The sequence below is a fragment of the Thamnophis elegans genome, chromosome 4, assembly GCF_009769535.1.
Source record: "Thamnophis elegans isolate rThaEle1 chromosome 4, rThaEle1.pri, whole genome shotgun sequence".
NCBI classification, from domain to species: domain Eukaryota; kingdom Metazoa; phylum Chordata; class Lepidosauria; order Squamata; family Colubridae; genus Thamnophis; species Thamnophis elegans.
The window spans coordinates 42,680,569-42,741,516 of record NC_045544.1 but is presented as its reverse complement, the minus strand read 5'-3'; the positions used below and the strand labels follow the sequence as shown (position 1 = coordinate 42,741,516).

The window sequence follows — 60,948 nt, the reverse complement described above, 5'->3', positions numbered from 1 at the left end:
ATGACCGTTTTTCACACTTATAACTGATGCAGCATCCCCTTGGTCATGTGATCAAAATTCAGATGTTTGGCAACTGGTTCATATTTACGATTGGTGCAATGTCCTAGGATCATGCGTTCAGCTTTTGTTATCTTCTGACAAGCAAAGTCAATGGAGAAGCTTGTTACTAATTTAACTTCAGTGATTCACTTAACAAATGTGGAAAGAAAGGTCATAAAATGGGGCAAAGCTCACTTAGCAAAAGTTTCACTTAGCAGCATAAATTTTGGGCTGAATTGTGGTCGTAACTCAAGGACTACCTGTAAATATAAGAGCTAGGGTGGCATAGTGTTTACAATGCAGTATTGCAGGCTAATTCTGTTGACTGGCAGGAGTTTGATCCTGACTGGTTCAAGGTTGACTCAGTCTTCCATCCTTCTGAGATCAGAACAATGAAGACTCAAATTGTTGGGGAAAATATGCTGACTCTGTAAAACCACTTAAAGAGTGCTGTAAAATTAGAAAACTCATATTTATGTATCTTTCTAGTAAGTTCCTTTTATCTTTTCTTTTTTAATATTTGTAAAAAATGCAGTGGACACCTTGGTATTAAACATTAAGTTAAAAAAAATAACCTTTTCATATTATAAAATAACTCAGTGCATTATGCAAATGACTGTCCATGCTATGTTGATGATGGATATCATCCATTTGTCTGATTTTAGGCGATTTTATGGGCCACATAAAATCTTCCACATCTTCCGGTCTTGCACTATTTCTTTGAGTTTTATATGCTTTTTCTCCTCCTTTAAAAGTTTAACTTATCTAAATAATAAATAGGACATGCATAATTTTAAAATTTCACAATATTTCTTTAATCAAAGATGATCTACTCATTTAATTCCCTATCAACATTTCCAAATTTCATTTATACTCAAATAAAACATTCAAGAACATTTCAATGACAAAAAGTACATTTAAAAAACCCTAAAAATACTAATAATCAATATTCAAACTAACAGCACAAAAATCTTCTAATCTTAAATGTAAACCATTACATAAGGACTATAAATACAAATGAAACATGCATAACTTCAACACTTCACAATATTTTTGTTATCAAAACAGATGTTAATCATCAAATTCCAAAATCAAAACATTAGGTTTTTTCCCCCCCTTTCCCCGGCAAGAAATCCAAGAGTGGCCTCCAGGTTTTTCAAATTATTTTCTAGTCATGTCTTGTGAGAAGTCAAGGAAGTTGGTGCAATTGGTGGCTGTGTAGTTTGCAAACTTATAAACAGTCTTAAACGTTTGGATTCGGCCACCAAATTTAAGTTCTGGAGGAATACTGCTCGTTTTTTGTTATTAAAGAAAATCGGAGCAGAGAAACAATGACTGGAGTCACTCCTAATGTGTGTTGTGCAATCGGGGTGCAATGCGGTGTCTATTTCTTTAGGAAATCGAGGAGCTCGCCAATTCCACCGCTGGAAGATGCTTTTCATCCGAGTTTGGCGCGCTTCACTGAACTTTAAAGCAGGGGTCTCCAACGACTTGTGGACTTCAACTCCCATAATTCCTCAGCCACCTGAGGAATTATGGGAGTCGAAGTCTACAAGTCGTTAAGTTGCCAATGTTGGAGACCCGTGCTTTAAAGCAAGCAGATGGGAGCTCTAGGTTCTTAACCCTCCAATCCGTTGCAGGGATAAAGGCTACAGCATCCCCCTCCCAACCACCGCCAGCAGTAATAGTATTCCTCTACCAGCTACCCGCGACCCGGATGTGAAAGGAAGCGCCTTCCTGAACACTTCCGGAAAGGGAAGCATCGACAGGGAAAAAGCGATCCTGTTGCTTTTTCTCCCGCCCGGATCGTGGCGAACTAAAACCTTCGGGTCGCACCATGGCGGTCCCGATGGAGGCGCAGTTGCAGAGTATCTTCGAGGAAGTGGTGGTGAGTCCCGCCGCCCGCCACGGCCAGTCATCATCATCATCATCATCAATCAAAAGGATGATCACCGCCTGATGGGGAACGCTGCGGGGAGATAGGGGTGGAAAGGGAGAGTGTGCATGCTGGATTTAGATGGCTGCTGGCGAGAAAGAAACCTGCAAAAGGCAGATGATGGAGAAATCAAAGGGGGAAGGGGAGGTGGGGAGGAGGAGAAAGAAGGAGAAGGAAAAAAAGAGAATGAACTAGCCAACAACAGAGGAGGAGGAGGAGGAGAGGTAGTAGTAGCAATAGTAGTAGTAGTAGTAGTGACAACTGGTGCTTCTTGCTTCCATGAACAACAACTGGAGGAGATGGATCTTTAATGGTCACTCTGTTAGGACAACCTAGATGAGGTCCAACCGCATCTAACTCTAATATCCCGACTCCCCTATAGATTAGGTGCCTCTAGGGAAAATGAAGAATTGCCACAGAAATAGTCCTTGCTTCTTCTCCACTAAGAAGGCAAGGCGCTTGTCTTTGGGCTTCCATGTAACCTTCAGTTATTCTGGATAGTCTTGTTCATCTTGGATAAGCTAGGCTCCTTGTCTTTTGTGAGCCGCCCAGAGTCCTCCGGGAGTGGGCGGCATACAAGACAAACAAACAAACAAACAAACAAACAAATAAATAAATATTAAAGCAGTTCCAGTTGATGGGCATAACTATTGTTGGCAAAGTGAAGACTATACCTTGGCTGGATCTTCAGGTTCTAAAACTATGAGAGATGAAAACCCCTTTTGCTTTGTGCAGCACATCACGTAGACACCTCTGTTTTCTGCCATTCATCACTCTTGCAGATGTAATAGTTCCCAACATTGGGATTTCTTCCTCACAAGGGAATTGCTTCATCTCTTCCCCTTCCAGTTCCAGATCATTCTTTTTTGAGATGTGGGGCAAGTGCTTATAGATATTTTATTAGTGGTGGGATTATTTTTGCTTTCTTAATGGCCTCCCAATATGGACTTTGTATTTTCTATACATTGTGTAGATGTCTATATATCAGGGCTGCCTCTGTCCATTTCCATTTCCTAGAAAAGAAAAATCCTTGGCTCCATAGATTCAGAAAAAGTACTTTTACTAGGAATGAAGCGAAAGCAACAAGTTTCAGAAAAGATCTGAAGCAAAGTGCTTGAAACAGCAAATAGAAGTAAACTGTAGAGCCAACCCCCTTGTAGCTAGGCAACCAGGGGGCTGCTGTATACCAAAACTAGAAAAAATAACCTTGGAGAGATAAGCAAAGCCCAGAAAGATTCTCTACTGTCTATGGGAACAAGCAGCAGGCTAGCTGACAGTATGTGCCTAGAATACATATGTAGGATAATATTTTATTGACAGATGCTGGCACAGAACAATAGCGAGCCCTTGTTTCTGTTCCATTTTTCTTTCTCTATCTCATGTAGTAAAATACCTTGAATTTTATCGATATTTTTATCAACCTCTCCTCCCTACCCAAAATATTTTCATTTCTCTGTCTATAAGTTTAGACCATTGAGTGATACTTGAAGTGGGGTTGTTCGTTTACTGGCTTTGTGCTTACCTTTTTCACTTGTTTACCTACATAGAGGAGAACTTTTCCTTTAGTTAACTGGTATCAGTAGATAGGGTTTTACTTGAGAATGTTTCTTCCTCTGCCTGTTCTGGGTACTTTGTTTTAAACATGGCATATAGGTGGCATAGGATAAAAGCTAAATTGTTCTTAGGATAATACAATGTTTTAAATTCTTTTATAGAAAACAGAAGTCATAGAGGAAGCTTTTCCTGGGTAAGTGTAATGTAAACATTTTCTGATATAACACTAGAGATTCTGTTGTAATAACTAATGATGAAATGCTTTATAAATAACTGGGCTTTACTTGTATTAGCATGTTTATGGATACCCCAGAAGATGAGAGAACTAAATTAATCAGCTGTTTGAGTGCCTTTCGACAGTTCTGGAGCAATCTTTCCCAGGTGAGTATTTTACTTGCTAGTTTTTTAATGACATCCAGTTCCAATTCCTCCAGTAATTTCATACATTGATAATTTTTATAAACCTAATATTTTCTATCAATGTCTTGGCTACCTGTCATATCTGTAAATTCCCTGACAGAGTATCTAACTAGGGGCAGATCCTGCTGAGCAGTTTTTGAATAGGATATTGCCATCTTTTTCTTTAAAAAAAATCCTGTCAATGTCTGTTTCCAGCTTCTAGTTATATATGGGCATTTGGGTTTGTAAGACTTTTAATTATTTTAGTTTAAAGGTTTTATCAAAATAAGAATGATACAAGCCAAAACTGTTCAATTGTCAATTCTTGCACTGAGATTGCAATAGGTTGTGGGAATTTTTTATCAAGGTTAATTTTTTTAATGGTTTTTAACAAATTGTGATGTCATTGAATGTATATAATTTTTTATCTTACAGGAATCTCATGAACAGTGTGTTCAGTGGATTGTAAGGTTCATACATAGTCAACATAGTCCTAAAAGAATTTCTTTTCTATATGATTGTTTAGCAATGGCTGTGGAGACTGGGTTACTGCCACCCAGGTATGTTTCTTTCAGATAAACTGCAATAGAGAATTTATTACAGACAGTCAGATGCTTAAAGATAATAATAATAATACATCAGCTCTGCTTAGAAAAGATACCACTCATTGTGTTTTTTCTTTAATTTTCCTAGAATGGTTTGTGAATCTCTGCTGAATTCTGACAATCTAGAATGGGAAAGGACACAGCTTTGGTCTCTGACATTTAAACTTGTTCAAAAAATAATTGGTGGTGTAGACTACAAGGTAATAACTATACATCCGTCCTATTTTTATTATACAACAATAATAGCTTTTTTGTATTTTGTATCTAGCCATATACTTAAATCTATATATTTGTTCTTAAGTTTTATAAGGCTGCTCAAGTCAAACAGTATGACTCTGGGCAGCATACAGCATATAAACAAGCAATAAACCATCTCCAACCCCATATGATGTGAAATATGTTCAATATATAATATATAAAATTAAATGTCTATCATAAAGGTAGGAGATAGAGCTGTGATGGCGAACCTATGGCACACGTGTTCATGAACATACTTCTGGTTTGCTCATAGGGCCGTTTTTTGACCTCTGGAGACTTTAGGGAAGCCTCCTGAAGGCTCCGGAGGGCAAAAACCAGCCCTACGAGCAAACTGGAAGTGACTTCCTTTTTGTCCATAGAGCAGTTTTTAGCCCTCTGGCCTGAAGGCTCCGGAAGTTGAAAATCAGCCTTTCGGACAAACTGGAAGTCACCATTCCCGAACTTCCGGGTTCCTCATATGTCTGGTTTTTGCCCTTTGGAGCTTTCAGGAGGCTTCCCTGAAGGCTTTGGAGGATGAAAAATTGACCTAGGGACAAACTGGAAGACACTTCCGGTTTGCTCGTAGGTCCGGTTTTTGCCCTCTAGAGTCTTCGGGGAAGCCTAAAAAAGGCTAAAAGCGGGGTGGTGGTGCTGGTCGCATGCGACTGCAGGGTGCGCAGGCATAGCATTATGGGTGTGGCACACCCGCTCACGACCCCCCTGCGCTCCCCCCGCTTTTGGCACGGGAGCCAAAAAAGGTTAGCCATTACTGAGATAGAGCTATAGTTTACTCATAATTCACTCTAACATAGATTATAATGACTTATGAAGTATAACGGTCTGTAATGAATTCAGTTGTAGAATTGGAAAGACCTTAATTACCTGCTCCAGTGATTCTATTTTACTGATGTTACAATCTCAGTTATTATCAGATCAGTCAACAATACAAGTATTTCTAGTCATAAGGATTTACACATTTCAAATGGGTTGGCACATCCATTGTCTTTTTCAACCATTTCTTTACTCATTGTTATATGATTATATGAGATGAAACAAACAGAATGTTAAAAAGTTACGATATTTATGTAGTTACTTACCAAGCACATCTAAATTAAAGTAACCAAAATTATCTTTACCATCCCCAAGGCATGTCACAACTTTTGAGCACCCCTAATGTTTAGAAGTTGGAAACTGAAAAATTTGACACGCCCTAAACTGGCATGCTCATCTGATTTGTAGGACCCAGATATAAAAGAAGGATTTTTAGAGGCTTGGGCCAGGGTCATGGCACAGCCCTTAGAGATAAACGGAGATATCAAACACAGGAAGTAATGTGTCACCTGCCTTGATTCTACACCATCAAGAAGATCACTGCTCATTAATTTGTTCCTGCACATAGTTCTAAATTAGAAGAGAAGCAACTTCTAACCAGAAAGCTGAAAAACATTAACTCACCTGAAAAAGTTATGCAGATGGTTTGTGTGGGTTTTTTTTTTTTTTTAGAGAAATGGCAGATTGCGAAGCACAGTTTGAATGAAAAGGCTTATGTATAGACAGATATAACATGTTTTGTACAATTTGATATTAGTGTTACAAGTCTAGTTCATTTATACAAAATTAAAAAGTGAATTTTGCATTTTGGCATAATATCCTTTGTAATTTGATCTATGTGTTACAGGGGGTACGAGACCTTTTGAAGGGCATCCTGGAGAAAATCCTAACTATTCCTAACACTGTGAGCTCTGCTGTTGTGCAGCAACTATTAGCAGCAAGAGAGGTAAGCATATAAATGGAGAAAACTAGATCTGAGTTTCTTGCTGTTTTCTAGTGGAACAGTTCAACAATTCAGTAAATGTTTCAAAAAGAGAGAACTGAGAAACATTTTGAGGCTTTTCTGCTAATTAAATTCTTTTGTAATTTGCAGACTATATTTGCTTAGAGGTAGTAATAACACTTTTCAATTGATATTGCTTCCTTGAAGTACTCAGCATAGGCAGTTATTTAAAGCGACGTTAAAAATATGTGGATTGTATTATTTAAATTCAGTTTGCTTTGCTGTTTTTGTGTTACATCCTAAAACAAATCAAAAGACTCTTCGTTATTCTCCAGTCTTCTTGGAAATGCAATTTTCATTGCATATGTATAGTATTTTTACTCAGTAACATGTACAATTTAAATAAACCTAATTTTAATTTAAATAATTGAAATGTGCCCAGCATATTTTGAGCATGTTTTAAAAACTGGATATATATTTATTTAATTCCAGCAGGAAAATTTATCTCACGTCAAATAGTCCCATAATTTATGTAGGATCATTGAGAAACAAGAGCATGTTTATAGGAATTCACAAAATCTTCAGAAATATGGCAAAGGTTTGGGAAGTAGGGCTACTCCAGTAAATAGTAAATATCTTTTTTTTTAATTGAACAACAATGAAATGGAATTATTTCTGAAAGAAGACATGGGAATCTAACTATAGCTCTGGACAAGATTTCACTTTGTACTGTTTCAAATGTTGATTTTTAATGTATATATAAAACTCTTCTCTGGTTTGTTGATTTTTTTCCCCTTAGGTTGTTGCATATATTTTGGAAAGGAATGCATGTTTATTACCTGCTTACTTTGCCGTCACAGAAATCCGAAAGTTGTATCCTGAAGGAAAACTTCCTCACTGGGTAAGATTTGGTGTTTATTTTATTTTTTTAAATCCAATGTTGGACCTTAGGAAGTAAATACAGTAGATAGTAGATGGGCAGTTTAAGAAATTGGATGGATGGATGGACAGACAGGACAGGAAGATATTTTTAAGTTGTTTATAAAGAAAAATGAATAGAAATACAGGTTTAAAAGAATATGAAAGAGATAATACAGATAAAAAACCAGGTTTGGTGTAGTGGTTAAGGCATCAAGATAGAAAATAGGAGACTATGAATTTTAGTCCTGCCTTGGGCACAAAGCTAGCTGGGTGACTTAGGTCCAGAGTCTCTCTTAACCCTAGGAATAAGGCAATGGCAAACTATTTTAAAATCTTGCCAAGTATACTGCACAGGCTTGTCCACTTAGTCACCAGCAGTCAACACTGACTCAAAGGCGTGCGTGCACACACACAGATTAAAAAACCTAAAAATAAGGCATCCTGTAAATTATATCATTTGCAACTCATAACTTGCAGAATGCAGTTGTTATGCAAACTGTGTAAATTGTTAGAAATTGTTTCCATTGTACTTTCAAGTTGTGATTTCTGGGTTTGAATTAATCTGTAATTTGTAACTAGTGAGTTTAAATCATGTTTTCCTGTTTGGTATGTTTTTTTAGTTGTTAGGTAACCTTGTATCGGATTTTGTGGATTCCTTCAGGCCTACAGCAAGGATAAATTCCATCTGCGGTAAGCATTTACTGTGTATGTAGCAATTGTACTTGTGGAAACTGAGGGATTATCTCTCTAGCCTATGAAGTTTGAAGGCATTTGATATGTCTATTACCGATAGTTATCATTGGTTCCTAAGCTCTAATCTATATCTTGGTATAAAAACAAAACAGGCTACAGATTTGGTCATCAGGTTAAATATGACATGATAAGTTTACATGGACTAATTTATTGCATTTCTATCCTCTTCTTCTTTTGAGAGCTCAAAGTAGTTCATATAATAATAGTACTTAGACTTATATACCACTTCACGGTGCTTTACATCCCTCTCTAAGCAGTTTACAGAGTTAGCATATTGCCCCCAACAATCTGGGTTCTCATTTTATTGACCTCAGAAGAATGGAAAGCTGAGTCAACCTTGAGCCCAGGAGAATTGAACTGCTGACAGTCTGCAGAAGTAGCCTGCAATACTGCATTCTAACCATTGTGCCACCAGCCACTGTATCCCAGAACAACGGCCTTATGAAATAAGCTGCACTAAGAAAGAATGACTGGCCCCTGGTGTATCATGGCTTAGATCCTGGTTATCTGTGGGATTCTATTCATTGTTATTTCTGCCAAGCCAGTAAGATCAAGATGAACTTACATCTAGTGAAGCCTAGGAAATGTGCTTTCTTAGTGGATGTCCTATAGAACAGCATTCTTCCTGAGACCTGCATGGCCCATACCTCAGTGAACTTTCACAAATCTGTAAAAACCTGGCTCCCTTTAGGGGGCCCTGGGTTGGGAATATTGATTTACTCAGTAATGCATCTTTTTTTCTTTAGGAGTATATCTATGTTAATTATCTTCTCCTGATGCATAGCAATTGTTGTGGTTGATTTTGTCCTATGTTTTGTTTTTATCATAACTCTATTACGTCAGCTGTCTACATTTGTACTGTTAATTGAATCAATGTACAAATTAGGGAGGAATAAAGAAAACCCTTGCAAAGGGGCAGGGTTCAATGGCTAGGTCCAACGCTCATGGCCAGGGTACTATAGAAAGCATTTCTAAAGATTAGATCTTTGGATTATATATTTTTGTCTATAAAATGAGAGTCCCTAATAATAGCAACTGTATATAATAATAAGACTGAATGAACAGGAAACAAAGCATGAATATTGAAATAATGTAATAATACAAGCAGAATGCTGGCAAAGAAAGCCATTACTGTGGTGGCACAGTAGCTAGAATGCAGTATTGCAGGCTAACTTTGCATTCCCACTGCCAGGAGTTCGATCTTGACCAGATCAAGGTTGAAATCAACTTTCCATCCTTCCGAGGTCGATAAAATGAGGAGTCAGATTTTGAGGGCAATGTGCTGACACTGTAAATCACTTAGAGAGGGCTGGGAAGCACTCTGAAGTCTAAGTGCTATTGATACCATATTGCATGGTCAATTTCTACAAAAGACTCAAAGAAAAGTAAATAAAGATAAAACCTTGCAATCGTTTGGAACTGGTACACTAGAAAAAATTTTTAAAAGCCAAAGGATTGATTTGGCTGCTCAACAGCAAGCTAATCAACTAATGCAATCAAGGCCAGAATTGGAGGGGGGGGGGGAATCATCAAACGATTCAAAGTGCAGATTGTGCAAAGAAGCAGAAGAAACAGTAGATCATATGTGCAGCTCATACAAACTGATATAACCAATGACATAGCATAGTTGAAAAATGATTAGCTCTAACATCTACAAAAATTATCATGTGCCAGTAATGAAAAACTGAAAAACATAAAAGTTGAAAAAATAGTAAAAAATGAGCAGGTTAAAATATTGTGGGATTTTCAAATACAAGCTGATTAAAGTCTTGACACATAACATAGCAGACATAGCATTTTAACTGTGGTTGAAAAGAAGAAATTATCATGTAGCAATACCAGGGGATGGTAGAACAGTCAACAGAGAATTGGAGAAGCTCACAAAATATCAAGTTCTGAAAATTGAAATTGAAAGATTATGGCATAAACTGGCCATCATAGTCCCAGTGGTTATCAGCACACTGTGTGTGCACTACCAAAAATCTTGAATGGCACTTAGAAAACCTTGTGACTGGGAGGTGCACAGAGTTTAATATAAGATGGGCAAATATATAAATGTGTTGTATAATCTTCACTTTGATGATATTTCCAACTGTCTGTTGCTAAAGACCACACTGCTTGGATCTGCACATATCCTATGTGCAACATATTGTATTTTTCGGAGTGTAAGATGCACCTTTTCCCATCAAAAAAGAGGCTGAAAATCTGGGTGCGTCTTATACACTGAATACAGCATTTTTTGCCTTCTGAAACCCCACCCCCTTCACCAAAATGGCCGTGCAGAGCCTTTAGGAGCCTTGCAGAGTGCTCCTAGGGGGCTGGGGAGGGCAGAGATGATCGAAAAATGGACCGCTTGTTGCCCAATTTTGCCACAGCCCCCAGGAGCATTCTATAAGCCTCCTAAAAGCTATGCATACAATTTTTTTGACAAAAAATGGGCCCGTTTTAGCAATAAATGGGCTGTTTTTTGCTAGTTTTGGGGTGTCCCCACCCCGCAGGAGCACTCTACAAGCTTCCTGAAAGCTAGTCATGCCTTTAAAAGGGGGCGGGGTTCGCAAAAAAACAGGCAATTTGTGAGAGGTCTGCAGAATATAAAAACTTTTTTTTTAATTTGCCTCTTCAAAACCTTGGTGCGTCTTATACTCTGAAAAATACGATAAGTTCTGGGGATGTGTATGAAGGCCAATGCCAGCTAAAGAATTGGCAGATGTGATTTCATGTTGTTGTATCTAATAATAATAACAGTGAAAAATAATAACTGAAAAGTTGAAATTTGCTATTCATATAGCTCAGGATAACTTGATTATCTAAAATATCTGAAAATGGGACATGTTGATATTTAAAATACTTATAAAATATAACCTGTAGCCATCTGTAGAACGTTTGGCATGTTTATGAGAAAGCTAAGTAACAATAACCCAATTATGGTAATCATTACATTTAGGGAATGATATACTTTGTGATTTTCTTTCTTTGATATCCAGGACGATGTAGTCTTCTTCCTGTAGTGAACAACTCTGGTGCTATTTGCAATTCATGGAAGTTGGACCCAACAACACTTCGTTTTCCACTGAAAGGCCTTTTGCCATATGATAAGGTATATGTGCATGTGACCTTTGTGAATGCTTTGAAATATAATAGAATAAAGAATATTAATCCTATTTCAAAAATTCAGTGAAAATTGAGATTTAGCTTGATAATTGAGTGCTTGTTTAAAAAACATTAAACAGGTGTGTATGTGGGAGGTTGGTTTTTATTTATTTTTTGAACTCTTAGAAGATATCACAAACATTGCACTAATTCTGGAAAACGTTTCCTTCCTTCCTTCCCTCCCTCCCTCCCTCCCTTTCTCCCTCTTTTTCTCTCTCTTTTTCTCTTACCTACATCAAGAAAGGAGAATAAAGTATCTTACTAGCCATAAAGTAAAGTAAAGGTACTTTTTCTTACTAGCCCTGGAAAGTTTTTGACAGCAGCAAGATGTCTCAGACATTCCTTCATTTTTTTTCAAAGCAAAGCAAAGCAAAATATTTAAAAAAGGATTCTTCCCAAAATCCAAAAATTCAGGATCAGACATGGGCATAGTATAAAGCATGCATACTCTACATGCAATAGTACCTCTTCCAATATTGTTTATGATTGATTTGAACTATGACCCACCAGGTTTTAGGCACCCTATAAGTAACAAAACAATTATTCCAAATCACAGAAATATAAAAGAAACAAGAGTGTAGCAACAATAATTATTTTTTTAAAAAAACCCTGCTAAAAGATTATTAATGAGGAAATGGTGCATTTCCATCAGATTCTAGAGCTAATAGAAAAAAATCCAAATAAAATACAAACTTCATTTTATTAATAAGATGCAGTTTTAGCTGCATCTAGTTACATCTGCACCTTTAGTGAGTACTGCTTTTATATCAATTAAAGCTTGGGGGATAAATTTACACCTTTCTTTTAACTATGATTTTTGCTCTTAATTTTCCAATGTAAAATGCTTGGAAAATAAAGCCATAAAGATGGTGAAATAGGAACTTCTTGTCTACTAGGCTTCAGTGAAAATGAAGAGGCTTCCCCCCCCCCCAGGTTTTTGGAGCAGCTGAGTAAATGAGTCCCTGCAGCTGTTTCAGAAACTCTCCCCAGTGATTTGTACATTGCCAAAAAAAAAAAAAAGTTCTAGTGGAACTGCCATTGAAGCAGAGTGGCTCCGTGCCTGGAGGCAACTGGGAACATCTTCCAAAGCAGCCACATGAGCCCTGCAGACCTCATAACCATTTTAATGACTCGAAAAGAGGTTTACTGCTTTATTGAGGGTGAATGCATTGTAAAACTTCTCTTTTATAGATGCTTTGCACAAGTCTAATTTCCCTTTCTATAGATAGATGATTCTGCCAGATGCTGCGTAATATTTGTAACAAATCACTCCTGTCCTCTAAACAAATGAAGCCTGAAATACAATTCTGGTAGAAAAAGCATTTGAGATAAAAGACATAATTGGACATATATTTATTCCAGGAGTGTCAAACTCATGGCCCAAAGGCCAGATGCATCACACATTGGCCACGCCCACACCCAGTTTAGCAAATGGGGAGAAAGTCGCAATATTTCATGTGACCACACCATGACAACTCAAGTTTGATACCCCGATCTAAGTTAATACTTTGTTTCAGCATTTGGCAGTCTTTTTAGGTCTGGGCACTGTCATATGCTTCTTCACAAAATAGGCTGGACATTTTTCTTAAAAAGAATCTAAAGTCTTATGTAAAATTTCCATCCATCCCACCAGAAATTTCAGTTTGCTTGTAGAAAGTTTTGTGAGTTCTTAATGCGTGAATGCCCAGGTAATATTGCAAGAACGAATGACCTTATCAGCCAAATGTGAGCGTATCGTGTGTGTGTCTGTTTTACTGGAAGGATGTGCAGAAGGCTGTCTGGGAGTATCGTGTGTGTGTGTGTGTGTGTGTGTGTGTGTGTGTGTGTGTTAGCGCTCCCGGGTGTCAACATTACCAAACACTGCTTTGTGTGGACAGTGCATTTGATTTCAGTTTTCATAATTTTATTTTTATTTTGTGCCAATAGGTTGGGATTTGTTTGCTTTTATTCTTGTTTTCAAGGATCTGTTTGAGCCTCAGACTGCCTTGTTGCGGTATGTGCTGGAGCAGCCCTATTCCCGAGATATGGTCTGCAATATGCTAGGCCTAAACAAGCAGGTACTGTATTGTGCTGTAATGGCTTTTCCTTTGCATAGAACCTGCACTTTTCTTTTCTCTTTTTCTTTGCTGTAGCTAACTAAGCAAAACAGTTGAGGATCAGATCATATTTTTCCCCTTCAGTATTATCACTGCCTTAGGTTAATTGGGCATGATTATTTCTGTTTACTTACCTATTGCTTTAAAAAAAAACCTTCTAAATTGAAAGATAATTTTTTTGGTTGTTTTTTTTTTAAAAAAGGATATTTTTTGGCATTGCTTTTTTTCCCTATAAGGCCAGCCTCAAATATACCCTGGACAGATTTCGTTCTACAGCAGACATCTTCTCCTTTAATATTGATGGACTGATTGATTGATTGACTGAAAGATGGTGGTGATAGATGCATTGTTTAGATGAAGAGTCAGTAGAATTTGTCTGTTGAATGCCTTGGCATGTTTTCATTACCTTTGCTGGTAATGAATAATCTACTGTTAATTGATATTATTTTATTTAAATTTTTGTGCTTCTTTTTTTTTTCCTTTTTTGCCTGACCATGTGGGTGGGCTTGGTCTGATTTGGGGTATCAACTTGAGGCTGGCCTCATAGTCACTGTTTTGTCTTTTCTTTTTTTCTTCCTTTATTTTTGTTCTGTCCTGTCTTGTCCTGCCCATCCTCCAATGCTCTAGACCTTGAACATTGCTCAGGTATGTTCACAACCTTACTGTTGTATTGTGACTAACGATACGCTGGCTGCTTTTTAGCCACTGATTCCAGTTCGAGAATACGCATCTGGCCAGGGCTTGAAATTAGTGGGATTTTCACATGCCATGCTAAGAATCTCTTCAAATCGGAGGCTATGAGTTTACCAAAAGATATTCATAGCCAGTTCAGTACCTGGATGAGATTTATCCATTACTGTCCAGTCCCTTCATTGTTATTTTTGTTCGGACGGTAAAATGTCTAAAAAAAAAGAACCAAAGTTGCTACGAAAAGATCTAAAGAGAATTCCCTTTGTTGAATTTAACCACTATGTAAGATTTGTAAGTAAAAATTCAACTTGACTAGGAAAGGTCATTCTTAGCCTCTCTAATAAATGCATTCCCAAGCAACTCCAAATGGGCTGAATTAGGTGGAAGAAAAAAAGGAGGAGGAAAATTTTGAAAAATTTGCAACTTTTACTTGCTGTATATGCTTGCCTGTTTGTACAGTCAAATATTGGCAATTTTAGTCTGTTTCTAATTTAACTTTATTTTAAGTAAAGTTTGATGACAGTGTTTGCAATACCATAGTGAAGGTTGTGTCAGTGTTTTCATTTAAAAAAAAAAACCTTTTTATTTCATGGATTGTGCTTGACCATAACATTTGCTTGAAAATAAAACGGGTACAGTAAGTAAGTAAGTAAGTAAGTAAGTAAGTAAGTAAATCCTATTTCCAAAGATTTTGAAGCCTTCCACATTATGTTGTTGTTGTCAGTCCCGAAGTCAACCCCATGGACAATGTTCCTCCAGGCCCTCCTGTCCTCTACCATCCCCCAGAGTCCATTTAAGCTCACGCTGACTGATTCAGTGACTCCATCCACATTGTAGCTGAACATACAATACTTTGGCCATAATGAAGAATCTGAGTTGTAGAGTACTGATTGTGGCAGATTGAGCTGTTGGAAGACAACAATGTCTTTTCCATAGATAGCACACAGAAAGTCCTACTTTCATATAAAACATCCTTTCCTTTATCACAGTTACATAACTGCCCAATTCGGTGAACTCCCTGTTCACTTCAAAATTACACTGCATTTTAAATCCCTTGTATGACAACATATCAGATTTCGTAGTATTGCAATTGTGTTCATTTATTGATTCACTTTTGACAGGGGAACATGCAGTGTTGCTTGATAGCCAAACCCATGGATTTCAGGAGTCTAGGGCATTCTTCATGCAAATGAGAAAGTCCTTAGAGATGCATCAGTCCATCTATTGTTATTTTCTGAAGGTATCCCTCTTCCTTAAAAAAAAGTATCACAAAATGCTTTACAAAAAATAGTATAGCAGCACAATTACAATTCATTCCTATTCTCCCCTCTGCATTACCTGAATAGGAAACTGGTGTTGAGTCTTTTGGTATTTATAAATTCTATTATTCTATATGCTTTTTAGGAGATTTGCATCCCATAAAGCATATATGCATAACAGGCAAACCTGTTACATAAAATAGTAATTGATCTACAGGATTTCCCAGAGTAGAGTTCATCATATTACTTTTAACATGTGTATCTAACTTTGTTTGGTGTCTATGGAGCTTCCTAATCATCCATATCATGGTTGTCCCAAAGGTGCTTTTCAAAAGACCAACTGGACTTTCTTGGTGTTTTTTTCCTTGAAGAAGCTTCTTGGGTGAGAAGCCAAATGTCTTCAAAGAAAAAAAACCCTCAAGAAAATCCAGTTGCTTTTCGAAAAGCATTTTTGGAACTAACTTTGTTAGCTTTTTTTATGCTTTATTCTTGCATTTCAACTTTATCTCTGTTAAAGAGCTTTCTACAGGAAGGATTTTCTGATATAAAAAATAAGCATTACCATAAAGATCCTGAGTTTTCTATGTATGGAGTTAAAGCAGCATTCTTTCCCTTCTCTCCTTATTCAAACCAGATTAAGTGCTTAAAGGAACACAACTTTCTTCCTTGAAAGAGAAGCAAGCTCTATATGGGAAAACATTGAGCTCCAAATATTTAAACAAGATACTGTCTTGTTTAAACATTTGGAGTTCTGTGATGTTTATAGATCTCTCTCTATTGCCTCCCTGAAATCTTCTTTCAATTTTACAATAAACAAATGCTTTTGAATTAAGAATGAAGATTTTTTGAGTTAAACTCTTCAAAAATTCTAGTTTTAGAAAAGAAATTTAAAACTTATTGCCTAATGTGAGTTATGAAACACTAAGACTTGTCATTTAATTTCAATTTTCTGAGCGCAAACAGTTATCGTCAAGCAACAAAACCCGGAATGAATGGTTCTTTTTTGATGGAAATGCTGACAAACTCTGAGTTGTAGGTGTGCTGCCACAATAACAACAGTCTGTGAATTTCTTGTTCATTTGTCAGTGGAAAGCATGGAAGGATCGTGTGTAACATTTCTTGATGGGAATTCAGAGACGATGCTGAAAATTCCATCAGCTGACTAATATTCAAATTGTGCAAACCAATGGTTGGGAGACAACCTGCTGGGAAATAGGGATTTATTGAGATCTCTTTGGTACTTTAGACTTAGAAATGCACCAGAATTGCATTCATTTGATACTGCACATTGATCATCATGTTGACATACATAAAAATAGGAGCATGCCTGTTCATATACTCCATATGCCAAGTGTGGTTTCCCCCTGCAGATAAAGATCCAGTAATACAAAGTTAAATGTGTATGGCCTACCCATGTAATCTGTCTTCCTTGATTTACTTGGAAACATATTATGTGGGTAAGATGAGCAGTGTAAACATTATTACAAAAGGATTGTTGGTTATTTATTTCATATAATTATCCCGAGGCAAAGAATATTTTTTTTCTGCCATTCTATTTCTGGCATGCATTCTAATAATAATTCTGTCCTCCTATTTTATTTTTTATTTCCAAGGATAACCCCTTTGAGATTAGAAAATTTCAAGAGATTTCTCCAATATTTGTTTCTGTAATTAGATTACCAAAGTGGCTCTCTTCCTTATTTAGTTGATCTGAATAGGACAATTATGTTCATAACTTAAGAAGATGAAACATTGACTCTTAAGGAACACGCTGTTTGAAAACTTTCTGGGGTTTGTTTTTGGTTTTTTTGCTTCAAAGTTGTTTCTGTATATTTCTAGTCCAAACAATAGACCCAGATTTTATTCCATTTCAATTATAATGTGATTGTCATCATTTATATACTGTCCTTTTTCCCAGAGTGCCCAGAGCAATATATAAAAAAACAATGCAAATATTACTCTAAGTAGAGCAAATATTGTCCTAAATAATAGCAGTAGCAGTAGACTTATATACCGCTTCATAGGGCTTTCAGCCCTCTCTAAGCGGTTTACAGAGAGTCAGCATATTGCCCCCAACAATCTGGGTCCTCATTTTACCCACCTCGGAAGGATGGAAGGCTGAGTCAACCCTGAGCCGGTGAGATTTGAACCGCTGAACTGCTGATCTAGCAGTAGCCTGCAGTGCTGCATTTAACCACTGCGCCACCTCGGCTCTTTAATAAATTAAAATAATTTTTTTTAATAAATTAAAATACAAGAATTAAAACAAAGCCTATATAGATGCTTGTGAAATTTCTCAGAATCTAGACTCATGAATAGAAGAGTACCATAGATAGGTCATTTTTCATAACAACACTTTCCTTTTTGCAGTCATGATTTATAGATGAAAGGATTATATAATCAATCTTACTAACATCACCCCTTATTAAGGATTAGTTTAAGATTTATCTTCTTTTCAGTCCCTATATTCTCCAGCAAAACTTTTACCACGTTTAGATTTTTCTTTTTACAAAATCTTTTTAAAGTAATAAATTATTTAGTTGATCCTAAGATTTAGTGTTTGTTGCAGTTCAGTCCCTGGCTTCAGCCCAAAGTGTGCACTAAGTATTGAATTGGCCTTTTAAATTGAATTGAACATTTCGTATTACATGCAGATTTGTAGTTTACAGTGTTCAAAATGGAATATGGAAACTATTCAGATCTAAACCTATCAATGGTGCTGGAAAAGTGCAACAAGAATCTAGGAACTTGGAACTTGGGTCAATCAATCAAATTATCCCCCTTGTCTAAGAGGAAGAGTTTATGAAAACTTTATAGGTGCAGTGGGCCTGTACCTATAGAAGTAATAGCAGGATTAAGGAATGTGTTGTCTGTGCTCCGCATAGGTCTCTAAAATTAGATCTGCTAATGGCCTCATCTTAGGCCTCTAAATATTACTCTACAGGGTAGTCAAAAGTGTCTGTAATGCATAGGTGTTCCGCATCTACCACTGCTAAAATTTGTTGTACAAGTAAAATATGTAAAGAACACAATATCCCTCACTCTTCTCTGAGGGGCACAGACATATTGCATTGTTTTCAAAGACTTTGTGCTCAGTTCAAATTAAAACTGGCAATTTCATTTCTATTGGATTTTTTTCCCCAGTGGCTACTAAAACTTTTTTTAAAAAAATAAAATAAAAACAATAGAAACTGGACTTCGAATTATTCTTTATTGAGTTTCATATATAAAACCTTATTTTTGTTGTTCTTTTAAGAATGTTAACTTGCTGTCATTACAGAATATTTTTTTTAATTACCTGCTGATTTTAAGTAAAATGAATTTTACAAATAAGCGGAAGAGGTTTATGATCTCTGTGTCCACAGGTTCTGCAGTTCAGAGTGTTCTTAGAGATAATATATCCACTAAGCTTCCTCCATGTATTGATACTTTGTCTTCACTGAGCCAGTTTTTACATACAATATGAAAGAATAATGAAAACTTGGTTTATGCAGCTTTCAAAAGAAAAAAGGTTCAAACTGCAGGAATGAGAATCCATATTCTGTACTCTTGAATTCTAATGTTTACAAACAGCTTAATTGCCAAATATTTTAACCTGGCTACATTTTTTCATAACTATATACTGAAAAATGCTGGCTCTTCTAGTGACAGTTGACATCAGAGAGTGAGGTATCATTTCCATTTGTCCAATTACTACCTAAGAAAGGGAAACTTCTCTTAAAAGAGTTGAGCTATTTTATTGTAGTGGCTGGTTTCTGGCCAAGAAAGTCATGTTCATCCTGTAACCATAGGATCCAATATGTTCTTATGTAAGTCTTCATACTTCTGAATGGATTGGCACACTTGTTTATGAATTAATTTAGAGAAGAACTAGCATCACCCATCATTACACATCTGTATACCCAACATATAGTCCGATACTTCAGCATGTAGCAACACATAGCTTACCTGGGTTTGTAAACTAAAAGTTGGGCCTGGTATAATACTAGGATGGGAGAGTACTGGGAAATACCAGGGCTGTATGATGGACTTAGAGCTTGACAAACAAAGTGGGCAGGCCACTCCCTTACTATTGTCAAGAAAATAGCATGGATATGTCTTGGAAATCAAAGTGATTGACTTCATAGTTTGTCACCTTTAATACAGAAAGAAATACACTGACAAGTACTACTGACATTTGGATGAAAACATGAGGTTAAAGTTGAAAAACATGAAATTGAGCAGTATGTCCATGATCTTGCCTGTACCTTCTGTCAGGGTGAGAATCAGATGTTGTCCTCTTAACAGTTTGACTTTGACCTTCCCTTGTGTCAAAGCACTGAGAGTAATACATAATTTACAAGAGCAAAATTTAAGAAAAGCTAAGGCTCCCAACAGTTTTTTTGTTGTTGTTAAACCTCTTTTTCCCATAGAACTGAGAACAACTAATATCTGCTGCTTTGTGGGTTCCATTTCCTGGTCAAGTTAAGAGTATGGTGGAAGCCAAGAACTGGCTTTTCTATTTTTTTTCCAAACTTTTAAAAAAAAACATGAATTTTATTTTAATGATATATCCTGCCTTGATAATTACCACAATGCTGTATTTCTCCATATCAAATTATAGTGAATTTCAAGCCCTGAACACAGTAGTTTTTGCATGCTGAATCATTGAATAGTTTGTAGTATTGTCTGTTGCATTCTGCTCTGCTTCATAATTAGCTGCATTTGGGGGGGGGGAGTATTCTCAACTGGTGTTGATATTGCCCTTTGTAAAAATTGTAATGTGGTTGAGTTGTGATGATGGCATTGTGATTTTGAAAGAGAGCCAGGAGCAACTAATGCTTTCTTTTTTTATTAGAATTCTTGTTTTTAAGCATGTTTTACGAAAGCTCAGCTAGAATTGTAACTTGGGGCCGTTTTGAGCTGGCATAGAGCATGTGGAAGAGAGAGTGCTGTTCTCCTATTTTGTCCAAAATTTTGCCATTCTCGCATTGTATTGTTAATTGGAAAGCATAATCCCTTTTTCATGGCAAAAAGTGACCCCCTCTGATTAGGCTAGAATTAGTATCTCTTTTCAAGGTTTTTCTTTGTTTTCATTCTTTTTTAATTCAGAGGTACATTGTAGGCTATCTGTTAGTCAAAGGAAAATTCATGAAGAGGAGAGCTAAAATGTTTTGACTTAAATCATATTTGGATACCGTGGCAATTTCCCCCAAAAAAATTTAAAATCCCCCCTTTTTTTGCCTCTAGAAAGGGACACAGCATTTTCACGATTAGATTCCAAACAGCTCCGTATCTTTTCTGTATTGTCTCTTTAAAATTATATATTTTTCTTCATGCTAAAGCTGTGTTATGTTACAGGTCCATAATGTAAAACCAATATTCTTTTAGGTTTTTAAAAAAAAATATCTCAGAAATGGTTCAAGTTAGTTTTAAAGCAATGCCAGAGGGAACATGAATCCACATAATAATAAAATTACAGTCTTATATATATTACAAAGTTCTAGTCTAGAGTGTCCAAGTACAAAGTTTAATCTAATTTGCCATGTGTCATCTAGACATGAGATGATTACAAAACTGTAAATTATACTAGGGGTAATCAAAACCCAATTCAGAGTTCAAAATACAGAGAAGTATTGTTAAAATACAAAGTCTTAGGTATAGACTATAGTCAAGGCCAAGATTCAAATGGGTGGGTGGGAGGGAGGGAAGGATAAGAGCCAAGGTGGCGCAGTGGTTAAATGCAGCACTGCAGGCTACTGCTAGATCAGCAGGTCAGCGGTTCAAATCTCACCGGCTCAGGGTTGACTCAGCCTTCCATCCTTCCGAAGTGGGTAAAATGAGGACCCAGATTGTTGGGGGCAATATGCTGACTCTCTGTAAACCGCTTAGAGAGGCCTGAAAGGCCTATGAAGCAGTATATAAGTCTACTGCTATTGCTATTGACAAAAGGAAGGAAGGAAGGAAGGAAGGAAAGATAGATAGATAGATAGATAGATAGATAGATAGATAGATAGATAGATAGATAGATAGATAGATAGATGATAGATAGATATACAAGGCAAGGCTGTCACAGGCATTGTTCCACCACTGGATATTTCAGTGGAATGCCTTTTACATAATGCTCAAGTCTCTTCCCAAACCCAGTAAGGCTGTTTGGGAATAACATGAAGAGTTACAAAGCAGAATTGAATGCATGCAGTGACAACATTTATATGCCAAGCCATATGGAGTTTTATGAAGAAGAAATGAGCAGCAAGAAGCCTGAGGCTCACTCTCTCCTTTTTATGTGTTCTATACAGCTGGGAAAAGTTTAGAACTTCTCCACCGGTTTGCTGGTACCCACCGGTAAAACAGAAAACTGTTTTAAACTGTAGCATTGGCTGATTTCAGCAACCAATTTCTCAAATCACTTTTGGATGGTTTAAAACTAAGTATGCAAACCACTGTTATTTGGGCAACATGACAGGTTCCAGATAAATAAAAGCAGAGACTTCCAGATTGTTTATGACATTACTGAAGGAGTACAGAGTGCATCTTTGAGATTACTAAAGCTTATTCCTGCTCTTTCACTTATCTCCTGCATCTGGCTCAGCAGGATCCATGAATGCAATCAGTTTGTCCATGGGTAACATCAAACCACCTACATTCTAATATGTAGATATAAGCACCTTGTCTTGTTTTCCCCCTCTAACCCATTATATTTAAATTACTGAGTTGTGGCAAATTAAAAGTAAAAAAGAGGATATATGTTTGATAGCCCTCCCAGTTTTTGTAAATTAACTTCAAATCATGCTTAATTAATGATACATAAAATAAAAGTTGCACAGGGCAAAAAAGAAGGAATAGAAAAGCATAATAGGTATGGTAAATGGAAGTTTGTTTTTACTTACATTATTTGAGTTTTTCAATTAGGAAAAGGTGAGTCAAAACAAATCAATTACAGCATTTTTCCAAAGTATCATATTCCTAAATTTGTTAATCAAAAATGTATCATGGAACTATATTCTTGAAAACCATCTTTTCGGTCAATTCCATAAAGAAGCAGCTTGGTAAATCGGCATAATAAACAGAGTATGATTTAAAGTGGCCTGTAACATCAGACAGTTTTAATGCATTGGCTTACCTTGTAAATGTTTTATGTCATGCTTCCCAATTTAATAAAGTAAAGCATGAAAACAATAAATGCTAGGTTTTGGAATGTTGTATCTGATTTCTACTTTGCAGCACAAACAGCGATGTCCTGTGCTGGAGGACCAGTTGGTGGATTTGGTGGTATATGCCATGGAGCGCTCAGAGACGGAGGAGAAATTTGATGATGGTGGAACCAGCCAGTTGCTATGGCAGCATCTCTCCAGTCAGCTTATCTTCTTCGTACTTTTTCAATTTGCAAGCTTCCCTCACATGGTCCTGTCTCTGCATCAGAAGGTAGGTTTTTGGTAGCGAGATCAAATGGATGACTTTTTCAAGCTTTTAAAAAGTCTCTCACATACGGACATTATTGTATCTCATTGACCCTTCAGTTTTGGCACCAATTAGTTTGGTAAGTGGGTACCTATAGATCTTCTGCATGTGACATTACATGCAAGCATTTAAGAAAACAGTATCCCAACTACACTTGTTTTAACAGTAAAGATTATCATCAGGTATTCATAGTAGGACAGAGCTGGCCAGTAATGAAAAAATACACAGGAAGTGTTTGGTATATTACCTAGTAACAGAAACCATCTGTGTTATTCAGACAGAATGATGTGGGACACAAAAACTTCTTCACTTTCCTCCTATGACATAATATTGTCATACTTTTAGAAAGTTACCCTTTCTGTTGTGATAGACAAATGCCACGGCTATCAAAAGCTTGTAGGGAAAAAGCTGCCCAAACCACAAAAGTCATGCACAAAACATATTTCAAGCCTCTTTATTTTTCAGGCCTGTTTCAGAAGCTGTACTTGACTTTCTCTGCATATGTGTGCACTTTGCACAGCCCTAGAGATAGATGTCTCTAATATATTTGATTTTTGAAATTAGCTGGGATGTTTACAAACTATATGTTTACTGAGTATAGAATGTTGATTCCTCCCCCTCCCCCATTTTTTAATATTGAGCTGCCTAGAATCAGAACAGTTGGTTTTGCCTCAATGTTGGCAAATAACTTGTGGGGAAGGCATCTTTGCAGGCATCTCTAAATGTATAGTTCTTAGAAACTTGTGAGAGCTTACTTAGGAGTGTGCATTTGGTATTCACGGAGTTTTTTTTGTTTGTCTTACAGTTGGCAGGACGAGGTCTGATCAAAGGCCGAGACCATTTGATGTGGGTATTATTACAGTTTATCTCGGGAAGCATTCAGAAAAATGCATTAGGCGACTTTCTTCCTGTAATGAAGCTATTTGACCTCCTCTATCCTGAGAAGGAAGTGAGTTGCCACTTAAAATATTTTACTATTATTACTTATGGTTCACTTTTAACTGTATATCCAAGAGATAAAACCAATCCTTTTCCCTCAGGGGATTATTTGGCAAAGGGGATCCTGAAACCTCCTGGACATTGGGTGTTGTTAGTGTAAAATCTCATGCCTTGAGGTTTTTATCCTAGACTTATTGTAGGTAACATCCACATAATATCATGGTCAGTTCATTTGAGATTTAGGTGACATTGTCCCTTGTAGGCATAACGTACAACTCTGTATCTTCTTGTTCAGCTTTCTGTATCTGCATTTAAAATTTGTGTTGGATAGGGTAACATTTTATTGAAAATACAAGTTTATAGTCTGGGAAAGTTTATAAATCCAGGTTTAGTTCTAGATAATTTGGCTTCTCTATTGGCTTTTCCCAGCTATGCATCTTTTGTAAATCCATTAAAGATATTACTGTGATATTTCTTTCATATAGTACCCTTTTTACAACCCTGAAAAGTTTATACATATATAATTTTATTTATATAATATTGACATGACAAACACTTTTAAAGATGGTCATATGTAATGGGCATTATATGAGACTGTTTTTGAAAACAATTTACAACTTCAGATGTGATAGCTAGGTTCATACCCAAAAATGCCCATTATGGCAGCTGTTAGATTGTTGCCCCATGCAGGGAATGAAGGAATAGAATACTTTTCAAGATCTCCCACTGGTTAATGAAATTTACAAGAAAGATAGAGTTCATATTTCTGGCTGTGCTTCTTTTCTGGCTACCTAGCAAGGCTAACAACATAGTTCAGTGGTCTGTTCCAAAGAGTAAAAGCTAAATTGGAAGAAAACTCTCAAAGATAAAGTAGCCAATCTTGACATTTGGCAAAATTATGTAATCCTGATTGCATGATCAAGTTGGAAAAAAAGAGAAAACACAAAGGTGCGTATTAGCCGATTGAATTGCCAAAATATTTTAAGAAATAGTCACCTTAACAGATATACAAGTTCCTGAAAATGTAGTTACTCTGTTTCTAAATTTTGATTCGCCATATCCTTTTGCTAAATAATAATGTAATATAATTTAACATTATGTTCCTTTTTTCCTTAGTGCATTCCTGTGCCTGATATTAACAAACCGCAGTCAACCCATGCTTTTGCAATGACTTGCATCTGGATACATCTGAACAGAAAGGCTCATAGTGACAATTCTAAACTACAGATTCCAATTCCTCACTCCCTCAAGCTCCATCATGAGTAAATATGTTTTGTAAATAATGATCATGCTTTTCAATTATGATCATCCTAAAATCTCTGAAAAGAGGACTAACAATGATACTCACCCAAAAGAAGTATACAGTTTAACTTTTGCATTAAATGTATACCAAATCCTATAACTACAGAGGATCAAAAATGCATGCTTAAAATCAGGAAACATAAATCCTGAATTTTTTTTAAAAAACCATTATCACATGATAGCATTTAAAACCAGCATTGCAGTAAAATTTCAGGATGACAAAACAGTCTTGAGAGTTAAAAGACTAATAAAATAGAACAATTTCTACTAAACAAAAGAAGGAAGGAAATAACCATCCTTGAGATGCAGTTTCAAGGAAATTAAGGAATGAAGCTTATTTAACATTCTAGTAGCTGTTCTGTGTTTTATTATAACGATGGGCAATCTGAATTATTTTAAAGGGCTTTTGAATCCGCAGGAGGTATAAGGCATAAATTATTTGTAACACTACAGGTGATTTTTTTTTCTGTGATTATTAATACAAAGAAAACATTTTAGATGGTAACGGCGACTTTTCTGCCCTATTAATTTTGTTTGATTTTGTCAGGGTTTCATTTTTTTTTATCTTTAAAAAAAAATATTCAGCCTAGCAAAAGTTTGATATGCCCATTTTACTTATTGGCAAGGTAGAGACATTGGAAAATTACCCTAAATTTTGCCATCTCTATTTAGAGTTGTGGTAATGGGGCTATCTGGGATTTTATGAGTTGCTTCCCTATTTACCTCAAGAGCAACTATATAGAATTAGGTCATTTGGTAAGAAGAGATGACTTGAGCAGATGTTCCGCTAATGGATCTATGATTCACTCCAAGTAGCTTCTGTCTTATTCTGCAGAAAAGTTGATATCCTTGTGACTCTTAACATACTATTATCACATGTATATTTTTGACGGCAAGTGTGTAACAGATCTTTTGCACATAAATGAGTTTTTCCCATTCATTTAAGTATCTTTGGTTGTTCAGGTTCTTGCAACAGAGTCTAAGGAATAAAAGTCTTCACATGAATGACTACAAGATCGCCTTGCTGTGCAATGCTTATTCCACTAATTCAGAATGTTTTACGTTACCTATGGGTGTTCTGGTGGAAACCATTTATGGGAATGGCAACATGAGAATTCCTCTCCCAGGAACCAACTGCATGGCCTCGGGCTCAATCACACCACTGCCAATGAACCTCTTGGACTCCCTCACAGTTCATGCCAAAATGAGGTAAAATGTAATTAGTAACAACAGTAGATGCATTTGCCTGACATGTCAAATCGCTCTGGGTGTTTATTTTTTCAAATATTAAATTGAAATACCTTATAAAGGCCATAGGCTGTCCATGACTTCAACTGGAGTGGGTAGTTAGCATGAATGTGTGGGCTGTCCTTAACCCTGGCCTTGCCAGCTGCTTTATGATTCTGATGGGGTCTTGGGTAAGCATCTAAGCCAGTGATGGTGAACCTTTTTCTTATGACATGCCAAAATTGCACACGCATGCATGCCCATTCAATCTCCCCACCAACTTGCGCATGCGTGTGAGACAACCCCCCCCCCCACATGCATTCATTACCCTTCCCCAGGCTCCGGAGGCTTTCCTGAAGACTGGGTAAGACAAAAGTGGCTTCCCCAGCCCCCACTCCCCCCCAGACTTCAGGAAAGCCTCCGGAGGCTGAAGAGGGCAAAAATGGCCCCGGAAGTTCTTTCCAAATTTCCAGTTGGGCCATTGGGGCCATCTTTTGCTCTTTCCAGCCTCCAGAGGCTTTCCTGAGGGTGAAAATCAGGTTGTGCGCGTCAGAGTTGACAACTGGCGTGCCACCAAATATGACTCCATATGTTCGCCATCACGGATCTAGGCCTTAACTACAGTTTAAAACCCAACAAATAACTATGATTTTGAATTCTGGTTAGTACCATTCCAAATTGGTGGGTTCTCTGTATTGTGACATGCTGAATTACAGAGGGGTTGCCAATCATGGCTGAACATGATTGAAATACTAAGAAAGTGAGGTACCTTCAGTGTTGTGTCATGCAAACCTGACTGCTTTCCTGAATCCCAGAGTCCTAATTTTTAGAATTCGTTATGGAAAATAACACTTTCTTCTTCTTCTTCTTCTTTCCAGCCTTATTCATAGCATAGCCACCAGGGTAATAAAACTGGCCCATGCAAAATCTAGCTTGGCCTTGGCTCCAGCTCTTGTGGAAACATATAGTCGTCTGCTGGTTTACATGGAAATAGAATCCTTGGGCATCAAAGGTTTTATCAGTAAGAAAATTTCATTAATTAATATTCTTTTGGACTGCTAATTTTTAATGATATAAATTCCAAACCGAATTGCTTAGAATCATCAGCAGTTGTAATTGTCTATAGAATGTCCTTGAGAGACAGAAGGAGGAGGAGCCACAACAGTCAGATAAGAGACAGCTTAGTCTGCAGAAGGAATGGGGGCATGGAAAACAACTCAGAAAGGACCCTCCCTAGTTTCTTGGCCTGAAAAAGGCAAGGGGGTGAGAGATGTATTTTCAGATTTCAAGATTGATTTCAATCTTTCAAGCTAGTCCAGACAAGAGGATGAATATTACCATTACCTTAATTTTTAGGTTACGATAACAGGATCCTGCAAGAATTGTTTCACTTTACTGCTTATTTACCCATTATAGTATCAAAGAAATCATTCCTTAACTCTAGGCAATAATCTAAAGATATGGGGTATTATGTCTGATGGGAGACTCAATCTCTCAGGAGAAAAGTTTGCCTGTTCTTCCATTAGTTGATGTCAATTAATTTGTAACCTTCCAGAAATTAATTGATTACAGCCTCCACAATCCGACCATTGGATATAAGCTAAAATTGATGGAAGAAGCTATACTTATTTTCTCATTTAAGTATATTTTGGTGAAACTGAAATTTATCCCTTCAAAATCTAAGTCCGCCAGAGGCAATATTTATAATAATATAATTTATATTATATTATATTATATTATATTATATTATATTCATTTCTTTTAATTTCTGCCTCTCAGAAATTTCAGATAAAATATTTAAAACCTTGGAAACTGTAAATAATCTTGGTTGATAGTTTAGAGTGAGAATGATTGGCCAAGGTTAAGTTGTGACTGGATTTATTCATACATAATAGGCTATAATTTCAGAAGAATGATCTGTGGAATAAAATACAGTAAATGGAATTCCTACCTCAGTAACCACATTATTATATATAATTCACAATATTCATTTCACCTGCTAAATTAATTGTGCCATCAAGTCATTTTCATGATGATGTATCCTTAACCTGTTTCCCCCCCCAATTCTCCCAATGTATGGGTGTCAAATTCATGGCATCACGTTGCCATCTTGTGGTTTCACAACATTTTCCCCTCCACATCTGGCCTGCGAGCCGCCAATTTGACACCCCTGTCCCAATGGTACACTTATCACCCCTGTAATTGAGTCAGTCTTTAAATTATAGTTAAACATAATACATTTTGTCACATTTCAGTGTGTGAACACAACCAATTTTTTTTGTCTTAAATTGATATCTGAAGCTATACAACTATATTTTCTGGTTTTTCTTCAGATTCTATGAACCTTTAGCCTTTTACTAAAGATCTGCCCTTTGAATAGGTTCTTCTAAGCTTGTATGTAATGGAGTGGTGATTTAATAAACACTGTGATATTCTTATTTGTATAGTAATAATATGCCTGTAAAAATGGGCCTCCTACTTTTCTGGTCTTCTGTTAAGATTTTTCAATGTAGTGGTAGTATTTTACTGGAAAGAATATTGTGTTGAGAGTTGTTTGTACTATAAATGTGGATTTACATTCTGGGTGGATTTTGGCTTTCTCTTTATTTTTCACTAGAAAATAATTGGCAGGATTTATTTTCTTCTCAGGTCAACTGCTGCCTACAGTTTTTAAGTCTCATGCTTGGGGAATCTTGCATACCCTGTTGGAGATGTTCAGCTATCGCATGCACCACATCCAGCCTCATTACAGAGTCCAGCTACTTAGTAATCTTCATTCTCTAGCGGCCTTTCCACAGACCAATCAAAACCAGCTTCATTTATGGTAACAGTGTTTTCAGCAAATCATCATTTTTCCTTTAGAGACATTAAGATTGTTGGGAAATTATAGAAAAATAAAATGGAACAAAATCCAGACATTTAAGTTAATTTGTCCTGCAAATTTGTATGAAATTGGAGGGTTTTTTTTTGGGGGGGGGGGGGAATGATTGATAGCAGTCCATATAGTCTTGAAGGTGAGTGTGCCGGTTGACCACTGCCTATGAAATGGAGCTACCTTCCCTTTCATTAGATTTAGAAAGCATAAAGGATTCAGCGAGGAAGGTAGTTGTATTGCATAACTGAAAGTCAGCTTGGGTAATGTTCAGCACTTGCTTAGAGTTAAATGACGGTGAACAGCACTCAAAAGGGGTTGGGCTTTGTTCTCTTGTGGCTATGTAAGGATTTTAAGCTGGTTTCCTTTTTCACTCCACTCCTAGATTCTGCTATGCTTTCTACAGTTTTACAAATCAGAACAAACTTGAGAATGGTGGAGTTTGAATTTCTTCTCCAGCTCCCATGCTTTTTCATTTTATTGGGACTTGTGTAAAATTGAGTACTTAAAAAAGATGTGGGGAGTTGAAACATGGTTCACAGGACAAACCATAATAAGCTCATGTAAACAACACCAACCCATATTAATGATCAATTCAAAAGGCTATGCTTTATTGGAAAAGATTCACAATCTCATTTTGAGTTTTAGCAATTAATGATTTTAAGCATTCTGGATTCAGTGTAGTACATATACATTGAAATAATAACTGAGTTACCTGTGAACAGTACAATTGTGGTTTAATTGAGCCACAACTACTATTTTTAGTTGCAACTCCTGGTCAAGAACATAAACCTCAGTTGCAATTCTGGTTCCTGGTTTTAACATCCATTCCAATTTCATCTGGTGATTTAATTGAATAATAGGCTTAAGTTCCAAGGAAGGGTGTGAGGAGACAAGCAAATATTTTGTTTCCTTCTTCTGAACTGTGATTTAGCAAGCACTTATTTTGAGAAATAAACTTAGTCATTTAGATGCACGGAAATATTCTGGATTTCCTTCATTAACATAGCCCAGAGGTCAGCAACCTTAAACTCTCAAAGAGCCACAAAGGTCCTAAACGAAAGCCCTCTCCCCTGTTCAATTCTGGAGCCGATTGGAAGTCCAGTTACCTCATCATAGAGTCTCCTCCTAGTGCGGCCTCCTTTTTCCTCTGCTGACTGGAAGTCTGGTTCCCCCACCATAGAGTTGCCTAGTGTGGCATCCTTTTTCCTCTACCTGTCCTAACCAAAAGCCTTATCAATGGTGGCACCCACTGGTGACAAGGAGCCACAGCAGAGGCATGAAAGAGCCACATGTTGCTGTTGCTGACCCTGAGATAGCCCTTGGGTTTGGGGGTTGGTTATTATAAGGGGTGGCCTTTGTTTTTGGGATGAGATAGAATCAACTTTCCATTTCATCTTCAGTGCAGCTCTGTCTTGGGGATGATTGCTTTATTGTTTGATAAATTGCTCCTTTCCTTTCATCTGACCCTGCAGATTAAAAAACATATCCCTGAATTAAATCTGGGGTGTTTCAAGAAAAATGTATCTGAAATGAATTAGCTTGTAATTTTAGTTAGAAGTTAAAATATTTACTGTTGTCTCCAGTTGAAGACTAGATTTTACTTGCAGCATTTCTGTCACACTAAGCTATATGAAATATGCATGTATATCCTCAAAATACTAGGCGATAATAAAAAAATAAGGTTACAATTCCAAATAGTGCTGGATTGATTACATCTCCTGTTTATTTCTTTGATGTAATGGCCTTCAGGAATACATGCTTTCCACCAATCTGTAATTTGACCACGTGGGAAATGTGGCTTGTGTACATTTAGAATTCAATTCATTGAATTCTAGGTGTTTTCTACTTCAATTTTCTGTAATTAGCCTAACATATCCTGAAGAGTGTCTTCTTTTTATAGTGTGGAAAGCACAGCCCTGCGGCTGATTACTGCCTTAGGCAGCTCTGAAGTCCAGCCACAATTTACTCGATTCCTTAATGAGCCCAAAACCGTTCTTTCAGCTGAATCGGAGGAACTTAACAGAGCACTCATTTTGACTCTAGCAAGAGCAACGCACGTCACAGGTAACAATTTCAGATTGTCATAGATTCTGCTTTGGAACTAGAAATGGTTAGAACTGTGTTAATTTTTTTAAGTATCTTAAATATTATTGTTCTTGATTTACCTATACTGTTAGACTTCTAAAATTGTACATGCAGATGTTTTATCTTGCGATATGTAGTGTAGGATAATAATACCATTTAGAAATTGTATGAAGTGCCTTCCCTTTGCAGCAACTTCAGGAATAAGTTGCTTGATCAGTGTAGTTCTGACTACAGTAACCATGTGACAGCATTAGGACTTGGACTATTCACAGATTGAGTAATCATTTAACGAAGCTTAGCAGCAGAAATGAAGAATGGTGACTAAGTAACTGAAGGAGTGCAAACAAAATTAGTATAGAATGATAGTAGTGTAATCCAGCTGTGTTTGCTTTCATTTTATGAATAGTCTGTTGTGTTTATCTTTCTGTTTTAGATTTTTTCACAGGTTCAGATTCCATACAGGGGACTTGGTGCAAAGATATCCTACAGACTATCATGAGCTTTACACCCCATAACTGGGCAACCCATACTTTGAGTTGTTTCCCAGCTCCACTCCAGGTAATAGTTTAACTTAAATCAGTCTTTCTCAATCTTGGCAAGTTTAAGACATTTGGACCTCAACTCTCAGATTCCCCAGCCAATTCTGAGAATTGGAAGTTCACATATTTTAAGTCTGCAAACGTTGAGAAGCATTGGGATCAATAATCTATGTCATGAAAGAGGGTAAAGATATACTTGTGTAAAATTTGCTTACAGCTAAATATTGTTCTCATCTGTTGTGTTTGGTTTTCTGTTTCTTGCTCCATTTCAACATTAACCTCATATTTTAGAAATCTCTACAAAAACTCATTCCTTTGTTACAAAATTAGCTTTATAAAAATGCTCTATTGTCATTACCTTTGAATTCCATTACAAAGTTTAATAAGGTTCAGTCTCATAATTATAAGAGGCAATCATATAATCTTATAAGTTTGAATCTTATAATTGCACTGAATTGTAATATTAATATCATCTTCAGGTGCTCCAGTTCAGACAATTGCTTAAAGAAAAGATATGATGGGTTTTGTATATTACTGTTGTGTAGAGCGCTTCTTAATTTTAAATGTTTTAACTCATTTAGAGTTTTAAAACACATACACATGCACACAAACACACAAAATGATGGATTATATTCCATAAGTCAGCATTGACTCTTAGAGGATGTCAGCTTTATGTTTATCTTTGTCTGTCAAGTTGAAAGTTGGAATTAAATTGTCCAAAATAAAATTTGGTAAAATTGTGCCATAGATAGTAAGGAGATTTGGCCATAATTTAGGACCCTAGTAGGAAAATTGAATTATGAAAGTGGAGTGACCTCACAAAATCTAATACATTTTAGATAAAAATGAAGTTTGTTTTAGTGACTACTAACTTGTTTTATTTCAGGCATTCTTCAAACAGAACAATGTGCCTCAAGAGAGCCGGTTTAACCTTAAAAAAAATGTGGAAGAGGAATATCGAAAGTGGAAATCCATGTCAATTGAAAATGATATCATCACCCATTTTTCTATGCAAGGCTCCCCTCCTCTCTTCCTTTGTCTCCTCTGGAAAATGCTCTTAGAAACCGATCACATTAACCAGATAGGTTATCGGTATGTTTTAAAAGATTTGATTATTATTTATACCATAGCACCATAAAGCAAAATGGAACCACATTTGGGACGCTGTAAACCTAGAGAACATTTTGTGCATAGTGGCCATTCATTTGAAATAACACCTATTGTGTTTTCTAAAGTTTGCAATAATATTGGGTTGCACAGGAACAAGTTTGGGCTGCGCTTTTCTTGTAATGCATTACAGGTAGCCCTCAACTTACAAGGATTCATTTAGTGACTTCTCAAAGTTACAGTGGCACTGAAAAAAGTGACTTATTACCAATTTTCATATTTACAACCGCTGCATCACCATAGTCCTATGATCAAAATTTGGCCAATTGGTATTTATTTTAACATTGTTTATTAGATTATAGAATAAAATACAAAAATATGAAAGCAAATAAAGCAAGCCACTTTTATAACTGGTACTACAGAACAACACAAAGGTGCTTCTGCCAACAGCCTTGAAAAAAATCCATTTAGAAGTCAAAGAATCTAAATTTCCCTCTCCATTCTACAATATTGTTTCATCAAATCTGTTTCCTGCATTTTCAATATGTAGAACCTTCCAAAAGGGGGACTTTGAAAACTCTTTGCTTGATAACATGGCCTTTTTTTTGGGGGGGGGGAGGGACGGAGGAAGGGAAGAGAAGGAAATTTGTTTTCATATTATTTGATTAATGCCTTTGTACTTCTCTCTCCTATTTTAGAGTACTAGAAAGAATTGGAGCTAGAGCCCTGGTTGCTCATGTTAGGACATTTGCAGATTTCCTGGTCTATGAATTTTCTACCTCAGCTGGAGGCCAGCAGCTCAACAAATGCATTGAAATTCTGAATGACATGGTGTGGAAGTACAACATTGTGACATTGGATCGGTTGATACTGTGTTTGGTAAGGAATGCTGAGACAGAAGTTGCCATTATCTGTTCTGAAATTTATCAGAGATCATGACCGCAGTATTGTGTCAATTGCTTTCAGGGACTTGGCAAAATTTCGTGAATCGAAAACACGCTGCTAAAATGTCATTGATTTAAAATGGGAAAGGGGATCTTAATGTTAATCATGGAACAATAGACATTCTGAGATAAGCTGATAAGAACCAGTTGAGTCAAAGCAATACGGCAATTAAAATTTTTGGTAACAGAGTCACAGAGGCTTCTATAAGTCTTGGTTTCTTCACCTCACTTCCTCAACTAGATATGAAAGGTGCTGGTGAATTGTAACATATTTTTATACATGATCATGGAAAGATTGAAATTAGTTCAAGTATTAATGTCAGTGGATTATCATGTCCTGTAGAGAAGGCTGCTTGATTCTTTGAATGGTATTGAAAAAATAATTATAGAATTTCTTTCAACCACTATAAAGTGCATTCTTAAGAAATCAAGCTTTCTTGTTTTAGACTCAAATTGGGAAATTTCAAAGTGGGAAATTTCATATTTGACTGGGTTTCGTTTTTGTTTTTTTTACTTGAGCTACTCCAGAGAAATTAGAAATATTCTTGTAGGTATTTTGTAGCGCTGTCTTGTTAGTTCAACTTTGATTCATTTTTAAATTGTTATCATTATTTAAGGCAATGCGCAGCCATGAAGGCAATGAAGCTCAAGTATGCTATTTCATTATTCAATTGCTCCTACTGAAACCCAATGACTTCCGAAACAGAGTGAGTGATTTTGTGAAGGAGAACTCTCCTGAGCATTGGCTACAGAATGACTGGCATACGAAGCATATGAGCTATCACAAGGTACTTCTGGTTTGTTGTCTTAATTCCCCTAAATAGCAATGCTTCTATAACAAACAAATACACAACCGTGGCAGAAGATCGTCTTGAAGTAATAACTAGGATTGATGTACCATTTTTGTAGTAGTTTTTGTTGAGGGCTATTGATGTCTGGCTGGGGAATTCTGGGCCTTAAAGTTGCCAAGTTTGGACACCTCTGATCAAGATGTTTTGTAAAGTCAACTTGTGCCAGATATTTTTCCATTAAAATCTGGATGTAAAGTATAAGAGGGAAAACATTCAAATGTGGAAAGAAAATAGAACATCAGTAATGAAAGCTTATTAAACCAAGACAAATTAAACTAATGTAATTTCCTCCCCCCCTCAGAAATACCCTGAAAAGCTGTACTTTGAAGGGCTAGCAGAGCAAGTCAATCCTCCTGTTCAAATCCAGCCACAGTATTTACCAATTTATTTTGGGAACGTTTGCCTCCGCTTCCTGCCAGTGTTTGACATTGTGATTCACAGATTTCTGGAGCTTCTACCAGTATCCAAATCCTTGGAGACTCTTCTAGATCACTTAGGTGGCTTGTACAAATTCCATGGTGAGTTGTAACAGAAGTTGTTTCATTGCTGTAATATTACTGGATTGATAATAATAAATGTTTATTTATCGATTGATAATGAATGTCCTTTGTAACTAAATTTTCTATTTATTTCATGATGTATCCGAGTCTTATATCAACTCTGTTGATTGTGTTTGTCTTAAAAATGTGGTAGAGAAGTAATTGCATTGTCAGACTTGCTGCTAGAAAACTATTTCTAAGAAAGAATAGACACTGCAGACAGACAAGCTTGTAAAGAAGAATTGGGTCTGGCTATGTTAATCAATGGCAGTGTAGCAAGTCTGAGAAATAGGCCCTCATTAAAAATACTCAGGCATGGGTTGAATAGATCAATTAAGGGAGAGCTATCCTTTCTATTCAAGAAAAAGAGAATGCTTGATTTCTGTTGAACATGGTAGAAGCATCAAATCTCTTGAAGTTGTAGGAAACAGGTGATTATCTTTCAATAATATGTTTAAGTAGATAAATGTGTCGCTGCATTGTGTACATTTTAATCGTAATAGCATGAACATACCTGTGCCCTCTCTTCCCTCTTTCAGATAACCCTTTTTCTTTAAAAAAAAATTCTCCATGGTTTAAAATATTCGGATTAGGTGATCCAACAGCTTGAATTTTAGATCCATGCAAATTGGATTAAGTTGACAGAATTTATTATGCAAAACATAAATGCTAAATGAATTTGTTATCCTTTAAGTTACAAGAATTTTATCAAAGACTGAGTAAAAGATGCATGGAAACCAAATTAAATTGTTAATTTTGTTAAGTCCTAAGAGCTAGAGCTTTCATATGGTGCACTTCTAACAGTATATACGTAGGTCACAAGAAAGCAAACATATAATCTTAGTGGTTATTACAAAATGACTATATGTAGCCTTGGATTGATTCTGTTCAGCATTGTTTAAGAAGTGTTTACAATTGGAAATTATTTTACCAAATGGGCTGTCTAAGCAAGTCTTTTCAACTCAATACTCTTTTTCATCAGAATTTTATGACTGAGTGATTTTTGCGTCACCGGAATCAGTCACCAAAGTTTTTAATTCTATCAGAGAATCAAGTCCCTGCAACAACTTCAAACAATTTGCCATGATTTGTGTGACTTCAATCTTCTAATAATCTATAAATCACGAGAAAGAATTTTTGTAACCAATAGAGGCGAATATTTGTAACTCAGGGTTGAAATGAGAGGTCCTTGGTGCTCTCACAGTTTGCTTGTTTTCTTGCAGACATTTAATTACCTTAACTAGGTAACATCATCAGTGCTAGAATTTTGTAAGGAACTCCATGAAACTTTTTCTGTATTACTTTCATTGCTATTTTTATTTGTGGGTGAAGAATAAATTTAGATTTCAGCTGGTCTTTTCCTCATGACGGGAGCATGTCTAGGCTATACATGTACAAAGATGATAACAAAGGAATATATATGAAGCCCAAACATTTGCTAAATAAGATTCCCATGACTGGGAATGGCGCTTCAATGTCCTTACTTCTTCTGTAACTGGCAAACTATACTAAATTATGCAAATCTGGGGGAGGGGAGGCGAAAAAAGAATAGCATGCAGTGTGTATAATTTGAACAAAGCACAGCTCATTTTCTTGGTATATACATACAGTTTATGATAGTCTCAATTGTAAAAAGTGCAAATGCAACTGTTTAGGGTGGGTTTTGTTTTTTTGGCAGATCGGCCAGTGACCTACCTCTACAACACCCTTCACTACTATGAGGGACATCTCCGAGAGCGAACCAACCTCAAACGGAAGCTTGTCCATGCCATCATTGGTTCCCTAAAAGACAACCGGCCATTAGGGTGGTGTTTAAGTGATACTTATCTTAAATGCGCTATGAATCCACGAGAAGATAACCCATGGGTCCCTGATGATATGTACTACTGCAAACTAATTGGGAGGCTGGTGGATAATATCCTTTCTAAAATAATGAATGAATGAATGAATGAATGTATGTATGTATGTATAGAGAATCAGAATATAGAACGTTGATTATGCTCATTAAACTAGCTGCACTGTTATTTCTGTAGCATTCAGTTATTAATAGTTCTCTGTCAGTTGCATAATGACTGCAAAATGAGAACAATATACAGGATGTGCAATTTCAATTTTTTGCCTCATCAGTGCTTACTAGGAAATCACTCCCACTAAAGATAAGGACAATTGGCTTCCTAACAGATTGGTTTATTTTAGTAGGTAAGCTAAATTTTAAAAAACAAAAAAGAGCAAAGCATCAGTTATCATTTATCTAGTTTAATTTTTAATTTTGGAGTTTATTAAGAATATAACAGCATATTATGTTCTTTGGTAGGAACTACTAACATATGCTTATGGTATGTACATAATTATTAAAGCTGGTCAGAGCAGTTGAAAAGTGGTTTGCAAATGGGAATGAACCTGCCTTCTTCAAGCAACAGAGCATCCTTTAGAAAGTTTGTGGCTGCTTGAAAGGTTCTCCACAATTGTGTGTTTGTGCGTACGCATGTACAGCCTTTTTATTTTGCTGGCTGAAGAGTTCTCTCGACATGCCACAGCTTTCATGCTTCAAGGGTGGGTGCTTTATAAAGCACCTCCTGTTGAGTACTTGGCACCGTCCTGTGACAGAGCTGAGTGATGCTTCCATGAGCCAATATAAGATGTCAGCTGAGCCAACTAACAGCTGATTGGTCCATCCTTCCTCCTCACCAAGTGATGATCCTGCCAGGAAGCAGCTGTTGGGTTTATGGCATCATGTTTCAATGCTTGTTTCCTATAAAACACAATAGTTTACTAGCTTAACTGCAATTACCGATGGCTGGTAAATCCTCCAGTCCATTCCCAAACTGCGATTGGCGGTTCAATGAATTTCCTAATCCAGCTGCCCATGCCCTCCATGTGACCTGTGTTGAACTTATGGCCTTGGCTGTTCCAGGGAAGGATGTAGGCAATGACCTTCTGAATGTTGTCTTGAAAAGGTATGTAGAACTGGTTTTTTTTTTTAGAAATGATCCCAGGATTATAGAGCTAGAACATAAATTGTTATCAATACAATACAATACAATACAATAGCAGAATTGGAAGTTACCTTGGAGGTCTTCTAGTCCAACCCCCTGCCTAGGCAGGAAACCCTATACGGTTCCAGACAAATGGCTATCCAACATCATCTTAAAGACTTCCAGCGTTGGGGCATTCACAACTTCTGGAGGCAAGCTGTTCCAGTTTATTATGATCAAAGGAAGAAAAGTTATTGAAATTTATTTAGTTGATCTGGTCCTTAAAAGTATAGGTCGTCCTCAACTTACAACTATTTGTTTAATGATCATTCAAAGTTATAACAGCACTGAAAAAAAAAGTGGCTTATGACCATTTTTCACACTTATAACCATTGCAGCATTTCCATCCTCATGCATTCAGAATCTGGATGCTTGGCAATTAATTAGCATTGATGACAGTTGCAGTGACCTGGAGCCATCTGATCCATCTTTCACGACCTTCTGACAAGCAAAGTCAATGGAAAGCCAGATTCACTTTACAAATGTGTTACTAACTAAACAGCAGCAGCAATTCACTTAACAGCTGTGGCAAGAAAGGTCAAAAATTGGGGGGGGGGGTTTCTGTCTCACTTAGCAACAAATATTTTGCACTCAATCATAGTCATAAGTGGAGGACTACCTGTATACATAGTTTTAATGTCCCTATGCCAGAATCCAGAGTACCAAAACAGTTTTTTTCTCTTACTTCCCTAACAGTCAGCCTCTGGTGCCCAGAGAAAATATCACTGCCTGGATGAATGCAATTGGGTTAGTTATCACCGCCTTGCCTGTAAGTTACCTGGGGTTTAAAGTTCTAATTAAAAGATGAGAAAGGCAACCTAAGATTAGGTGCAAAAGTTCCAATTCCTATACATGAGGAATAATTACGAATTAGAACATGCTGGGGTTTTTTACATGGTGGTGTTTTTTTTTTTTGTTGGTTTACTTTTTTGAAAGTTTGTACAACCTTTTGAATGTGAAGAATTAAAGTCATCTTCTAGAGATTAGAAACCCAGCCTTTTCAAGGACATACCTTTTGTGTCAGAGGTAGATTACATGTCCTCATCGTCTTTTGAGAGAAATAAATCCCCCCCCCTTTTTTAATCACGAATACATAATGATCATACATTTGGGTCCTCGCAGCAGATACAAAGTAAGGATAGGATAAAGAAAAGGCAAGCATTTCTGTCATATATTATGAGGTCTATCTGGTGACATGCACACTCATTCTATTAACAATTGTTAAGCATTAGACTGTATCTGAAGTACGCAGAACGCTTTCAATCTTGTAAAGGACAGCATTCCAAGAACTGTTGTTTGAAGATGTAATATAATTCCACCTGGCTGTACTATTTCCTACATCTGTAGTTTATACCCACCTGGTTCTTCCCACAGGATTCCACTCCTTTTCTTGGTTTCTGAATCTTTGCATTACTAGAAAACTGTAAAATTGTGAGCTAGAAGGGGCTGACAGTAAGGTTCCACATAGTATGTGGGAATGATGTCTCCCATGTCATAGCTTGAAACCATATCTTGTGATTGAGGTTTCTATTTTAGGTTATACATGTGCTAGCTGAAAGCTCTCTAATCTTTGTTGTGGGGCTGGTTTTGTTTTCCAAGGAGCCCTACTGGATTGTCCTCCATGAACGGATTGTGAGTGTTATCAACAGTCCTAGTTTGACTTCAGAAACTGAATGGGTTGGGTATCCATTCCAGCTGTTTGACTTCACGGCTTGTCACCAGTCTTACTCCGAGATGTGCTGTAGCTACACATTAGCCTTGGCACATGCTGTATGGCACCATTCGAGCATTGGTCAGCTTTCCCTCATTCCAAAGTAGGTATTAATGGCTGAAATGTGCAATTGATGCCTATCATCTTCGGTAGTTTGCATATGCTGTAGATAGATGACATATTCATATCAAGCTCCTATTAAATAGCACTTATAGTCACATTTAATTATTTGTATCTATTGCTATTAGTAATAATTAAGTCTTGATAGAATTTAGGAGCTTTCAAAATATATAATCTTCACTATTTTCAATTACTTTCCTTTTTGAGGATTTAATTATTATACCTTATGAAATATTACAGGTTTCTCACTGAAGTGTTGATTCCAATAGTTAAGACTGAATTCCAGCTCCTTTATGTCTATCATCTTGTTGGGCCATTTCTACAACGGTTCCAGCAAGAGAGGACAAGATGCATGCTAGAGGTAGGTATACACACACACACACTACATACACACACACACACACTACATACACAAATAGCTGCAATGTTTAGATTTTGCAAAAGAATGGGTCAGAAATGTTCTGAATTGGGCAAAAGTTCCTTTTCCGAAGGGAAGTTTCGGGCAAACATACGAGATTGTTTTTATAATCTTCCAAGTAGAATGGACTTGGTGAAGAAGTATTTGTATTCTTTCACTGGCATTTCTGCAGGTTTTTTTTTCCTGTGGTGGACTTCAGCTGTTTCTGCTTCTTTAATAAAATTAAACACTGATTTCTACTATGAAATTAAGAGCAGTCCATATTACTTAAATAAACTTAGGATATCTTAGGGGTCTCCTTTGTTTTTGCTATCATGTATTGCTAATTTAGTGACTTCGTATTGCAAGAGGGCTACCCATTTCTCCCAGAAATTGGCAGAGAAGCCCAAAGGCAGTTTGCATCAAAAGTAAAATAAAAGAAAAAAACAGGACCTTTGATTTCAGCATTCATTATCTGGTTTCTTCAAACATAACAAAAAAAAATTTTTTTAAATAAATTATCAAGGACATTCTGGGTGTCAAAAAATTCATTACACTTCAGCATAGATAGCTAAACATAGCTGATTTCAAGCTCTCTCTGAAAGCAGGGAGAAATTTTTGTATGGATTTTTACCTCAGCATTCAATAGCTAGCCAGCTGAGAATGCACAAAATACTTGCTTAGTTGTTTTTTACCATGTTCATAATAAAGCATTTTCACCTAAATATTCTTTATGGATATACATTGCTATAAAGAGATTTCATTTCCAAGACGAAAAACATACATTTTGGTTTTGCTGCAGGTAGTTTTTTAAATCATCCAACCATTTTGATAATAACTTTCTAATACAGAATGTTGATCTTTTATGGAATTATTATATCAGTACAATTGATAACATATTTCTGAACAACCACCCTTCCTTTAAATTTCCATGGGTTTACAGTAGTATGGTCTTACAGCTAATATTTTGATTATGTGACAAAATATGGTTTGTAATCTTTATCCACAAATATTCTCTTAATAGTAGCAATCCAATATACTTTATCCAAAACATTTAGTTATGTATGCACTCTTATGAAAATCCACCTGATAGCTGATATTTGACATATTATTAATAGTATTTTTGCATATAGAAGTCATTATGTTTTTCCTCTTCACTGATTACTTTATTATCATGTTCTTCCTTTTACTCCCTTACTTGGGATATAAATACTAAATGTTTTATTATTTTTATTGTTGTCAATTTCTTAATCAGTTTTACAGAAAGGACTGAAAAACTTAGAAAATAACATAAATGTTAATTTTATAATATGAATGTTGGAATTTAAAAATAAATCAAATTTGAACTGACCCAACATGGAAAAAATATTACGTGTTTTCAGCACAGCTTGTGTTTGTATCTGGCAATAGATTGGAGTAGCTTTTTATGAAATGCTTCTGGAAGTGGATCAATGCAACATGCATCTCAGCTATATGGATCCAATCTGTGATTTTCTATACCATGTGAAGTATATGTTTACCGGAGACAGTGTGAAGGACCAAGTAAGTGGATTTCTGACAAGAAATAGCACTTTGGAGTAGAATTGAAGTTCAATTCATTTTCCCATCTGAAAATTCCACAGAAGAAGGCCTGGCCTGTGAATAAGAAGAAACCAACTATAGATTTTTCCTCTCTTATGAGTTATGAGTTATGAGTTTATTATTTATAGGCCGCCCTTTTCCCTGAGGGGACTCAGGGCGGCTTACAATTTATAGGGAAGGGGGGGGGTACAAGACAATGAAACAATAAACATGAAAACAGTGCAAGTAAAAATAAAACACAACATTCATCATTCGGGTGGGGGCAGGTTACGATCTTTATCCCCAGGCCTGACAGGATAGCCAGGTCTTGAGGGCTGTGCGGAAGGTCTGGAGGGTGGTGAGGGTACGAATCTCCACGGGGAGATCGTTCCAGAGGGTCGGAGCTACTACTGAAAAGGTTTTTCTTCAGGTTTTATACAGAAAAGAAATATTAAGACACTTTAAATCAAGCTTTTAACACTTTTTAATGTAACCCTTTTAACGTCAGTAGGACACTTTAATAAGAATTAGTGTTAATGACTTTTGGAAGACTCCCTACTATCATCTTCACTATATTGCCATTACTGCTTCAGACTAGAAACCAGCTTAAATTGGAAATGAGATAGGACTGCTGTTTGAGAACTGAAATAAATGTCTTAGGGAATAAATGCACAATGGCGGTTTTGGAAGTGGGATGGATCTTTGCATTTTATAATTTGTTAGACATTCTTAATCTTTGTTTCTCTGCCCCCATTTTAAATATAGAATTGTAGCCTTTGGATTTTATATTTGTCTATTATTGCCATCCTGATGCCTTAGAGATCTAATAAATACCTAAAACCCTGAGCCTTCAAGGTCAAACAGGATGAAAACCAAGCGAATGCTAATAAATTGCATAATTTATAGTGACATTTCTTTCACCTTTTTTCTTTTTATTAAAGGTTGAGAAAATCATTTGCAATTTAAGGCCAGCTTTGAAACTTCGCCTGCGTTTCATACACATCAGCAAAATGGAGGCAGCTTCTGTTCCTCAACAGTCAATCAGCAACATTTCTCCAGCCCCTCAGCCCAATCAGGTCCCAGTAAATGTTGCTTTGCCAGTTTCACAATAGAATAAAGGATGGAGCTCTGGGGACTTTTAATTTTACCCAGGATGAAACACCACTCAGTAATGCCTGCAGAATCATTCCCATTATATTCTTCCTGATCATATATTTGCTGCTTTTTTTGCTGCTCAGAAGAACTCTAAGCAAAGGGAACTCTTAAGGATTATGGAAAGAGCAAATTGCTTCAGTAACCATTCTACCCATTTTTGCTTATTTTTCTTAATCGGCATTTAAATTATTTTTTTCATCAGTAAATCAGCATTTAAACATTTTCAAACCTATTAAAAAAAATAGGACATTCGTTTTACAGCTACTTTTGGAAAAAGTCATGACACTCAAAAAAAAATATCGGAATTCTCAATTTAATTTGATAGGAAATGTAATCAACCAAAAATGAAGAATTATGAAATAAGTTTGTAATGGTCACCAGCAATGCTACAGAAAGTAAGATAATAAAAATATTAATTCAAACTGTAAGTAATATATTCAGTTCATTCAGCAGGCTACTGACTTATGAATTGTAATTATGTCTAAAATCTGTATATTTCTGCAAGTTGTGAGTACTTAAATTTCCAGTGTTTGTATTTAGTAAACTTTATTTTGGCTTTGTATTTATATTTTTGGTTGAATTTTCTACTTTACTGAAGTCCTAATATAGGGGTGCATTCTATAGGGAAAGTTATGATTTGACAGCTGTTATTTGTAAAATATTGCTGATGTTAGATAGAATTTGGAAAAAAAGGATTTAATAAATACATTTTGCAACTGATAGTATTTTCATTAGAATTATTTAATATCAGTGCTGCTTACCTTTGTTTCCCAAATGCTGCAGAATTGCATTTCCCCAAATTATTAATTGGAATACACAAATTCAGAAGGTTATATTGTTTTTATAAAATCTCATCTTCCAATGAAACATAAGGGATGGATATTTTTCTCCACAGCACATTGACATTTATCTAAACGTATGTAATAAGGAAATCCCTCTTAAGTTTATATTGTATTTTATGCTACATTTTTAGAGTAAATGCTAAACAGTTGACCTCAAACACCATCTGTAGTACGGTGAAGAATAACAAGTTTAATTATCCACTTATTTAGATGTATTAAAAATGAACTGATTTAGTCCCCGTATCAGGGGACACAGCAACACCAACTTAGAACCTTCTGTGTGAATCTTCAAAACATGTCTATTGTTACAGCTGAGCTGTTGTGGTGTTTATTTCCTTTAGTGCTTTGCTATAAGCTTGGTTGCACTCCATTACATATCCAGAGCTTATAGTAACCTTGTGAAAACAAAGGCCAGTTTCATTCTGATTCTAACAGGGCTATTCAAACAGCATTCAGAACTGGTGAAAGTATAACAGACATACCGTATTTTTTGGAGTATAAGCCACACCTCCCCCCCCCCCCTAAAAGAGTGTGGAAATGTTGGTGCATCTTATACACCAAATGCAGCCATTTTTGGCCTCCCGAACACCGCCCCTGCATCCCATTTTTGCAAAAGTGGGCCAATTTTGCAAAAATTGAGACGTTTTTGCCTTCCCCAGCCCGCAGAAGCTGGGATGCAGGCTTCAGCAGGGCTGGGGGAAGGCAAAAATGGCCCAATTTTTGCAAAAAATGGGTGAAAAATGGGTCATTTTTCACAAAAACTGAGCCATTTTTGCCTTCCCCCAGGCCCCAGAAGCAATTTTCAGGCTTCAGCAGGGCCAGGGGAAGACAAAAATTCCCCCGTTTTTGCGAAAAATGGCCCATTTTCTGCCCGTTTTGCCTTCCCCCAGTCCTATTGAAGCCTGCAGAGTGCTCCTGGGGGCCGGGGAGGACAAAAACTTTTTTTTCTTACATAGCTCTTTGAAATCTTAGTGCGTCTTATACACTGGGGTCTTATAGTCAAAAAAAGTATTTAATTTGGATTTCTGCACTGAGAGGGATTGAAATTAGTGGTCAAAATAGTTCCTTCCAACTTGTGGTTCTGGAACATAAAATCTTGGGGTCACAAGGAATGTGGCTTCAGTACTAATAGATGGGATAAATTAGCATCCCATTTTATTCTCTTCAAGAAAAGCTTCTGAACTTCTCTCAGTTGTCTTCATTTATTCTTGTGTTTTGTTCCTTTGGACTGAACTCTCCTATCACTAAGACTTTCCTTGATGCTTACAAAAATAAATATTTAAGAACACATACTGTAGGTAAAATAATGCATATGTCATATTCAAAAATAGTTATTCTATTTGTTTTACAAAGTGCAACATAGAGGCCTTTCTCAGTCATTCATTCCTCCAGGGATATGGGTACCCATAGCCGGAGTCTGCAGAGGGTCCATGCCATCAATGTCAAAGTGGAACTGAATCGGCCTCTCCTTCCTGAAGATGGAAACAGGGCTTTTGTTTAAAAGCTGTGCCTTCTTTGAAGAACTTTAAAATACTAAAATGACAATTTTTTTCCTTTACACAAACCAGCACTAGAAGTTTTTTGTATTTGACTGAATTCCTGCTTGTAAACTTTCTGTTTTCCCCTTGTTTAAAAACTTGGCATGTACTTACTTGGCCCATCAATATGCAAACGTTTCTGCCATCATTTTCTCAATTCCAAGTTTATCTGCCTCTGACACAAAACAGCATTTGACTCCAAGAGAAGTCACAAGGATAGTTTTTTAAAAAAGTGAAATACAGGATGCATGAATGACTTTTTTCACCTGTATCTCAAACTAATATTGATAGTTACTACTGTATTTTTCAGATTATCACATCTTTTTCCCTCAAAAAAAAAAAAAGGCTGAAAATTTTTGGTCTCCTGAAACCCTGCCCCCTTTGCAAAAATGGCTGTGCATAGCCTTTAGGAGGCCGCCAGAGTGCTTCTGGGGACTAGGGAAGGCAAAAATGAGCAAAAAAACAGGCCTTTCCCCCCCCCAGCCCCCAGAAGCACTTTACAAGCCTCCTAAAGGCTATGCATGCCCCTTTTTTTGACAAATACGAGCCCGTTTTTGGGAGGTCTGCAGAGTGCAAAAACTTTTTTTATTTGCCTCTTCAAAATCTTGGTGTGTCTTATACTCTGAAAAATATGGTAGTTTTCCTGTTCCTCTGTCCCAGAAGGGTGAATTCCGCCCTCAGCATGTTCACATATTCTCCAGAACAGTTCCTGTGTCAATAAAGAGAATATTTTCAGCTTAGGGCTAAAATGAGAGATCCATGGTGCTCTCTGAGCTTGGTTGTTTCATCACCCAAACTGATAATGCATTGGTGATGCTACCTAGTTTGGATAATGAAATGTCTGAAAGAAAACGTCTTTGAATATGATAGTGATACGGGGCAGAGGGGAGTTAAAATAGAGATAGAAATAAGAAGAGAATAATAGCATATACTGTATATATTAACATTTTAAGATATATGAAAGAATAAGGAGGTTTGGGAACTGAAGGGTGGTAGTAAGGGTATATGTTCCGATCCCCCCTTCTTCGCTCTTTCACAAACGGCAGTCAGACAGACTTAAAAGGAAATAACTTTATCAGTCCTCGGCTCAGACTAGCTGCGAACCCAAAATATACATAAATAAAGTCTCTGGCAAGAAGATAACAAAGATCTCTTACGGCAAAACCAGGTGTACAGAAAGAAAGCAAATCACTTCTCCAAGTGTCTCTTTGAATCAGGGTTACAGAAAGCAAATCACTTATCCAAGTGCCTCTCACAAACAAACCACGAACGATGAACCACGAACGAACGACGAACGTTGACTTCTGCAACCAGGGCGTGGCACCATCAGTCCTTTTATCTCCAGAAGATCACACTAACGAGCCTCAGCTGCATTGTTATTCCTGCATCCCGACTCAACTCACAGCAAACTTCTGCTGAGTCACAACAGGTATGTGTAAATAATACAAAATAATGAAAATGAAATGTAATAACTATGAGTAACAATATTATGCTTATTTGTTTTGAAATGTATGATACCCAGGTATCACACCATTCCCACATTGATATGTATAAATAACATAAAACAAAATAAAACCTGATATTTAAAAAAATGTGTGAAAGAAAACAAGCTCAGAGAGCACTAAGGACCCCCTCAGTTCTTGTATTCTCTGTGTTGCTGTTACAGGTGGTTATAAGAGTATCTTGCAATCCCACACTGTCTATAGAAGAGGAATTCCTTTTGCTGGCAAACTAGAACTACACAGAACTAATCTCTTCAAAAGTTAGAGAGAAAAAATAAACTAGCAATTTCCCAGGACAGGGTATTTTCTTGGTCATGGGCAGAGCTACAAACTCCTCTGACATTATGTCTATGGAGATTCTCAATCATCCAGGTCATGGTTGTCCCAAAGGTGCTTTTTTCAAGAGGCAGCTGGACTTCCTTCGTTTTCTTTCTCTCCTCTGACATTAGTTTTTATAGGAAACAAGATGTCTTTTCCCTCATTTTGGCCTCTGCCCTGGTCTAGGGAGGAAGCGTTGCTGCAAACTGGGCCATTTTTTTATCATGCTTAGACCATCCTGACTGATTTTCCACAGCTTTCTTTCACTTTATTGTGCTTTTCCTTGGCTTTCATCCACCTTTTTGAGAGCTCACAGCCGATTTTTGAACACTATGGAAACAGCCCATTGTCTATACTTTGGCATTTCATTTTAAGCTCCAGGAATCTGTGGCATTCCTTGGAAAGTTAGTGGAGAGATCCTTGATGGAAAGATTGTGTTGTGAACTCTCTAAGGACCCAGTGGCTCTTTATATGTTATTTTACATAGGATGAGGCTCTTTACATCTGAGTCACATTCTCTGAATTTAAAGCTGCACCTTAGAGTGTAGGGAGAAATGGTTGCATTTATTCACATTTCATTAATTCATAAGTAGGTATTAGGGCATGTCATTAAAGCCAAGTCAAAATCTTAGTGCACTTTCTTAAAAAATTGTCCAGTTTAACTGAATGAAAAATCCTGAGTGTAGTGTTAAACTCACAGTTGTACACATCTCTTATTCCTATGCAGCCAAGAAATTAAAAGACACTTGCTCCTGAGAAGGAAACCTATGGTAAATCTAGGCAACATACTAAAAAGCAGAAACATTACCCTGCCAACAAAAGTGTGTACAGTCAATGCTATGGTTTTCCCAGTTGCAATGCATGGCTGTGAAAGGTGGACCATAAGAAAGGCTGAGCGCCAAAGAATTGAGGCCTTAAGTATGGTGCTGGAGAAGACTCCTGCGAATCTCTTGGGCTGCAAGGCGATCAAACTGGTCAGTCCTAGAGAAGATCAACCCTGACTACTCTTTAGAAGGTCAGATCCTGAAGATGAAACTCAAATACTTTGGCCAACTAATGAGAAGGAAGGACTCACCGGAGAAGAGCCTAATGCTGGGAAAGTTGGAGGGCAAAAGAAGAAGAGGACAACAGAGAATGAGGTGGTTGGATGGAGTCACTGAAGCAGTCAGCATGAGATTAAATGGATTTCAGAGGATGGTAGAGGACAGGAAGGCAAGGAGGAATGTTGTCCATGGGTTCATGATAGGTCGGACACGACTTTGCAACGAACAACAACAAAGACATCTTTGGTTGACAAATATATCTTCATCCAAGAGAATCCAGGAACACCAAGCATCTAACAAAATTCTTTTTCAAAACAAGTTGAATTAAATGATCATACTGTTCAATTGCATCTCAGCTGAAACTGTACATACGAGTAATCCTCAACTTACAACTACAATCGGGACTGGAACTTCTATCACTAAGCAATGCGGTCATTAATGAGTTCACACTCGATTTTACAACTTTTTTGCCATGGTCATGAAGCTAATCACTGGCATCATTAAATGAATCACATGGTTGTTAAGTGAATCCAACTTTCCCCATTGACTGCTTGTCATAAGCCAGCTGAGAAGGTCACAATTGGTGATCATGTGACTCTGGGACACTACAACCATCGTAAATACATGCTGGTTGCTAAGTGTTCAAATTGTGATCATGTGACTGCACTGTATTGTACCAGTTGCAAGGGCAAGGACCAATTGAAGTCACTTTTTAGTGCCATTGTAACTTTGAATAGCCATTAAAGAAATATTCCTAAACTGAGGCCTATACGTATTAATAATTCTTTTTATTGAGAAGAGCCAGATGTAATTGTGACCAAGGAAAAAATTACAGCACCATCATGATTCATAATTTCAACATCATCCGCGTCTCCAATTTTCATTTTTCTTCTGAAGAGTTTAGAGAAGCTGAAAGGTTTTTTTAATCTTTGATTCTAAAGCATAACCCATCCAGAGCTTGTTTTGTATTTAAAACTACTGTGCTCATGGAGAAAATCTATTTAGCAGCCAAAAATTGATTTTTTAAAAAAAAAAATCAATTCTCTTTCTTCCCAAGACAGACATTCACTTGCAAATTACATATTCTGTCAGATGTGTGAACCAGGGAACAAGACAATTCAAAAGTAAAAACAGAACTGAACTTCCACAGAATCAATTATGTTGGAGTCACATAAATCCACATGGTAACACCAGTGATGCTTAATAGCTCATAACAATGTATGTGTGAAAAGCATCTTAGTTGCTTAGAATGCTTGGTTGTCATAGGATTTGAGTGCAATGCATATCCGAAAGGTGCTTTTTCAAAAGGCAACTGGTCTTTCTGTTTTTTCTTTGAAGATATTTCGCTTCTCATCCAAGAAGCTTCTTCATTCTTCCATTCCCAGGATAGTGGGGAATGGAAGGACTATCCTGTCAGAGCTGAAGAAGCTTCTTGGATGAGAAACAAAACGTCATCAAAGAAAAACCAGAAAGTCCAGTTGCCTCTTGAAAAAGCACCTTTGGGATATCCATGACCTGGATGACTGAGAATCTTCATAGATGTGCAATGCATATGTTTATCACTTATATTCCCTGTTGACACTATAAGGACTTTGAACCACTCTTTTTACTATTCATTTTACATACGATGTATGTAAAAAGGAATTTTATTTCTTTGATTGCAGACACCCTCTTGACCATTATGGTCCAGCCTCAGGACCCCATGAAGCACAGAAGCACAAAATCGGACTATTTGTACAGAATTAATTTTCTTGGGAAAATGTGGTGCTTACAGATGTTAATAGGATGTTTGTTTATTTACTTACTGATTTATTCATTCAATTTCTATAGTTAACTATCTCAACCAGTGAGTCTGGGCAGCTTATAGTTCTAAAAAAATACTACAAAAATAAGCATTAAGAAACATTTAAAACAACAAAAACATCAAAAATAAAGCTATACAGCAGCTGAGATAATTAACCAATTTACAGCAAAGCCAAGAATTAGGGTCCTTAACATACTCAGAGCCCCAGGCCTGGGTACATAGCCAAATTTTTAAAGCTTTACAAAAAGCCAGCAATGTTGATGTTGACATGGGCATCTAACCAAATTAAGTAGAGATCAAGATGAATTGCAGCATACCCAAAGATTGTCCCAGTTGCCAGCCTACACAAACAAGGGAGGAAAACAAAAACAAAAAAATCAGAAATTATGTGTTATAGTGAAAATGTATAACAAAAATCACTTTTTAAAGTAAGAAACTAGTGATGGTGAACTCAATTTCTGAGATCTTCCAGGGGTTTTGGTTCTCTGTAAACAAATATGTATGGTCTCCAAGAAAGAAAGAAAGAAAGAAAGAAAGAAAGAAAGAAAGAAAGAAAGAAAGAAAGAAAGAAAGAAAGAAAGAAAGAAGAGAAAGAAAGAAAGAAAGAAAGAAAGAAAGGAGAGGAGAGAAGGAGGGAGGGAAGGAAGAAAGAAAAAGAAAGGAAGGAAGGAAGGAAGAATGAAAGAAAGAGAAAGAAAGAAATACAACAACAACCTCCAGGTACCACCATAGGTTACAGCTCCTCAAGAGTCAGCTCAATGGGAAGAACAAGATCCACTCCATCAACAGGTACACCCCTGCCATTCATTAGACACCCTGCCAGTATATTGAGCTGGTCAAAACAGGTCATAGAGGCTGCCAATATGAAAACCCCGAAGCTCTTCAAAAATGTAGTGAATATACCAGTCAGAAAGAGCAAAATACTATGATGACTGGAAACAGCTGAACTAAAAGACATACCAGATCATAACAGCACAAGAACAGGCAATTAAGCACCAAATCCATAGAAGCTGGGGTCTTCCACATACAAGAGGGGGCTTAAGGTGCAGACAATGCAGAAGTCCCTGTAGATCCAGTGACAAGTTGTAAGATGCAGGCAGGAATGGCATACATTGAATGGCACAACCAAGTAGCTGGCATTGTGTACAAGAACATTTGCACAGTATATAGTATATATACTATACAAAATATATAGGTTAGATCCTCCTTTCCAGATGGGATATTTCACAGAAGATTGTAGTTAATAACAGATTGTAGTTAATAACAGTCCCTTTGGGACTTCCAGATCCAGATGGATAGGCAGATACTGGTCAATCAACCAGATATTATGCTAGTGGACAAGGATCAGCAGAGAACAGTGTGATAGATGCAATGATGCCAAATGACAACTTTGAGAAAATGAAATATGAGAAGCTGAAGAAGTACCAGAGCCTAAAAGAGGAATTAGAGGAGATAGCAGATGGTTCCAGTGATGGTAGAAGTACTCCAGGCTGTGACTCCTAAGCTGGAAAAGTGATCCTAACCTGGAAAAGTGATCCAACAGATCCCAGGAACCACTTCAGAGCTCTCTGTCCAGACTCTCTGTGCAGTGCTAGAATAGCTTACATACTTCCAGTCCTAGGCCTCTGGTAGAGGACTTGAAACTGAAAAAGACACAGAGCACACAAAGTAGTAAAAATGGAATTTTATATTTTCCATAGATACATTACATACATTATTTATTATAATAAATATGTGCTTTATTCATGTTTTTTTCAAAGGAAAAATAAAAACTAATGAGAACTAATATCTAGAATTTAAAAAAGATGAAAAAAGAGAAGAAAAAGACAAGGCTAAAATGCAGGAAAAAATTTAAAGGAACTTCAGAAGTTCTTTACAACAGTTATAAGTATAGATATAAATTAACTTCGTAGTCTATGATTACAACATGCCTTAGATTTTCTTCTATACTCTTATTTTTTTCTAATCATCAAAATCATATATCATAATTTCACTTTTCCCGATTCATGCAAAATCTCTAAAACTAATGAGATTTTTCCCATTTCTCTTTACATCTTCAACAAGGCCAGCTAGTATCTTGTTCTCTTTTCCCACTGATCTTGAATTCTTCATTTTATTAAACGGGTTACCACCGGGAAGGACATCAAAGTGCAGATTTCCATAATCTTTAATATTGCATTCTGGAGAAAAGTCAGTGAGAAATATGTACAGCACAGTTCCTGCCACAAAGAATTACTTGCCGACAAATACCAATAAATAACCCTTTTCGTGCCAAGCATATTGAATAGAAATGAACAATGAACACAACTTCAATATAATATTTGGCTAGTGTTAAATATGCTCCGGCAAATCATAAAATCTAGAAGACCACCAGGTCTTAAGATGAGATGCAGAAGAAATCCCAGAATTCTCAGCAGCAGGGATCAAGAAATCCACTCCCTGGAGTCTACCTGTGAGTCCATTCAGCCCAGCTGTGTGCCCTCCCCAAAATCCAGAAAATCTTTCTCAGTGTACTTTTAATTCCGCCCCCCCTGCAAATTAAGGCTGAGAACTAGGCAATTAATTTAGTTTAAGGCAAAAGTTTGTTTTGGTTCCTTTAGGTCTACGATGAGCATGCATAAAAAAGAACTAAAAAGATCAATCTACTCCATCCAGTGATATCACCAATCCATGACATGTGACCGTTCTTGCAGTAAAAACAAGTATCCACTTTCTGCTTTATAATGTAGTCTAAGACACACGTGTCAAACTTGATTGTATCACAATGTTTTTTTGCCTTTGCGGAGAAGGGGTGGACTTGGCCTGTGCATGATGCATCCAATCCAGGGGTGGGTTTCAACCGGTTCGCGGCGGTCCCTGCGAACCGGTTGGTCGCCGAACCTGGAAGTAAGTAACTTCCGGGAACGGCGAAGGGCCCACCCACGCCCGCACGCTCCCGCGCCCGCTCCTTACAACGGTTTTGACGAATTCTGCGCTTCCACACATGCACAGGACACATACAGTGCCTGCGCGATCCTCCAGGAGCAGCTGGAGCATCGCACAGATGCTAGTACGCATGCGCGCGCTGCACGCATGCGCGAGGACGCCGCCGGCCTCGTTCCAACCTAACCGGTTGGAACAGGGCGAGAAACCCACCCCTGATCCAATCCATGGGCTACCAGTTCCACAACCCTGTTTTAAGAGGTTCCTCAGCATTTAAAGCAACTGTCGATGCAGTTGTAAGTGCATATAGTAAGTTACTTTTTCAGCATTGTTTTAACTTTGATTGGTTGCTCAACAACGCTTTTGTTAAGTGAAGAATCCCTGTAGCAAAACAATTTATCCACCAAAAAGAGATGTTGGCAGATGTTTCCTCAGGCATCCCACTGAAGGTTCTGGGGAAAATATTACTTAAAGACTTTTGAAAGAAAGTTCACCAAGAATATGAACTTTTAAGTGAAAAAGCATGGAAGGTCTTACTACATTTCCTTCAGCATAGATGGGAGAAAATGATGTCAACATTCACTACAACCAAGACCAAATGCCAGGGCAGCCTGACTATTTTCCTGATTTCAAGGTTTTTGATGAAACATACCTCAGAGACCAAACACACATATCCCTTTCAAACAACAAGAAGACTTATGGCCGGTCCTTGAGGTTGTGGCTGTCGCAGTGTCCTCACAGTCACAACATCATGATTGGGGCACTTGGCAACCGGCACACAGTTACAATGGTCACAGCTTCCCACAGTCACATCATCACCACTTGTGATCTTCACTGCCAGCTTCCAATAAGCCAAGTCAGTGGGGAAAACAGCCAACACCTGATGTTGTGCTTAACGACTGCACATGATTCCTTAACAACCACAATCTGAACTGTCATTGTACACTGAAGATCACATTTAATTTTGTACAAGGTGCAATGACAATAAAGTAAACTAAACTAAATACTAAATTTGTAATCGAACTAAACTAAATACTAAATTTGTAATCGGTGCATTTATGGGAGGGGGGAGGGAAATAACAAGTACAATTATTATTTCTTCCCCACCACTGTTGATCTTTTAAAAAGGAAACAGTCATAAATAGTATTCATTTAAAAAAATGTATTGAAAGATTGGGGATTTAATTACATTTCAATCTTTCCTTCAGCTGTAAAACTCAAGGCAGTGTACATCACATTCTCCCATCCAATTTTCCCTTCAACAACAACCCTGTAGGGGAGCTGGACTGAGAGAAACACTATCCTGGATGACTAAGATAACAGAAAAACTACATTTACACTGCAACATGTGCCACAAGCCAAATTCTATAATTTCAAAATCTAATTTTTAGACATGTAAGCTACATGCAAAGATAAGTTCTTGGATCACAAAGCCAACGGGCCGTTTGTCCTGCCATGGTGAGGGCAATCTCTTCTGCCTCGCTGGAAGCCATCATATTTGACTGCCTAAGCTTCAAAACAAAAAGCCTAACTGGGCACTCATACAAAAAGCTTGTTTGCATGGCAGCTGCTGCCGATGACTCAAACACTGATTTCTGAGTGATAACAATTGTCAGCAATCAAGCAAGGAAACATAAAGCCGTCCTTTCAATGGCTCCATGGCATGGGCACCTTTGAAGCAAGTAATTTCATGAGAAATTGGGGGAAGGGGAGAAGAGATCACATTAAATTTAAGGTTAAAAAGTGAATGTTAAGTTGCCATAACCTTCATTCTTGCATTTAATTGAGAGCCCTTTTTTACATCCTTGGCTACAAGATTCCCACTTGGCATTGTGGAAAGTTATTATCCAGCCCCCTCCCAGAAAAATGAAATATCCTAAGAATATTGAAAGGGCAGAATATTTCTCTGGATATGAAAAGAAAGAAACATGTTTTAAAAGACAAAATAGTTGCCTGTAGCTTCCTGCCCATCCCCACTGTTAATGGGCCATTAAGAAGACCAAGCTAGTCCATTTTACATAATAAAGACTTCTCCACTGCAGCTCCAGGGGGAAGAGATTAAGGACTTTACTCAACTGACCACATGGCATCTGAGAACTCAACCAAATCTGGATTCAAAACACAGCCCAGAGAGTAGTCCCTGCATGGCCCCATGGGAGTCTGACAACCAATCAGAATACATTTCTTACACAGGAACAGGAAACAGAGAGGTGGGACTGAACAGGTTATAAAAGCCTAGCAAGCCCCTCCCTTGACCCTTCTCTTCTTCTCCACCACATTGAAGCATGTGATCACCTTTTCTGTTCAGGGCTCAAGCCATGTGGCCCTGTCCAACAATAAACCATCTTTCCAAGCAGCCTCCATGTCTCCAGTGTCTTTTTCCCCAACTTGGAGCTGAATCCAGAAGGACATTTCTTTCATCAGCGTAATTGGATATGAATGGTTTGGGTTTCTTCAGAAAGTCATGATTCAATACTGGAACCATGTCTGTTTTCCAGATAAAAGATACCAGAGAACTAGAGCCAGTTTAGTCTGGTGGTTAAGGTGCTGGCTTAGAAACCAGGAGACTGTGAGTTCTAATCCTGCCTTAGGCATGAAAGTATGCTGGGTGACTTTGGATCAGTCATTCTTTCTCAGCATAATAGGAGGAGGAAGGAATATTAGGTATATTTACTGTTTTGAGTTATTTGTAAGAATAACCCTTATTTAAGAAGGGGACATACATAAAATACATAAATTAATAATTACTATGTCACGTAATCTCCAGATTTCCAGAAGACCAACAGGGGGCAGCAAAGAGAGGCAAAAAACCTATTCTGTGCTGCCATCCAAGTGATAATCTGGATTTTTGCAACCCACACATGATAGTCCTCAGAGGTGGTATTCGGCCAGTTCTTAACATTTTGGACAAACTGGTAGCTGCTGGTTGCTCCACCCACCTTCCCCGACATAATGCGCGACCTTCTGAGCATGCTCACTTACATTTGCGAACCAGTAGCGAAGGTAAGTGAATCCCACCACTGGTAGTCCTATCCTGAGTGAATGTCAAGGCCAAAATGTCCTTCCTTAGTCTTCTACGTTCAAGATAACATTTAGCCCACTTAAAGATTAGTAAAAACACTTCCAGGAGACAATTTAGGCAATTCCTAGTAATCATTCACCACTGCAGATAATGACTGCAGATCACTGCAGATATAAAAGCAACAATTGCAGCCAAAATACATTTGGAGTCACTTCAGGAACTGTAGATAATAATTCCAAATCCTATGTTTATTTATTATATTTATATCCTGGGTTAGAATGACTGCCCTTGACTCAGTGATCACGTAACAAGTTCCATGCTTGGAGAAGAAGAAAGATCTGAGTCCACTACTTCACAGACCCATAAGGTTATTTGGTTTCTGCTCATTTTCTTAGAAAAAATTGACCTCCACCTTAATCTTAACCCAATTTCCCTTGCAAAAGCTCAACATCATCTAACAGGGCTCATGTACATAATTTGTTCCATCCTCTATTTATTGTTACAGGAACACATTACAAGTTGCTTTAATTTTTATTAAATGGAAACATTTTTTTTTTAAAAAACAGGCTAACAATGTGTGGCACTTTAAAACTGAAACTCCCACTGGAATTTATATAGCTTCCAGTTGATTGAAATTAATGCAACAAACCAATCTATTTTGAGACACTGAAGGAGCATATTCCTGAATGTTAACTCCATTCCTGACATTCAGGCATTCTGTTGATACAAGAAACACTATTTTCCAACAGGTGAAATAAGAGACCTTGTTGTAGTCAGTGGCCTAACAAGTCATTGCATCCATTGGCTCAATTTTTAGATAAGTCTTACTATTCTCAATGTCCATATTCTTTGAACAGTGTTTCTATTGCATGGAAATGAACATCTGGACAAAGTATCGTATTTTTTTGGACAATAAGATGCACCGGTGTATAAGACGCACTAAGATTTCAAAGAGGTAGTAAGAAAAAAGGTTTTTGTGCTCCCTGGCCCCCAGGAGCACTGTGCAGGCTTCAGCAGGGCTGGGGGAAGGCAAAAAAGCCCTCGTTTTTGTGGAAAATGGACAGAAAACGGGCTGTTTTGTGCAAAAACGCGGGCATTTTTTGCCTTCTCCCAGCCCTGCTGAAACCTGCACAGCGCTTCTGGGGGCTGGGGGAAGGCAAAAAAACGAGCCATTTTTGCCCCCCCTTTTTTTGTTGCAAAGATAGGATGGGGGGGGTGGGGCTTTGGGAGGCCAAAAATGGCTGAATTCGGTGTATAAGAAGCACCAACATTTCCTAGCTCTTTTATGGTGGGGAGGTGCGTCTTATACTCCGAAAAATACAGAAAGTAAATTCTTGCAGCCCAAAGGTTCTCTAATAAGGTTATTCTTCAGCACTGGAAGGACACAGATATTACCCCAATTATTGAACATTCTTGCCATTTATTGAAGTGCTTATACACAGTATATCACAGAAGAGAATACACCCCCTCACGTTTTTTAAATATTTAAGAAGTATATCTTTTCATGTGACAACACTGAAGAAATGACACTTGCTATAATGTAAAGTAGTGAGTATACAGCTTATATAACAGTGTCACTGTGCTGTCCCCCTCAAAATAACGCAACACACAGCGATTAATGTCTAAACTGCTGGCAACAGTACTATAGATTCTTAAAAAAAGGTTCTCAGCTGACAGGTAAATCAAAGCTCTCCAGAGTAATTAAACCATGATTACTTATTAACATTCAAATGATGAATCTTTTCCTAGCAGTGTAATGATTCTGTATGCTCTCAGCCTATTAACATTCATGAGAATGCAAACTTTAAGATATTGTCTGTCTATGGTAAAATAAAATTACTCTAGAATATGAAAAAATTTAAAAAATCTTTTTCTGCAGATGCCTTTCAGGTATGAATAAGAGCAGAGATAGAACAGGTCTCCCTACATAACTCTAACTGATTATCTGGTTGTCACAGCGAAATCACACTTAAATTCTGAGTGGAGAAAAGAAACAGGCACCAAATGTTGTGAGAAAATAATTAAACTTCTAAGCCATGACATTTACTTCTTTTAAAGGTGGCATTTGTTCCTAATGTTGGAATTCCAAGTAAGGGTATGCAATCCTGTGAAGAGGAGCAAAAAGAAAGGTCAGGAACCCAGAAGGATGTTGCTATTCACTCTTTGTAACTATTTCTCCGAGCAACAGTTCAGATTTTGTCTACAAAATAAAAATGGCAGAGAAATGCAAAAATACATGCTTAATTCTTTGAATTGTTCTCATATGTACTTTATGAGACATTTATTCTGCTATCTGTGACTACTAGAATTTCCATTTAAAAAGATAAAGGTGTCCCTATGTTTTTTATTCTGTTAGTTGTGACCAACTTTAGGTGGGTGCTCTTGTCCATTTCTTAAGCTTAAGAATGTCAGCATTGTCTGGAGACATCATGCTGCATCACAGAGCATAAGGCGAAACATGGAACATGGATAGAGTAGAGTAAAGTAGAGTAGAGTAGGAAGGGATGGGATGAAAATCTCATCACATCACATCCTATTCCATTCCTATTCCCATCCATCCCATCCCATCCAGTAGAGTAGAGTAGGATGGTATAGGATGGGATGGGATGGGATGGGATGGGATGGGATGAGATGGGATGGGATGGAATAACAGAGTTGGAAGGGACCTTTGAGCTCAGTCAGGAAATCCTATACCATTTCAGACAAATGGTTGTCCAATCTCTTCTTTAAAATGTCCAGTGTTGAAGAATTCATAACTTCTGGAGGCTAGTTGTTCCACTGGTTAATTGTTCTGTCAGGAAATTTCTTCTTAGTTAGTTCTGTTACTTTTCCACATGCTTCTATGCCATACCTATTAATCTACTTTCATTTACATACTTCAAACTGCCTGGTTGGCAGGAGCTAGGACAAGTGACAGGAGCTCACTCCATCTTGCGGTACTTGGGTCTCCAACTGCTGAGCTATAGACCTTTAATGGTCTAAGACTCAGCATCTCAACTACTGAGGCCACTGTGTCCCTTTATACATTTCTATATAAATGTATTTAGAGGGATTGTGCAGGGGTTGCACTTCCCAAAAGTGAATATTTATGTCCAAATAGTTTACTTGTCTTTCAAGGGCCAGATTATTAACCATTTTAGTTATTTTCTGGTAATATCTTTTTTTTTGACAAATGTGTCACATGCAGCTATTATATTTGGATAAATAAATTACATAATTCCCATGCTGCAAATTTCATGTACTATTCCCTTCTTTTGTTATTTGTGCCTCAATAAAAACTGAAGTTAACAATAGAAAATCTGGTTTAATTAATATGCCTCCCTAATACAGGGGTGTCAAACATCATGGGCCAGATGTGTCATGTGTAGGCCACGCCCACCCCAGCTTTGCAAAGGAAAAAAACATTGTGATACATCACCTGATGGCAACGTGACACAGCAATTTGACACCATTGCCCTACATTAAGTCTTGTAAGCAACTTGCCCTATATCAGGCCTGTCAAACTGGCTGTGGGATGGACACATGGGCTCGATGCAGGCACACCCATTCCAGCTACACCGAGGTGTAGAAGAGCCGAGGTGGCGCAGTGGTTAAATGCAGCACTGCAAGCTACTTCAGCTGACTGCAGTTCTGCAGTTCGGCTGTTCAAATCTCACCGGCTCAGGGTTGACTCAGCCTTCCATCCTTCCGAGGTGGGTAAAATGAGGATCCGGATTGTTGTTGGGGGCAATATGCTGACTCTGTAAACCGCTTAGAGAGGGCTGAAAGCCCTATGAAGCGGTATATAAGTCTAACTGCTATTGCTATTGCTACACAAAGGCAAAAAATGTCGCAATATGTCACAATCCAGTCTGTGTCGCGATCAAGTTTGACATCTGTGCCTCAGATGTATTATTTTAAAATTCAGCTATCCTTAAGGGACACTTTTTGAACACTTCTTTTGAAGATGTAGCTACTTCTAATTTATATAGGAGGAGAAGGTATATTAGATACAGTACATCAACATTTTTGTATGGATTTTCCAAAAACATATTTGTCACACAGATTCTGAAGCATGAATGACATATTCCAGTCACCTTCACACACTGCTGCCTATTGATGCTTGGAATGGAATGTGTCTTGTGGGTTGCCTTGATTTCCCCCCCCCCACCTGAAATCCCCACTGGGCTAAATTTTACAACTTTGGATGCTGTGTGCATACATGCAGGCAGCCACTGCCTGAATTGGTTTCCAAAGCAGCTGCTTGAGTCTAGAAGATTGGACTGTTTGAATTTTGGAGGAATGTTTTCTTTATCTTCCTTATGTTCCAAAGCAATGCTTTCAAAATAATTTGCAAGATGGTTTATTATTGTTTAAAGTATTTTTTTAAGATAACTTAAAATGAGATGGCACATATTGTCAAGCCGGCTTTCTTCAGCAACCAAGAAAGAAACCACTTAACTCCATTTTGCAGAATTAAGAGTACTTTTATTGGGTTATGAAAAGATAGCAGAAAGTAAAGCAAGGTCTGAGGCAGAAGCGTGCGAAATCATATATATCATATTTGTCCAACCCCCTCCCCCCGGCAGCCCCCATCCCATTGTTCAATCTGCAAATCCCTCAGGTGTCATGTGGGTTGCATCTCCAAAAAGCATCATCAGGTTGGTATGCAGGACGATTGACCTTGACCAACTCTAAGCACCAGCCATCAGCATGTGCAGTAGATGGTGAGAACA

The 60,948-nt window shown here is 37.3% G+C and overlaps 1 protein-coding gene across 3 annotated transcripts; it reads left to right on the top strand.

Moving 5' to 3' along the window:
• Window positions 1-1,790: 1,790 nt before the first annotated feature.
• Window positions 1,791-43,635, top strand: MED23 (mediator complex subunit 23). Of its 3 annotated transcripts, XM_032216199.1 has the most exons (30): window positions 1,791-1,927; window positions 3,691-3,722; window positions 3,823-3,910; window positions 4,364-4,488; window positions 4,622-4,733; window positions 6,449-6,547; window positions 7,344-7,445; window positions 8,086-8,155; window positions 11,203-11,315; window positions 13,330-13,425; window positions 14,092-14,109; window positions 22,620-22,820; window positions 23,662-23,805; window positions 24,912-25,057; window positions 26,061-26,306; window positions 27,203-27,345; window positions 28,974-29,148; window positions 31,100-31,263; window positions 31,718-31,842; window positions 32,710-32,915; window positions 33,629-33,809; window positions 34,492-34,662; window positions 35,027-35,243; window positions 36,943-37,179; window positions 38,056-38,221; window positions 38,996-39,068; window positions 39,899-40,113; window positions 40,371-40,491; window positions 41,938-42,069; window positions 43,029-43,635. In XM_032216199.1, exons 1-30 carry the CDS (start codon window positions 1,877-1,879, stop codon window positions 43,197-43,199), a joined length of 4,140 nt encoding a protein of 1,379 aa, XP_032072090.1. In that variant the 5' UTR covers window positions 1,791-1,876; the 3' UTR covers window positions 43,200-43,635. The 3 variants fall into 3 exon arrangements, with proteins under 3 accessions (XP_032072090.1, XP_032072091.1, XP_032072092.1); XM_032216200.1 differs by lacking the exon at window positions 14,092-14,109; XM_032216201.1 differs by lacking the exon at window positions 43,029-43,635 and having other exon boundaries at window positions 41,910-42,045.
• The last annotated feature ends 17,313 nt before the right edge of the window (window positions 43,636-60,948 follow it).

What these genes read in the sequence shown, in the direction of transcription:
- MED23 (XM_032216199.1), top strand. Translation starts at nt 1,877, where the DNA reads ATGGCGGTCCCGATGGAGGCGCAGTTGCAGAGTATCTTCGAGGAAGTG. An exon ending in AGCATATGAGCTATCACAAG is followed by an intron (nt 34,663 to 35,026) that starts GTACTTCTGGTT and finishes TCCCCCCCTCAG; the next exon opens with AAATACCCTGAAAAGCTGTA. An exon ending in CTGAATGTTGTCTTGAAAAG is followed by an intron (nt 38,222 to 38,995) that starts GTATGTAGAACT and finishes CTTCCCTAACAG; the next exon opens with TCAGCCTCTGGTGCCCAGAG.